Below are 61,119 nucleotides of genomic sequence, written 5' to 3'. Positions count from 1 at the left end.
AACAGAATCTTTCAAATCCGATCGATATAGCGGAGTGGAATGGAGTTTGCCGCCATAGCAACGTGGTTTGAATGTCGAGCAGTGGGGGTATGCAGTTGAAAATTTCATTTCAGTTTAAAAAAAACCATTACAGTCGTAGCCATATCCATGCTCAACTCCAGTTGATTTAACAGTGGAAAACTAAATAATATGAAAAAAAAATATGTGTTACAGCATACAAAAAGGATGTTTTATCCCTTTTTGAGTTATTTGAGTTGTTTTATCACTCGATATAGCTAAAATATTTATGTTTAGAAAATATAAAAGTATATGTTTTAATAAAGAATCAAACACATAATTTTAGATTAATCTTTATGGTTTCAAGCAAGAAATGAGAAACCAACAAAAGAAATCATTTTCTTCTAATCCTTCTTTTATCCAACATTATGTTGAGCACGTTCAGTTGACATAAATAGGAGACCGTTATCAAGAAACTTCCAAGCTACCATTTACATGACACCAAGACGGTGACGCGCTCGTTAGAATCGGATTCCGACACATGGATGTAACGAAATGAGAAGACCCCTAAAATACTAGGTGCAAGGAAGTATAAAGCAACTCCTACCCGTTGGAGTGGCGAGTTCCGGTCTGAATGTTTCATCACCTATCGAAGATGTTACGCCTACTTGTACCTTACGGACTTCCCCCCCAAACTCCGCTTCCAACCATTAGCATTCCGCGTCCTATTATTTCTCTAGTTTCGTACTAATACATGATAGATCGTATTTGTATTAACAATTTTGGTTACATAATGTCAAGAGCATAATACCAAAATTAACAATTTTTAAATTTTTTGGAAGTTACAAGAATATGACATTATATAATATTTATTATATTCTTTATTTTCAGGAGCAGTAAAACTCATATGATTGAATTAAGTACAAAATAGCAGCCAATACGGCTGGGGGAATTGTAAACACAAAATATACAGTTTCCAATAATTTTGCAAGCTGCCAATCTCGTCTCCTATCTGCTCATACACGCCACAAAACGAACGTTCCGCGAATAAACGGCGTCGGAGTGTCCGTGGACAAACCCGAACGCCGTGTCTTGTTTCAATATTACCGATGTCCACTAATGAGCCGGACTCGGCAGGAACATCTTCACATGGACTAAGGACGTCGTACAACGCAAGGTCTACTAAAGCACGTGGAAGCAGCAGCTACATCTACAGCCTCTGCATCGGAAGCAGAAGCCGCGGTAGCCGCTTTGGCTTCGATGATGGAACCACCAGCCAGCATTATTATGAAAGCTGCTGCAGCAGCGGCGGCGGCAGCTGCTAAGGCTGCCGCCGGATCTGTTACCACTAAAGAGGAACCGGATTGTGGGGAGATAAACGATCGTGTCGCTTCTTCAGTTGATTCTAGTATGGACAGTAGCGCGCTAGCAATTTGCCTTTCGAGCACAATCTCATCCTTACGTAGTTCTGGGAATTGTAGCACTGGAAATGGTGGTAGAGGCGGTAACATTAGTGGAGGAGACGACAACTTATCAGATAATCAGAATCCACATCTGGAGCAACGACTACGACGTCGAGTACCGCAGCAGCTCAATTATTGGAAAATCTCAACATAATCTGAACCATCATACCACACCATAACCACTCAAGCGTGATCAACAACAATAATCCACTTCACATCAACAACAATAACAACAACAATGGCAACCGTAAGCTTTTTGAATGTGATGTCTGTAATATGAAGTTCTCCAATGGAGCACAACATGCGCCGGCATAAGATGCGCCATACTGGTGTAAAACCGTATGATGCCGAGTATGCCAAAAACGATTCTTCCGTAAGGATCATTTGGCGGAACACTTCACGACGCACACGAAAACCCACCGTACCATTTCCAATTTGTAATCGAGGGTTTCAACGGCAGATTGCAATGCGTGCACATTTCCAAAACGAACCGTTGGTCAGCACGACCTCGTCAAGACCTGTCCCCTATGTAGCTATCGGGCAGGTACGATGAATACTGAGAGTGCATTTCTTCAATCGGCACGGTATCGATTTAGATATCCGGGACCTGGAACGCCGTCGTCATTGCTACTTGCCCTTGATCAACATAACCCAGCAAACTTGTTGCCGCGGCCCTGGCAGCTATGAACGCGGTCAATGCCTCGTTTAGCGATGGAAGTGCAGCAGCCGCGGCAGCTGCAGCAGCAGCTGATTCTATGCAGCGATCAATAGACAACGGCACACCGCCAATGCACTTTCTAACCCCGCATGTCGAAATCTCGATGGACAATGCGGATGATGACAACAGCTTACCACTTAACTGTAGTCGTGACGGCCCCACCGGTACTGGGAAATTCCGCCGGAAATCAACAGGAATCACACCAAGGGAATAGATCGCACAACGGAACTCCTATGCTGCATTCAAACGGCCTAGCCCTGGTGGCAACAATGATCGCCACACACCGACAACATCATCGACATCTCAACGATCTCTTCTGCGCTGGACATTCATGCAATTGTGCGGCCATCTAATGGTGGAACACCAAATGTAGCGTCAACTGGATCCCCGTTTGGTTCGCCTCATTCGCAGATTCAAACGCTCCTTCCAGTTCCCAATCTTCATCGTCGTCGACGACTATCGATGCTTCCGACATTAGTACAAAGCTCAAGGCATATTATTTTTGATAACCCTATTACACCATCGATTAGCTTAATACCTAAAGCAGGTAAGTCACAATATCATTTGTTGTTTAAATAGTTTATTGGGATGATTCTAAACAAGGTAACGGGTACATTGAACATAGTTTCTGTGAAAGTTATGTTGACATTATGTTGATTATGTATTGATTGATGTTTTACTCAATTCCAGTAAGGTGTTTAAGCATGGATTTGGTCAAAATATAGAACAAAACATATATCAAGGCAAGATTAATCACCCAAACTCAAAACCTTCACGTATTTCACTTAAAAAAATAAGTGTAATTTTAAAAGCACTACAACCGAGCGCTCCTTACTTACTTCCTTATCCGGCGCTACAACCGCTTTGCGGACTTGACCAGCCTTATAAGTGCCCGAAACCGTCACGGTCCCCGACAAACGCCTCCACGCCCATCTTGCCACCGCAATTTGCGCCTACCATGCCCCCTCTGTCCCTATGGACGGTCTAAAACGACTTTACGGGCTGGGTCGTTCTTTTCCATACCACAACATTGCCAGCCCACCGGAGCCTGGGGAACTTGATACGCTGCACGACAGTCAGGTCGCTGTACATCTTGTATAGCTCGTCATTATAGCGGCTCCTCCCGCAACTTTCCTTCACGATATTTTGTGCCGTAAAGTCAATGGTCCCGTGTTCCTTTGCCATTTGTCTTATTGAACGTACTGGATTCATTAACATCTTCTTTTTGATAGCAGCGATAACCTTCGGAACCCGAATGGACCTCAGGCAACCTGTGGCTACTTTCGCGGATTGTTGTCATTTCTTTTCTCGGTCAAAACTCCTTTTGACTGTCTATCAAGCCAATCCCAAGCCACGGCGATTAAAATGTCTTTTTGCAACATTCGCGCGCGGGACAAATCACGAATACGCTGCCAATTCGTCATGGTATAACTGTCAACATAAGTAAATAATTTTTTGTATTCACATCCTAATACGGTATGACCTATAGGATACTTACTTACTTATCCGGCGCTACAACCGCTTTGGGGACTTGACCTACGTTAGAAGTGCCCGAAACCGCTCACGGTCCGTTATCCCTGCCAAACGCCTCCACGCCATCTTGCCACTTCAATTTGGGCCTACCATGCCTCCTCTGTCCTTGTGGACGGCTTAAAAAGACTTTACGGGCTGGGTCGTCCGTTTCCATGCGAACAACATGACAGCCCACCGGAGCCTGGCGAGCTTTATACGCTGTACGACAGTGAGGTCGCCGTACATCTCGTATAGCTCGTCATTATAGCGGCTCCTCCATTGTCCTTCCACACATACGGGGCCAAGTATCCTTCTGAGCATTTTCCTCTCGAACGTCATATTTCCGGTTTCGTCATATTTGAACAGTGTCCATGTCTCAGAGGCGCATTTGAGTACCGGTACTATATAGGTACTATATAGTCCCAGCTTCGACCGTCGCGACAGGTTCTTTGAGGTGAACTGACTTTTCAGGCTGTAGAATAACCGGTTGGCAGCCAGCATCTTGCGCGCAACTCAGCTTCATGCTATTGTCGTTGCTGACCTTTGACCCCAGATAGGTGAATTCTGGGACGACTTCAAAAGTGCGTTCATCTATCTGTACATCACGGCCTACGTAGATTCTGATTATTTATTGGCAGGCCCGCTGATGTTTCCACCATCAGTTTGGTCTTTGCCTCGTTTATCTGCAATCTGAGGTTCTCTGCCGCCTGTTCGATCCTTGGTAGGCTTCTGCCTACCGCAGACCAATGATGTCTATATGCCAGGATCTGGGTTGACTTATAGAAGATAGTTCCAGTAGTCTCCACCCTCGAATCGCGGATGGCCCTCTCTAGCGCCAGGTTGAATAGGAGACAGGCAAGCCCGTCCCAATGGCGCAGACCTTTGGTGGTAGCAAAAGGTCCTAAGAGTTTTCCATCCACCCTCACGTGGCAAGCGACGTTGGTCATAGTCATTTAACTAGCCTTATCAGTTTGGCCGGGATTCCAAAAGAGCTCATAGCGTTATACAGTTTCACCCTGGCTATGCTATCTTATGCGGCTTTGAAATCAATGAAGAGATGGTATGTGTTGTGTCTGTATTCGGCCATCTTCTTCAATATCTGCCGCATGGTGAAGACGTGTTTTCTCCGCCCCCATTGTGCACGGGGGCGGGCGATTCTACAACGTATCACTAAGCCAACCAAGTAGTGATCGGAATCGATATTGGCTCCTCAATATGTTCTAATATTTAACAGACTCGATTGCCATGAACACGCCATGCCGGCTTATGAACACGTGGTCGATCTGGTTGAAAGATTCTCCATGCAGGTGCGCCCACGTTATTTTTTGGATGTCCCTCCGCGCACATTGGTGCTTCCTACTACCAGATTGCTCGCTGCGGCGAACTGGATAATCTACTATCATTATTGTTACTGTGTTCATGCAGACTGTGACTGCCAGTGTATTGGCGTTACATTGGCTCCCTACCGACTTTTGCGTTGAAGTCCCCCAGGATGATTATGAGGTCATGCCTGGGGCACGCATCTGTAGTTCTAGCGAGGCGGCCGTAAAACAGGTCCTTCTCCTCTTCCTCTTTCTCTTCGGTAGGAGCATGAACGTTTATGAAGCTTATATTACAGAATTTGCCTCGCATGCGCAGGGTGCATAGCTATCGTTTATAGCCTTGAAATCTATGATTACGGATTTCAGCCGGGGACCTACGGTGAAACCCGTTCCGAGGACGCGGTGGCGGTCGTGGCAGCTGTAGTAAATTTGTAGCAATGCTTACTACGCTTGATGTGCACACCGTTGCGTTTGCTAAGAGCACCGACAAACCGACGTGACACTGGTGTTACAAAAGTGTCCCACACGAAAGTACTGTCATTTACCAGTGAGGCGAACACTTCTGTCAAAGTAAGCTCGTTCACTGCTGCTTCGATGCAAACAACTTTTCTAAATACAAATGGCGAAGGAAGTGTGAGGCAAGATTTTGTGAGAATTATTGCACAAAACACCCAGGAAAATCATTTTATAAGTTTCTCAATCAATACAAAAGATGTGAGAAGTACAAAACAATACGCATTGGAATTTGCGAAGAAAAACAAAAAGGGGGTTTAGCAGTTTCTTCTCTGTGTCAGTGTAGTAAGCGAATCATTATAGAGATGGCGCTAGTGTTTAACGTATTTTCATTTGAAATAAGGAGACAACTTTTGAAGCTTATTTTGTTCGAAGTGTCACGTCGGTTTGTCGGTGCTAAGAGTGCGTACGTTCCATGAGCCCATTTTGATTGTTGTCCTGGGGCATTATGTAGGATCGGTATCGTTAGGTCCGTTTCGACTGGTCCTGCGCTCACGTGGCCGTTTTATTTAACGTCGGGTTGCTCGCCTCCTTAGCGAGGATCATTGGTGGTAACAAAAGGCACTGCGAATTTCATTCCCCTTCCCTTGGCAAGTGACGTTGGTCATAGTCATTCTAACTAGCCTTATCAGTTTGGCCGGATAGTTTCAGACTATCTCTTCGACTTGAGCAACAAGTCGATGTTACAGTATCAGGGAGTATACTTCAAAGACGATAGTCAACACCGTAACACTTCTGTAGTTGTTAATGACGAATCTTTCTCCTTCCATCACGCAAAACATGAATTAGAAAATTGCAATTTTATCAACTTCAACCCCTTCGATGGATTTTATTTCATGCGCAAGGATCCCAAAATAAAGCTTAAATACCAAAATACACACTTTTTCCTTGCACCTGCACAGTAACGTAATTTTAAACGATAATATATCGCATTATGTTGTGCTATTTTTTATTTGCCGATTAAAAAAGAACTTTTTAGAGATATTCGTGAAAATGCAATCACTGGTTTTGTTTCTATTTTCGGCAGTTTGTTCCTATTTTAGGCAGGCTGTGCTCCTATTTTCAGCAACACAAATACGGCTCAGAAAATGTTATAACAATGCAAATAAGTTGACAGAAATGTTTGAAACTTTTAACACTTCACTTTCCTAAGATAAGTGTTGAAAAGTACTTCAATTATTAATTTTATGTTGTCCATTTTGGTCATTTGGATGTCAGTTTTTACAACAACTTTGATGAGAGTTACAAACGAAGTAGACATTGAAGAAAAAGACGGCTATAAAGCTGGACTCACAACTGGCTCACAAATTATCATTTTTCTCTCAAGTTATTTGATTAATTGTAGTGATATTTGATAAACAAAATGTCGTATACTGTGTCGATGTACAAATTGAAGTGTTTTGATCAAGTTTTAAATTAATATTCAGAAATAAAAAATGTGTTACTGTTACGAGTTTCGACAGGAGCCCACAGCATTGAACAGTCAAAAATCAACATTTACCGTGTACCAATTTTCGGTATTTATTCACTTTAAATGAATAATTACTTGTTTTTCGTGATTTTTAAATTCCAAGCGGGCTAGATAAACGCTGCAACCATAGAATCTTTCAATGGTTTACTATTCTGGTTCTTTTAATGACGAAACTTGCCAAACTATTGGCTGACAGCAAATCTGCCGAAAATTGTTGAAACTCTGCACATTTTGTTTGATATTTTGAAAAATATGCAAGTAAATTATGTGAATCTTCGTATATGGGTAACAAATGAGCATATCTCTATTTAAAAATTTGTGTCAAGACAATTTTCAACGCGTTTTTGCCAGTAGCAAACCCATCAAACTCCTGTCAAAATTATAAGAAGTTGAGGGTATGATGGGTTCGATGGATGGGGTTTCGTAACTGTTGTGTCTTTATTTCTTGCCACTGTTGTGTCTTTGTTACTTGCCACTCAGGTACTTTTATGAACACTAATATAAACACAATAACAAAGATAACTAACAAGACAATTACACATTAAAATGCTCGGCCGCGCGCCAGCCGGACCGTGCCCCTGCTGGGAGCCCTGCTCGACCGGCTGCTCGCAATACCTCTCTTGTTCGAGCGCACGACACACGGTAAGCGGCCCGCGCTTAGGGCGGTGGCAACGCTGATCGGATGCGATTTTATCGGACAAAATTTATATGGGATTTGACAGATAACGTCGGACGACGAAATCGCAGTCCGACGTTGTCTGTCAAATCCCATATAAATCTCGTCCGATAAAATCGCATCCGATGAGCGTTGCCACCGCCTTAGTGTGCGTACGACAGTGTGCGTGAAACACTGTCGTCCCTTAAACATTGACCAGTGGTAGCACAACTACCACGGAAAGTCTAGGGATCGGCACGGCTGCCCATAACAGAAACGGAGCGGGTATCCAGTAGCTCAGCTTCGAAAGATTTGAGAGGGTTAATGTAAACACACCAGTTTTTAATGCCGAAAACTGGTACAGTTACTCTATGTCTGGTTTAAAAGAAACGCCAACAATCTGAGTCTACAGACCGGAATCTAATAGCCATTGATTTTAATCAGTACACAAAAAATCCCATACAGAATATAAATTTACCGCATTTTATGAAACTAGTTAATTTGACCCGGTTAAAGAGTTATGCAAAATAATTTCAAATATTTTGATTTTTTTTAAAGTTAGGTATTACAATGCATTGCGTACAAACAATTTTTGAAAAGAATTACAGTTGCATTTAAATTCCAAAAGACATATTGGCTGGTATTATTGAATCCGTTCGTAGCGGCGTCGTACGTCCCAACACTCATTTTCCTAAAGTACTAGACATGTCAAACATACGGCCCGCCTGCCGAAGGCTTTCAATCCGGCCCGCGAAGAACTTTGGCAGTTATTTGAATGTAGCATAAATAGGTTGTAGATTATAAGATAAGATAAACGGGTATATTCATATTTATACACTGAGTAAGAAAGTTTCAACATTCAGTCTTTATAGTTCGATTAACGTAGTGTAAAGTAAGTTACAGATTGTTGCTTGTTTGGGAAGGTATTCGCGAGGATGGCATGTAGCATGTGTTTTAGTAGTTGTTTCTTGCGGACACCCCAACGTCGGTTTCCCCACATTTTCACCTATTTTCTGACTTTGAGGGTTTCTAGGAAGTTCGGAAACCATTCATTGGAATACCACTTTCTTCATTTCATTGATGGGGTACTCTTTAACAGCACTTTAACTTTAACTACACTTTAGCTACACTTTAACTAAATTTAACTATATAACTTCTGCAAAAATCTCAAGAAACCAAGCTCTTTAAAATGGCTGGTATGTTTGAGGTCGACTGTAAGATTAAAGTATTTTTTCCTTATCAAAATGGCCATACAGCTAGCCAACATTTGCCGATGTAGTGCTAAAATGTTGAGTTGAGTACTTCGTGTGTCGTCGTGTGTAAAGGCGATATACGAGTTTTATAGAACTGTCCTTCTTCTTCGGCTCAACAACCGTTGTCAGTCAAGGCCTGTCTGTACCACTTGTGGGCTTTGGCTTTCAGTAATTAATTGATTTCCCCCCATAGCAGGATAGTCAATCCTACGTATGGAGGCACGGTCTATTCGGGACTTGAACCCATGACGGGCATGTTGTTACGTCGTACGATTTGAAGACTGTACCACCAGACCGGCCCAAATAGCATCTATAGCCTTCGTTTATTCAAGCTAACATATTTTGCATATTTTTAGGATGTGCATCATCGTTATTTCTGGTAGTGCAAAAATAAAAACTATATTCACATACAAGCTATACTAGTGTTACTAGTATTTGGTGTAAAGAAGCATTTCATTATATGTAGTAGTTTTTCAACACAAGAACGCATAAGGTCGTTTTACTAAGCTAAGAGTCTTTTATATTGAAATGAATCAATGAACAATGAAATGATAAACTGTAGTTATAAAAACTCCAGACTTTTCGAATTTCAGTACAGATCTAGGCATATCTAGATAATGGCATATCTGGAAAACCTGACAAAAAATCTGAATTTTACTTCTTATACTTTTGTATTTTTAGAGCAGTGTTTGCAATACATTTGTTTGCTCATTCATGTACATGAGCCACTAAACAAAACTTGTGTGATTTCCTGTTTCACAGATAAATAAAATGTGCCTGAAATCCAAGCGTCCGACAATGATTATCCTGCACGTATTTTTAGTCTTTTCGTCCTTCAGTAGATCAGGAGATGATGTATTGTTTTTAATATGGAAGAGAGCAAAAGTATGTAAAATATGTTTTGGCCTTCAAAAATTATCTCCAAAGTTCGTAACAACTTTTAATTGCTATAAACGTTATCAACACATTCCACACACTTACTTGTAAGAATGTACTACTTTGAGAATGATTTAGTTTTCCGTCCATTTATGCATAAATAATAAAAAATCAATCGCTTATAAAAGTGAACTAACATGTGGAGGTTTAGCTCGGGGCCCCCTTTAGGCCGGGGCCCCCCGCGCCCGCTCAGTCCGCTTATAGGAAAATCCGCCACTGCGGACAATATACCCCGGCCTTTAGAGGGTTAACACGAGTATTTTGATTCTTCCCACAAACACTACATGCCATTTTGGATACCACATCTTGAGTTGGTAGATATATATATGTGTGTTTTTTTTTAAACATAGCAGAAATAATGTTCAGCTACAGCTAATTAGGGGATGAATAATCGTTGTTTCGATTCTTACTTTTGAAGATACGAATATTCTAGTTATGGCCTATTCCATTTTATGAAATTTTAATCGATGATTCTCCGCTTGAAGGAAATCCTAATATTCCTCACTCTCATACATCTGCATATACTCATCCTTGGGAGAAATCCTCATAACATACCCCAGCCAACATATCCTGGCACCCTTCGCCTCCATTAGTATGCTCGGTTCGCCATACAGCTCAGCAAGCTGGTGGTTCATCCATCTTCTCCAAACTCCATGCTCGAACATACCGCCAAAGATGGTGCGGAGGATGCATCACTCAAACATGTCCAGATCGTTTGCATCCTCCGCTCGAATGGTCGAAGACTCGTGTTCATAGAGGACCACAGAGCGGATCAATGAACAATATATCTCACATTTCGTGTAGTCTCGAAGTCTTGTGGATCTCAGGACGGCTCCGGATTTTGCTGCTAAAATCGTTGTCCGAAGTAACGATAGATTGTCGCCGTCAATTAATACACTGCCTTCCAGATGGGCCCTATCACGGGCTGAACTTCTGGCAAGCAGGTACTGTGTCTTTGTCGCATTGATTCTCAATCCAATTCTTGCTGCTTCGCGTTTGAGTCGGGTGTACGTCTCACACACCTTCGCTGTTGCCCTTCCGATGATATAGATGTCATCAGCGAAGCCAACAAATTGGAGAGATCGGTAGAGGATCGTGCTACGGATGTTGTCGCTTAGGCCTACAGGGTTTTCCAGGAGTTCTCATAACTGTGGGACACTTTATTGACTCCTTCTTACGTCAACTGAACTTAATGTAATGGGAATTGGACTCTATAGCACCCTTGTTGGACAAATCCAATAGGAATTTACAATAGGAGCTGTCCAAAAAAAGGTGCCGTAGAGTCCAATTTCCATCCAATGAAGTTCACTTCGCATAAGAAAGAGTCAAGGAAGTGTCCCACAACTATGAGAACCTTTGGAAACCCTGTATTAGATGAGAGCTCAAGCTCAGAGGCGCATTTGAGTACCGGTACTATATAGGTACTATATAGTCCCAGCTTCGACCGTCGCGACAGGTTCTTTGAGGTGAACTGACTTTTCAGGCTGTAGAATAACCGGTTGGCAGCCAGCATCCTTGCGCGCAACTCAGCTTCCATGCTATTGTCGTTGCTGACCTTTGACCCCAGATAGGTGAATTCTGGGACGACTTCAAAAGTGCGTTCATCTATCTGTACATCACGCCTACGTAGATTCTGATTATTTATTGGCAGGCCCGCTGATGTTTCCACCATCAGTTCGGTCTTTGCCTCGTTTATCTGCAATCTGAGGTTCTCTGCCGCCTGTTCGATCCCTTGGTAGGCTTCTGCCTACCGCAGACCAATGATGTCTATATGCCAGGATCTGGGTTGACTTATAGAAGATAGTTCCAGTAGTCTCCACCCTCGAATCGCGGATGGCCCTCTCTAGCGCCAGGTTGAATAGGAGACAGGCAAGCCCGTCCCAATGGCGCAGACCTTTGGTGGTAGCAAAAGGTCCTAAGAGTTTTCCATCCACCCTCACGTGGCAAGTGACGTTGGTCATAGTCATTCTAACTAGCCTTATCAGTTTGGCCGGGATTCCAAAAGAGCTCATAGCGTTATACAGTTTCACCCTGGCTATGCTATCTTATGCGGCTTTGAAATCAATGAAGAGATGGTATGTGTTGTGTCTGTATTCGGCCATCTTCTTCAATATCTGCCGCATGGTGAAGACGTGTTTTCTCCGCCCCCATTGTGCACGGGGGCGGGCGATTCTACAACGTATCACTAAGCCAACCAAGTAGTGATCGGAATCGATATTGGCTCCTCAATATGTTCTAATATTTAACAGACTCGATTGCCATGAACACGCCATGCCGGCTTATGAACACGTGGTCGATCTGGTTGAAAGATTCTCCATGCAGGTGCGCCCACGTTATTTTTTGGATGTCCCTCCGCGCACATTTGGTGCTTCCTACTACCAGATTGCTCGCTGCGGCGAACTGGATAATCTACTATCATTATTGTTACTGTGTTCATGCAGACTGTGACTGCCAGTGTATTGGCGTTACATTGGCTCCCTACCGACTTTTGCGTTGAAGTCCCCCAGGATGATTATGAGGTCATGCCTGGGGCACGCATCTGTAGTTCTAGCGAGGCGGCCGTAAAACAGGTCCTTCTCCTCTTCCTCTTTCTCTTCGGTAGGAGCGTGAACGTTTATGAAGCTTATATTACAGAATTTGCCTCGCATGCGCAGGGTGCATAGCCTATCGTTTATAGCCTTGAAATCTATGATTACGGATTTCAGCCGGGGACCTACGGTGAAACCCGTTCCGAGGACGCGGTGGCGGTCGTGGCAGCTGTAGTAAATTTTGTAGCAATGCTTACTACGCTTGATGTGCACACCGTTGCGTTTGCTAAGAGCACCGACAAACCGACGTGACACTGGTGTTACAAAAGTGTCCCACACGAAAGTACTGTCATTTACCAGTGAGGCGAACACTTCTGTCAAAGTAAGCTCTGTTCACTGCTGCTTCGATGCAAACAACTTTTCTAAATACAAATGGCGAAGGAAGTGTGAGGCAAGATTTTGTGAGAATTATTGCACAAAACACCCAGGAAAATCATTTTATAAGTTTCTCAATCAATACAAAAGATGTGAGAAGTACATAAAACAATACGCATTGGAATTTGCGAAGAAAAACAAAAAGGGGGTTTAGCAGTTTCTTCTCTGTGTCAGTGTAGTAAGCGAATCATTATAGAGATGGCGCTAGTGTTTAACGTATTTTCATTTGAAATAAGGAGACAACTTTTGAAGCTTATTTTGTTCGAAGTGTCACGTCGGTTTGTCGGTGCTAAGAGTGCGTACGTTCCATGAGCCCATTTTGATTGTTGTCCTGGGGCATTATGTAGGATCGGTATCGTTAGGTCCGTTTCGACTGGTCCTGCGCTCACGTGGCCGTTTTATTTAACGTCGGGTTGCTCGCCTCCTTAGCGAGGATCATTGGTGGTAACAAAAGGCACTGCGAATTTCCATTCCCCTTCCCTTGGCAAGTGACGTTGGTCATAGTCATTCTAACTAGCCTTATCAGTTTGGCCGGATAGTTTCAGACTATCTCTTCGACTTGAGCAACAAGTCGATGTTACAGTATCAGGGAGTATACTTCAAAGACGATAGTCAACACCGTAACACTTCTGTAGTTGTTAATGACGAATCTTTCTCCTTCCATCACGCAAAACATGAATTAGAAAATTGCAATTTTATCAACTTCAACCCCTTCGATGGATTTTATTTCATGCGCAAGGATCCCAAAATAAAGCTTAAATACCAAAATACACACTTTTTCCTTGCACCTGCACAGTAACGTAATTTTAAACGATAATATATCGCATTATGTTGTGCTATTTTTTATTTGCCGATTAAAAAAGAACTTTTTAGAGATATTCGTGAAAATGCAATCACTGGTTTTGTTTCTATTTTCGGCAGTTTGTTCCTATTTTAGGCAGGCTGTGCTCCTATTTTCAGCAACACAAATACGGCTCAGAAAATGTTATAACAATGCAAATAAGTTGACAGAAATGTTTGAAACTTTTTAACACTCTCACTTTCCTAAGATAAGTGTTGAAAAGTACTTCAATTATTAATTTTATGTTGTCCATTTTGGTCATTTGGATGTCAGTTTTTACAACAACTTTGATGAGAGTTACAAACGAAGTAGACATTGAAGAAAAAGACGGCTATAAAGCTGGACTCACAACTGGCTCACAAATTATCATTTTTCTCTCAAGTTATTTGATTAATTGTAGTGATATTTGATAAACAAAATGTCGTATACTGTGTCGATGTACAAATTGAAGTGTTTTGATCAAGTTTTAAATTAATATTCAGAAATAAAAAATGTGTTACTGTTACGAGTTTCGACAGGAGCCCACAGCATTGAACAGTCAAAAATCAACATTTACCATGTACCAATTTTCGGTATTTATTCACTTTAAATGAATAATTACTTGTTTTTCGTGATTTTTAAATTCCAAGCGGGCTAGATAAACGCTGCAACCATAGAATCTTTCAATGGTTTACTATTCTGGTTCTTTTAATGACGAAACTTGCCAAACTATTGGCTGACAGCAAATCTGCCGAAAATTGTTGAACTCTGCACATTTTGTTTGATATTTTGAAAAATATGCAAGTAAATTATGTGAATCTTCGTATATGGGTAACAAATGAGCATATCTCTATTTAAAAATTTGTGTCAAGACAATTTTCAACGCGTTTTTGCCAGTAGCAAACCCATCAAACTCCTGTCAAAATTATAAGAAGTTGAGGGTATGATGGGTTCGATGGATGGGGTTTCGTAACTGTTGTGTCTTTATTTCTTGCCACTGTTGTGTCTTTGTTACTTGCCACTCAGGTACTTTTATTGAACACTAATATAAACACAATAACAAAGATAACTAACAAGACAATTACACATTAAAATGCTCGGCCGCGCGCCAGCCGGACCGTGCCCCTGCTGGGAGCCCTGCTCGACCGGCTGCTCGCAATACCTCTCTTGTTCGAGCGCACGACACACAGTAAGCGGCCCGCGCTTAGGGCGGTGGCAACGCTGATCGGATGCGATTTTATCGGACAAAATTTATATGGGATTTGACAGATAACGTCGGACGACGAAATCGCACGTCCGACGTTGTCTGTCAAATCCCATATAAATCTCGTCCGATAAAATCGCATCCGATGAGCGTTGCCACCGCCCTTAGTGTGCGTACGACAGTGTGCGTGAAACACTGTCGTCCCTTAAACATTGACCAGTGGTAGCACAACTACCACGGAAAGTCTAGGGATCGGCACGGCTGCCCATAACAGAAACGGAGCGGGTATCCAGTAGCTCAGCTTCGAAAGATTTGAGAGGGTTAATGTAAACACACCAGTTTTTAATGCCGAAAACTGGTACAGTTACTCTATGTCTGGTTTAAAAGAAACGCCAACAATCTGAGTCTACAGACCGGAATCTAATAGCCATTGATTTTAATCAGTACACAAAAAATCCCATACAGAATATAAATTTACCGCATTTTTATGAAACTAGTTAATTTGACCCGGTTAAAGAGTTATGCAAAATAATTTCAAATATTTTGATTTTTTTTAAAGTTAGGTATTACAATGCATTGCGTACAAACAATTTTTGAAAAGAATTACAGTTGCATTTAAATTCCAAAAGACATATTGGCTGGTATTATTGAATCCGTTCGTAGCGGCGTCGTACGTCCCAACACTCATTTTCCTAAAGTACTAGACATGTCAAACATACGGCCCGCCTGCCGAAGGCTTTCAATCCGGCCCGCGAAGAACTTTGGCAGTTATTTGAATGTAGCATAAATAGGTTGTAGATTATAAGATAAGATAAACGGGTATATTCATATTTATACACTGAGTAAGAAAGTTTCAACATTCAGTCTTTATAGTTCGATTAACGTAGTGTAAAGTAAGTTACAGATTGTTGCTTGTTTGGGAAGGTATTCGCGAGGATGGCATGTAGCATGTGTTTTAGTAGTTGTTTCTTGCGGACACCCCAACGTCGGTTTCCCCACATTTTCACCTATTTTCTGACTTTGAGGGTTTCTAGGAAGTTCGGAAACCATTCATTGGAATACCACTTTCTTCATTTCATTGATGGGGTACTCTTTAACAGCACTTTAACTTTAACTACACTTTAGCTACACTTTAACTAAATTTAACTATATAACTTCTGCAAAAATCTCAAGAAACCAAGCTCTTTAAAATGGCTGGTATTGTTTGAGGTCGACTGTAAGATTAAAGTATTTTTTCCTTATCAAAATGGCCATACAGCTAGCCAACATTTGCCGATGTAGTGCTAAAATGTTGAGTTGAGTACTTCGTGTGTCGTCGTGTGTAAAGGCGATATACGAGTTTTATAGAACTGTCCTTCTTCTTCGGCTCAACAACCGTTGTCAGTCAAGGCCTGTCTGTACCACTTGTGGGCTTTGGCTTTCAGTAATTAATTGATTTCCCCCCATAGCAGGATAGTCAATCCTACGTATGGAGGCACGGTCTATTCGGGACTTGAACCCATGACGGGCATGTTGTTACGTCGTACGATTTGACGACTGTACCACCAGACCGGCCCAAATAGCATCTATAGCCTTCGTGTATTCAAGCTAACATATTTTGCATATTTTTAGGATGTGCATCATCGTTATTTCTGGTAGTGCAAAAATAAAAACTATATTCACATACAAGCTATACTAGTGTTACTAGTATTTGGTGTAAAGAAGCATTTCATTATATGTAGTAGTTTTTCAACACAAGAACGCATAAGGTCGTTTTACTAAGCTAAGAGTCTTTTATATTGAAATGAATCAATGAACAATGAAATGATAAACTGTAGTTATAAAAACTCCAGACTTTTCGAATTTCAGTACAGATCTAGGCATATCTAGATAATGGCATATCTGGAAAACCTGACAAAAAATCTGAATTTTACTTCTTATACTTTTGTATTTTTAGAGCAGTGTTTGCAATACATTTGTTTGCTCATTCATGTACATGAGCCACTAAACAAAACTTGTGTGATTTCCTGTTTCACAGATAAATAAAATGTGCCTGAAATCCAAGCGTCCGACAATGATTATCCTGCACGTATTTTTAGTCTTTTCGTCCTTCAGTAGATCAGGAGATGATGTATTGTTTTTAATATGGAAGAGAGCAAAAGTATGTAAAATATGTTTTGGCCTTCAAAAATTATCTCCAAAGTTCGTAACAACTTTTAATTGCTATAAACGTTATCAACACATTCCACACACTTACTTGTAAGAATGTACTACTTTGAGAATGATTTAGTTTTCCGTCCATTTATGCATAAATAATAAAAAATCAATCGCTTATAAAAGTGAACTAACATGTGGAGGTTTAGCTCGGGGCCCCCTTTAGGCCGGGGCCCCCCGCGCCCGCTCAGTCCGCTTATAGGAAAATCCGCCACTGCGGACAATATACCCCGGCCTTTAGAGGGTTAACACGAGTATTTTGATTCTTCCCACAAACACTACATGCCATTTTGGATACCACATCTTGAGTTGGTAGATATATATATGTGTTTTTTTTTAAACATAGCAGAAATAATGTTCAGCTACAGCTAATTAGGGGATGAATAATCGTTGTTTCGATTCTTACTTTTGAAGATACGAATATTCTAGTTATGGCCTATTCCATTTTATGAAATTTTAATCGATGATTCTCCGCTTGAAGGAAATCCTAATATTCCTCACTCTCATACATCTGCATATACTCATCCTTGGGAGAAATCCTCATAACATACCCCAGCCAACATATCCTGGCACCCTTCGCCTCCATTAGTATGCTCGGTTCGCCATACAGCTCAGCAAGCTGGTGGTTCATCCATCTTCTCCAAACTCCATGCTCGAACATACCGCCAAAGATGGTGCGGAGGATGCATCACTCAAACATGTCCAGATCGTTTGCATCCTCCGCTCGAATGGTCGAAGACTCGTGTTCATAGAGGACCACAGAGCGGATCAATGAACAATATATCTCACATTTCGTGTAGTCTCGAAGTCTTGTGGATCTCAGGACGGCTCCGGATTTTGCTGCTAAAATCGTTGTCCGAAGTAACGATAGATTGTCGCCGTCAATTAATACACTGCCTTCCAGATGGGCCCTATCACGGGCTGAACTTCTGGCAAGCAGGTACTGTGTCTTTGTCGCATTGATTCTCAATCCAATTCTTGCTGCTTCGCGTTTGAGTCGGGTGTACGTCTCACACACCTTCGCTGTTGCCCTTCCGATGATATAGATGTCATCAGCGAAGCCAACAAATTGGAGAGATCGGTAGAGGATCGTGCTACGGATGTTGTCGCTTAGGCCTACAGGGTTTTCCAGGAGTTCTCATAACTGTGGGACACTTTATTGACTCCTTCTTACGTCAACTGAACTTAATGTAATGGGAATTGGACTCTATAGCACCCTTGTTGGACAAATCCAATAGGAATTTACAATAGGAGCTGTCCAAAAAAAGGTGCCGTAGAGTCCAATTTCCATCCAATGAAGTTCACTTCGCATAAGAAAGAGTCAAGGAAGTGTCCCACAACTATGAGAACCTTTGGAAACCCTGTATTAGATGAGAGCTCAAGCTAGTGAACGCGTTGTGTATGTGATGGTGGTAGTAGCGCGAACGATAGGCGGCAACACATAAGTGGATTGGTGGATGTTAGCATCCTGTACGTTTCTAAGCACCTAGGCTCCGAGGCGTAAGTGAGTGAGCACGCTACTAGTTTGTGGTTGTGGTAGTAGCGCGAAATAGAATAGACTGTAGGGCTCTAAGCGCTTAGTATCCGAGCGTACTAATTAGTGCATCTTCGAAATAATATTTTTCCCTTCGTCCTCGTCAGGACATTTTCAACTACGGGCAGGAATACGGAATAAAACCTAGTACGCACTACACGGAATTAGAAATAATATTTAGTGTCAGGGATAGGTGTCCAGGGTGCGGTATTAGAGGATCGCCTAGTGATATATTTTTCATCTCACCCTATCAAGGATATTTTTCCTAGAAAAAGATGTTATCCAGCGCTTAAGATACACGTTGTAAAATCATCCCTTTCCTAACTGAAAATAAACCGAATGAGCTAAGCAAGAGAAACGAAACGCAATATATTATTTCACTCCAGAAACGATATAATCTTTGAATGCTTATTGATCCGCCATTGGACCCCTCCAGTGGTAATCCTCGGCGGACACCAGTAGGCAGATAGGCGAAGTCGAATCCGATCTCTGCTCGCTCACTGTCTACTCCTTGAGCTTCTCCTCTTGAGAGTTTCTGCGGCAAAGGTTCCCCTTCCATCTGCATAGCCCCCCCAAAAGCCTGGGGAAACTAGCTGGAAGACAGTCGCTGTGAAGCGCGAACTTTTGCCAAAGGGATCTCAAAGGCGGAGTTCCTGGCGGTGTTAGTGAAGCGAGGCTTAGTTCGCATTGCTGCTCTTCTTCACGGCGGACCCTGGCACCAGCTACCTTCGCGGCTGGTCGGATCTTGTACTGCACCCCGTTTATTGTGGCCTCTAACAGCGAAATCAACTTCCCAGGGAAGTGGTACCTCTGCATGATGTTCCATAGCTCGTTCCGTTCTATGGTGTCGTAGGCCGCCTTGAAGTCAATGAACTGGTAGTGCATAGAGATCTGGCGCTCTCGGTACTTCTGGAGGATCTACCGCAGAGTGAAAATTTGGTTGGTGGTGGATCCGTCGCGCTTTTTGTAGACTGGATGAATGATATCAAGCTTCCACTTCTCCGGTAATTCCTCCTGCTCACAGAGTTCAGTCGCTAACTCAACACTGCCATCAGATTTATTGCTTTTAAGCTGCTTCATGGCGCTGGTAATCTCATCCAGAGTGCTTCCGCCATGCACCTTGTCTTCTTAGTCAATGCCGTCGCTGTTGTAACTGCTATGCTGCTGTTGCTACGGTTGCCTTGTTCTGCCACTTACGCGAATCTCTCCTGCCTCTGTTCCATTTAGGGGTCCTTCGAAGTAACACTTCCACCTTACGACCACCTCCCGCTCATTTCCGATTTTCTTCCACATCCCGGCACATTGCGGTATTAGGAGCAAACCCGCTCCGTGCGGCCCTCAACCTCCTGTAAAACAAGCGGATGTCCCCTGGCTGGACTAGCTACTACAGCCTTCTTTCTATATTGCTGTATTCCCTCTTCAGATAGGATCTTGGCTGTATATTGATCACATAGGATCACTAATCTAATGAAAAATTAAGTTTCCTTAAAAACGTGTTTTGATTTATTTTTTTGTACGCAAATTTTGAAACTATGTTGCAATGAAACATGAATACACTTATCAAAATCATATGAAAAATCAAATCACTAATCTAATGAAAAATGGATTTCCTTTAAAAACTTGCTACGATTTTATTCATTATACGCATATTTTCTTAAATCAGAAAAATGTCCTGCCGATAGTAAAAACCATGAAACCATGTTGTTATGAAAAATAGCTTTTAGCATATGAAAAATATCAAATCTTTACAATTTTTCGGGAAAACAATGTAAGGTTGCACTAATGTTATTCTATAATTTGGTGTTTTAGGAACCAACAACGAACGATGAGTACAACGATATTAAACCAAGAAGCAGTAGTAGCGCCGAACCACCCTCTTCGAATATCAGTCATTCATCGGAATGTGTAACTCCTTCGTCTAGTTTGACATCATTAATCAAGGTACAGCATTTTTATTAAATATCAGTTTGAGGTTTCTTTGATACGTGTACAGGCCAAGTGTAAGATACGATCCCAAGTGACATTTGCTCGATAATGTTTTTTTTTCCATATCTGCTCGATTAGTATTCGATACGCCTGAAATTGTGGATTTGTGTGTGATAAAGTGTGTTGAAAGCGCTAAGATGTGGCGTGTTCGTAAATCACCCACAAAATAAGATTTTGTTTTTCATGAACAATCAAACCTACGAATGTAAAATGAGCTCGACGGCATAGTCCATCGATAGAAGAAAGTCTAATTTACGAACACGCCAAATCTTTGCGCTTTCAACACACTTTATCACACACAAATCCACAATTTCAGGCGTATCGAGTACTAATCGAGCAGATATGGATAAACAATTTCGAGCAAATGTTACTTGGATTGGGATGTGGCTCACATTGACATTCCAGATGTTGTAACTTTTAGATAAGTTTTTTGGACAATGCCATTCATTTCCTTTGTCTTTGTCTGTCATCTTTGTATGTTTTTGTCTTTTAAAGAGCTAATATTGACTAATCTTTATATGACTTTTTTCATTATTTATATATAAGATCGGCAGGTCCTTATTGCTCTTGCAAATTAATGTATGTCCTCAAATGTGATTAATTATTTAATATTTCAATTACGATGTTTTTGTAAACTTTGACTAATAAATTACAAAATTTGATAATGTTCTATTTCAAAAACTATATTTACTCTGAAAGATTACTTGATGAATGGCATCACAATTTAAAGTTTAACCTGAGAACTGGCCACGTTATATGAAAACAAAAAAAATGTGAGAAAAATGGGTGAAACTATCAATTAAGGGAGCCACTTTATATAGACGTAGATTGGCAAGAAATAATATAAAAAATACAGATTTCTTAATGAAACATAACTATCCGTTTCAGGTATCACCATTGAAGTCATTATTGCGAGAAGACCTAAAGCGAAGAATCTCGGCACGTGCCACAACTCGTGCAACCAGGAACGGAATACTGGCCAGTAGTTCACCCATTCCGACTAGTAGTCCCATTCCAAATAGTTCAAATACTGTTACTCCTGGAGCTACTCAGGATAGTGGCAATGGAAGCAACAGCTCGAGCAGCTCAAGTAGCAGCTCCAGCAGTAGCTCTAGTAGCAGCAGCAGTATAGCCGCTATTGCTGCCGCAACTACCTCAAATGGCACCATCACCTCCACCGGACAGGAAACTGACCTGCTACTATCCCTGACCACCAAATCGACACGAAACTTACAGTGTATCTTTTGTGGCATCGAGTTTCCAGATCAAACACTTTATTTTCTGCACAAAGGATGTCACAGTGAAAGCAACCCATGGAAGTGCAATATTTGTGGAGAGCAAATGAACAATGTGTACGACTTCAACTCACACTTACTCAGTAAAAGTCATCAATGATGTTAAGCGAGGGAAAGAGAAACAGTTTACTGGTGATGTTTCTCTTTTTCTGATCGCTTACTTATCATTGAACTATCGTTAATCTCACGAATCGCCGTAAAGTGTCGAGGGCTACCTTGATTAAGAAACCTGGATAACGGCTTCCCTTCCAAGATCGCCTTGAAACGGTCGGAAATGCATCACTAGGATCTACTACCATTGTACAAGAATCGTCCAGCGTACCTTTGTTTGTTGTACCATTAGTAGTGCCGTACTACACATATTACAGCTGTGTGGCTGCGTTCTGTAGTCCACACTTCTTCAGGTTTCAGAATGATACAAGCAATGGGTAAACGAACCAATAGTAAAACGAACACGTGCCTACGACACATAGCGATGGCAACAAGCATTGTTACCGTTATTCTAGTAGGTAAAATTTGGCAGATTTACAGTCCGTCCAGTAGCCTTTAAAAGGAAATAGCAAAATTGAAAGCAAATAGGGAAATTGATGTGTAATTTGAACATCCTGTACGGTGTAATGAGAGGATAGATATTGAAATCAGAATGGATAGTAGACCATACATGAAATGCATGAAAAAATTGCTTAGTGGAAGTCTCCAAGGACTCATTATTTTCTTATTCAAATAGCATCGCACTGCATCGAGACTCAGAAACATACAGATTATAGCCAAAGCACAAATTATATGAAGCAGAAAAACGATAGTGAGTGGAACGAGAAACAGCAACAGGCGATTGAATCCGTTATGTCTGTTAGCGGAGCCCGACTATCGGTTATGTAACTGTTATATATACAACACTGCAGTTGATTTTGCAATATCCAGTGACTCAAAATCACAACGCCTAAATTACTATCGGGCCAGAAATGTAGCCATATTTTGATGGTTACTAGGAAGTTTGCAACACCAGTAAACCAACTGCAGTGATTCGTATTTTATTTTTAAAATTCAGATTCTTTAACATTCTTCGAATCATGAAGCTGATCAAGTAGAATGGATAACCCCTGCGAGGAGTTAAATCAGAGTAGAAGTTAAAAACAATGTTTTGTTGAAAATGTTTTCTTTGCTATTGTTATTTTTTCAAACCCATGTTACAGGGTTTCACACTTTATCTCAAGACCGCGGGACTCCTTCACGAATCTGTCTTAGCTAATGCCAAGACTGCGGTATGATGCTTGAAAACGTTGATGATACCTGAATTCATCGGATGCAATGCTGAATCTGCGGCACATTTCTCGAACACACTGTTCCGCGCCGAGGACATGCGATCGAATATTTTTTACACGTATAACCTTTGTGTACATCAACGTTTCAAGCATCATACCGCAATCTTGGCTTTGGCTAAGACAGATTCGGGAAGGGGTCCCGCGGTCTTGAGATAAAGTGTGAAACCCTGTAATATGTATGATCCCCATTCAAGCATCACCATGATTATAAAAGCAAAACATTCAACACGATACAATGTAATACAATTAGTCTTTTAATGGTCGGTTCTGCATAAAACCTCTTAAAGGATATTAACTAAGTGTTTGTATAAAGTATGATTCCTTTATCCTAATGCGGGCTGAAGAAGGTGTAGTATACAGGTGTGTAAGATGTGTACGAATGGATGTGGATTGTACATATTTGTGCGTGCGTGCGTGCGCGCGCGCGCTTGTGTGTGTGTGTGTGTGTGTGTGTGTGTGTGTGTGTGTGTGTGAGTGTGAGTGTGTGTGTGTGTGTGAGTGTGTGTGTGTGTGGGTGCATGTGTGATATTACAGATGAAATTTATATTTTGCTTTTTTTTGTTACTGTTGTAGTATGGTTTGTGTGTTCTGCTTTGTCGTTTTTTTCTTGTCTGTTATAATCTGTAATTTGCTTCAAATAGTTTTCGTTCAACATTTATGCAAACCTGCTTAAAAATAAATGGTTCACTTTTTGGTTCTAGAAATTGATTGGTTCTTGACTCCCATTATTATGTAAGAAACTAGGATAGCTGAAATCAGGAAATGAAATATGTTACAGAAATATTGTTCAAACTTTACAATAGAACAGTGTTGTTATACCACAATTGAAATTGTGGATTATATGAGCAACTAAACAGGACAAAAATATAATTATATTTATATAAAATCTTGTTGTTATTATAAAACGTAACTTATAGAAGAAGTATAGCAGAAACAGAGGTAAAATGATTGATACATATTTTTCCTCTGTAGATAACGATCTAAAACAAATTAAGTAATCCAAGAAGTGTTATTTTCGTATTTTTATAGCTGCATGTTGAATAAACAAAGGACGACTTCTAAAGCAAAAATTCATCTCATCACTCCCTCAAACTTGTTTTAGACTATATTGGTTCAACTACTCAGCACCTACCTTCACTAGAATATAGTGATATAGAAATATCAAACTGGCATCGAAACAAAACACTTAACAAGCTGCTTGTTGTGAATGTGAAATGTGAATTATTGACCCAAAACTATCCAGCTATATCGACCATAGACAAATTTGCAAACCATGCTGCAACATTTCATTCATTCATTTCATGTAATTCATTTCATTGTTCAAAAACTTATCGAGGTAATTTCATGGTATACTATTCTTGTGCAGCTGTGTACGAAATTCTTATGTATACTTTATCAAAAACAAAAATAGTTGTACTAAAATCTGTATTTTTGTTTTGTATCGAATAAAACATCAGCAAAAGCATTTAGAGAAACAATACAACGTCATAAAAAACAACTTGCTCGTGGTTCAGTGTTTCAAAGTATTTCTTAAAAAATATTCATGCTCATCAAAGTTCAAAGGAAAACAACAGCTGTTTTTGGTTTTTAAATAATTCTGGAATAAATAAAACCACGTGAAATAGTACGACACTTTGTAATATTTTGGGACAACTCTAAAAAGTACAACAAACTCAGAGAACAAATCAAGTTTAAAGAAGAAAATAGGTATTTTCTTAAAACTAGGCCAATAGTTAAATAGTAAGCTGAACAAAAGAGTGAAACTATTTTAGTATTCTCCCTCAGTACCTTAACCTTAACTCACTGTAAATGAAATCTAAAAAATACGGAAAAATTTAACATATTGAAACATTTTACATGTTTTAAAATAATTATTCGGCTACCCAAAAAATCACACCATGGATAAAGAATAAAAATGAAAATGGTACGAATATAATGTACTTGATGAAAGACGAATACGGCTTGCAAACTCAACTATGAATAAAACATGAATTTCATTTCGAAGATATAATTACTGGGGAACTAAAAGAAGTAGATAACCAGACTATGTACAAAACAAGATTTTTATTTAAAGTACAGTTGATAAATGTCTCTCAAAATCGTCTTGGTTTCTTCAAAGTTTATAAAAAGATTGAAACACAAACCAAAATTAACACTTCACTAAAGAGTGTGCAAAACAAAAAGGAAAACAATCTAAAACTCTGTAAGTTTAAAACAATATTGGTATTTGCAAATACACCATGACCTACCCATGAAGCACGATTAGTAGGCTTGTACCACCAAAGTAGTTCCAAATAAATATGATATGGATATTAAATTAAAAAAAAATGCTATTCGAAATAATGCAGCTCAAGCAGTAGTAAAACATTAACAGCAATTGTCTTCTTATTGCTTGATACAAATAATTCATCTCAACTTAAAAGTTATATCTTTCAAAAATCTTGATATAATTCTGATCTAAATGGCGAATGTTTCATTCCTAAATATTCAAAATTTAGCAGTACTCTGATAATTGTACGTTGGAATATGTACGGAAAAGACATGTTGGTGCACTTCTTTCTTCTTCTCACGAAACAAAAAAAACAGAATACATTCATACCAAATCCTGTTCAATTAAAAATTCTAGAATGTTGTGAATTTATTCACTAAAAATATTCAAAATAATCAATTTGAATAAATTTCCATTTTTTCTACAGTTAAATTTGTAAATAACACACGCATTTGCAGTTTAATCTAATAGGCAGCTATATCCATCAATCTTTAAAAAACAGTTACCGTTGTGCACCATGTTGCAAGTCATATTTATGTCAACATACACATTTGCAAACGAAATGAGTTTTGCTGAAGAGTAAACAACTTCGAAAACAGCTGATAGACTGTCGAACAAAGCTGTCAACAGCATTACCTGAGTTTTTTTTTTATGAAACAAGAAATGATATGAATTTCAATTAATTATATATGATGTAGTGCGCTACAGTAGCGGTAAAGAAAGAGAAAAAAACGACAACATAAATGACCGGTACTTTGACATACAAAACACACAAATATTAAAACATGATCTTGGGTAAAATTCTACAATAGCTTCAACTTCCATCGCAATAACTATAAAATCAATAGACAACGCAGATTAATCAACCAAAAAGGGTGCCTTTAAACAAAAGCATGTATAAATAATGAAAAATTGAAACAAAAGCCTAGTACACAAGCTATAAAATCATGTTATACTTACAAATTTTATTTATGAAGAAAACAATAACTTGCTTCACAAAACACATGGTTGATGAAGTAGGTTTTAATGGTTAAATGTCCAAACTGAAAGAAACGCAGGCAACATACAACAACAATAGCTTAGACAGATAAAATTCAAATAGATGGGCAAAATAAAATATTTTGACGCGGATACATTATAAGGCTATCATATAGATTGAACCAAATCAAAACAGGCAAACGGGAATTAAGTGCAAAATGAAACAAAAATAAACAAAGAGCGAATTATAGTCATGCGAATCTGAAGAATGGCAATGAATAGCAATTAAAATATTCTGTTGGTAATGTGAACAAATTCGTAGATAGACAAATGTATTTCGAATTGACATAGGAAGAAACAACAATGCACTTAGGCGTAATGAAATTAATGACAACAACAGAAATTTAATATTGTTTCTTTTAATCAAACCGTGTACTGAACAGTTTATTGTTGTGAATGCCATGCATAGTAAAACATATAGGACCGTGAGAGTTGTGTTGTAACTTAGTTTGAAAACAGTGAATAGGCATAAAGGCTTATGTGATACAGCATATACCAGGAATTATGGAAGAAGGAAGCAAGAAAATAATATATGCGGCAAAAGCATAAAATTAATAGTATATGGAAATGTTTTAACACAAATTCAGGCCTTACATACATAGCAGACATAAATAGAAGAACAACCCAAAACTTTGATCAATCTTTTCATTATATCTTCTGAACAAACTAAGCCATACGGGATAGTACATACAATTGTGCCGGTGTAATTGACGAGAAAGTGGAACATATGTAAATTATAAACTTTAAAGTGAAACCAAATAGCTCATGCCGTAATACCTCAACATACAAACAAAAATGCATACCAATGCAGATATTAAAACGAACCAGAAAGAAGAAACTGAAAGTGAGATAAACTAAACGGAATGAATTAAAATTTTACCAAGCTAGATCATCAAAATAATGTATAATTATGCTGGCGATGAATTCAACCCAAAAACTACAATTATAATTTTTGCAAACAAAAAAACTCCTCTACACGTACTGTTTATGTACATCACTGGGAAACGACCATTAAAAGACATTACATAATGATCTTCAATGTTTCTCGTCAATGAATGGTCTTCGACAACACTATCCAAACAACAAAATAATTCAACTCAAGCTAAGTAACAGTGATTAAAAACACACACAAAAAGCCACGATAAGATGTGAACAATTTAGAAATACAATTTTTAAGGCAAAACGGTGGCAACAACAGACGTTATTATTACATTCCAACTTCATGTGATTCAAAGAAATGTTGTTTATAGGTTGTAATGCGTGCAATTATGTTATATGAATAGAATTACAGATACAGATACTGTTTGTTTGTCTCGTAGGAGAATGAAGGTTTTGAAATAGCTGATTAGATTGCTTGGTTTATTATTTTGGTGTTACTTTTCTGCACTGCACGTGTATGATACTGCAGTAAAACTAGCGCCACTGATGTGTGAATTATTATTCTTGTGTTATTTTGTTAATTACGTTTTGTTATATTTCCTGTTGATGCGATGACCCTACAACGTAATGCGATGTCCCTGTTTTTTCCCTCTTATATTGTACATTGAATGCCAATAATCTTTAATATTCTATTAAGTAGCTTCGTCATTGCGATTGATAAACCTACAATTGTTTTGATTTTGAATTGATTTTTGTTACTATTTTTCACTGTGATGTTTTGCTCGTGTTAACATAAAATGTAACAGTAATATTTACGATTTGGTACCGTTTTTTGGTTTTGTTTGTGTGAATTTCATTTTTTTTAATAAAGGCCCTGTTCTTGTCGATTTCATCCACATAGGTGAAAATGAAGTATTGTTGACTCCTGAACATTATAAATATGAAGCACACTGGATAAATGAAAGTAACCATAAGCTAGAAAGTTATAAGCTTATGTAAAAGCATTAGCGAAAAAAAAGATATTAGTGTGTGTGAGTTTTTGTTACTGACAAAGCAATTAAAATAAAACAAATCCTTAGTGAACAAAAATGTACCTAATTGAATGCTAGCTGAAACGAGAAAAAGCAAAACACAAATCCCAATATATTTATGTAGTTTATACAAGCTCATGTATGAAAGATGGTCTTAGCACAATAATGTTGCTCTGAAACGCAAATAACAAACAGCGATTATTAACAGAACAGATGTGGGAATCGCAATTAGCAGAACAGCATAAACCTACTTCATAAGGTTATGCAATGCCGTACATACACAAATTCTATAGTACACCATTCTCAAAGATACGCGTTATATAAAAAATTGGACACATGCAACACATGCAAAATTGGACCTAGCACACACACACACACACATACACATACACATACACATACACACACACACACACACACACACACACACACACACACACACACACACACACACACACACACACACACACACACACACACACACACACACACACACACACACACACACACACACACACACACACACACACACACACACACACACACACACACACACACACACACACACACAACATATATATATATATATATATATATATATATATATATATATATATATATATATATATATATATATATATATATATATATATATATATATATATATATATATATATATATATATATATTTATAGGAGCAAAATTATACAACCATTGATTACACATGCTGATACTCCATGAAAACACTAAGAGTCGCATATGATTACTATTAAACGAAGGTGATGGTTCAAATTAAGAAACAAATGAATTGTGAATTAAGAAAGTGGAGAGTAATACAAACTACAGTTATATTGACTTATTAATATAATATTAAAAATATTTTCAAAACTTACAATAAACGCCGGTTTCCAAATTAATTTTTACGCGTACGGCTTGCGAAAGAAAACGTCTATCTTTATGATAAGGATTTTATTAAACACAGTCGACCAGAGCATGGACTCCGTTCGCCGAAATCCATTCGCCGCAATACCCAATCTGCACTCATTTGCACTCATGAGAGAGTGACGTCACTCACTTTTCATTGAGAAATCCGTTCGTTCCCGTTTGTATGGGACGAAATTCGCGAGGTTTTGCGTCGTAGATTCTTGTGTTGTACGCTCCCCGCTTAGCAAAGAGTAATTCAATTTTGTGCCTCTCACTACACCTAGCCCTTACTTTGAAGCAATCGTGCGACACACTCGCCCTCCACCCATGACCAAATGCACCCATCATCGAGGTGTTGATCAAAATTTCGCTGTGTGCATGAGACACACACTCGCTCCTCCAGCCCTCCATAGCTCAACGCTCCCGCCGTTGCGATGATTGGAGAATTTTCGTTCTGAATGTGATACCCTGAAGCGCAAGAGATGACACTATCGGCCATAGCATGGACTCCGTTCGCCGAAATCCGCATGATGTGAACTAGGCATGGGCAAAACGATTCTTTTCACCGAACGCGAACGAACTAGTTCGCTCACCAAAAAGAACCGTACGCGAACGACGATTCTTTCCTTCTTTGTTTCATGAGGTTTTTACAGCCGTTGCCGTCAAATTTTGGCCGTAAGTCATGTATTTTTGTCTCGTAGGCGTCAATTTTTGACAGCGTGCATCAATTTTTGTCTCAAAGGCGTCAAATTTTGACAGTGCGCATAAATTTTTGTCTCGAAGGCACCAATTTTTGTCTCATGGTCACCAATTTTGTCTCTTGGTATGTTTTCGTTATTTTAATTTTTTAATAATTGCAGAATGCACAATAAAATTAGAGCGGTTATACAATGCAAAGGAATTAACTTAGGAACTCTGTTTATTTCACATAGTTTTACGTCTTACAGGGTTTTACAAGTCAGAATCGAATGTCAGCAAAACAATTTCAGAAGCACAAGATTCAGTTTAGCTGTCAAAAGTTGTTACTTCACCGCACCGATGCTATTTTTCACAAGCGCAATTTGATTTTTAAATCGCTCAAGTTGTATTTTTTAAGAGGCTGTTGGAAACTCACGAGTGCCCAACAGTCTGTCAGGTCACAACGCCAGAGAAGAGAGTGAGAGGGAGGATAAAAACTATAAATTAGGAGATAAGGAGGAGGATTGGTCCGCTCCTAGCCTTTAGTTGAAATTCGACAATCGGTACATGTGGACTAATTTTTTGATTTAACCTCATAACAGTAAATAAAGTGTTTTCTCTAAAAAATCCACCGCGTTTTTCAACATTTCAAAAAATTAGCATTCGCACGAAAAAGCCAATAAAGTTGATCGAAAACTCGTTTCGCAGAGCGGAAAGCACAGTAAGTCGCGCGCGCAAGTGATATATAGTGGAACGGGAAAATAAACCAACGTAAAATGCGTCGTACGCTTCGGGTGGCGCAAAACCTACCAGCGAGTCCGGAAACGCCGCAGGAAAGCGGTAACGTCTCTGGCGGGCCCAGGTACGATCCATCCTCCCCGGGAACATCGAGCACTGTAACGACGGAAGGAAGCACCCCGAGGAGCGATGCCACCGCAACGAACGTTGCGGTACTTCGCAAAGAGGGGCAGAGTAAGGGGATAAGTTCACCGTTCCACTCATTAAACCACGGTGCGAACCAGGGCCGCGATGACATTCGCGAATCGCGAAGACGACGATTGCAGGAGATTGAGCACGAGATGCAGATGCTACGGGATGCAGAAGACGAAAATGGCTCGGCGGCCATCGCTGAGCATCCCAACCACGGCGGCACTGGGGGGACACATTATCCGGAGTTTGCTGGGTGGGTGAAGAGTTTCGGGGAATCCTTGCGTCGAATATACCCGGCGGGAAAAGCCCTTACGCAAGGCCAAATTTCAGGGGGCAACGACCTCGGGCAACGCGCCGCTGCTGAGCAACCCCAACTCCCTCAACCGAGCCCCGCGATTGCGTCGACCTACGCTACACTACCGTCACAAAGGATGCATCCACACGCAACACAAACTCTTCCTCACGCGACACATTCTCACTCAGCGCACACTATACAGACACACCCGACGTACACTTCGCATACACATTCGGCTCACACGATACTACCACAACACGAATATGTGCAACCACATTTCAACACCAGCACACTGAGTCAGAGCCAGATAGCTGCTCGTCAACCGGTGCCCCGGGACCTTCCGGTCTTTTCCGGGGAACCAGAAGTGTGGTCGCTTTTCATAGCCACGTATAACCGCACTAACACTGCATGTGGTTACACCGATGACGAAAACATCGGCCGTCTACAATATGCGTTGAGAGGAGCGGCGTTCGAAGCGGTAGGCCACCTTTTGTACTTCCCGGACGGGTTGAATGAGGTGATGGCGACCCTAAAGGCGCGTTTCGGCAGACCAGATCTGATTGTGGAGTCCATGACCGAGAAGATCAGAAAAATGGCACCACCGAAGATTGAAAGGTTGTCAACGGTCGTAGAGTTTGGATATGCGGTGAAGCGGTTGGTAGGAGCGATGACGGCCTCCGGGTTACGAGGGTACATGTACGACGTGGCGTTACTCAAGGAGTTAGTCAGGAAACTACCCCCCGTCCTATGCATCGACTGGGCGAGAACGAGGAGTAAACTTTCGGAAGTGACGCTGTTGGAGTTTGGAAAATGGGTTGGTGACTTAGCAGAAGATCTCTGTGGTGTTGTCGACGTGATGTCCGTGATGGAAAATAGCGACTCAACTCATCAACAACCAGAACCGCCAACTCATTACAGCCGCACCCAGCCTCAACGGTTTCAACCCCATCGTGCCCCGCCAGCGCAACTCGATCGACGGCCACCGATCGGTACTGGGCGGGTTCATCTAGCCTACTGCAACGCAACGGTATTGCAGGATGAGAATCTTGGTGATCCATCTTCATCGCAAAATGCACCAGAATTGTTGACTGTCTGCCCCTTGTGCGGCAGGGATTGTCCCACTCTGGTCCAGTGTGAGCAGTTCCAAAGGACAACGGTTGCCGCCAGAAGATCGTTTGTAAGTGAACGCAGGATATGCCGGAAATGCCTCGGATACCATAGAGGTGGTTGCAGCGTAAGAGCACCGTGCGCGGTGAACGGATGCAACAGACAACACCATGAGCTGCTCCACGTGAATGACCAGACACCAGCCAGCCCTCACCAGCGCGATCATCTAAATGGCTTAGGTAGGGTCGTGTACACTGGTGTCGCTAACGTTCTTACCCATTCAGGACCGAAAGACTCTTCGCTTTTAAAATACGTACCCGTTACGCTGCACGGGCCCAGGGGGCGAATAGATACGTTCGCCTTTTTAGATGACGGCTCTACTTCCACGTTTATGGAGCACGGACTAGCACAGGAGCTTGGAGTTACAGGGACACCGTACCCGTTGTGTCTACAATGGACGGGAGACGTGACAAGAGAAGAACAAGACTCCGTAAGGCTATCGGTGCGCATATCGGGTAGAAACATGTCACATGCGATATACAAACTATCAGAAGTACACACGGTCAAAGAGCTTGCCCTTCCGGAACAATCTGTAAACGTAGCACAACTGACTGCACGCTATACTCATCTGAGAGGTCTCCAGTTCGAATCCTACGCTTACGCCGTGCCCCGCATCCTCATAGGCATAGACAACTGCAACATAACGCGAACCCTCAAGACCGTGGATGCAAGCTGCAAAGAACCGGTCGCTTCGAAAACCCGCCTTGGATGGGTTGTCTATGGGCCTTGCTCGGTTGCGAGTGCAAAGCCGAGTCCTTCAAACCGGTCCTTCTCGGGCCGCGCGTTTCACGACCTCTCTTGTAACTCCGCGTCGGACAAAGCAGTGCGGCCGTTGCGGCCTAGGGACGACGAAAGAGCGTTGGCGATATTGGAGCGGGAAACGAACGGACAGCGATACGAAATGGGACCTTTGTGGCGGTACAACAGCGTCAATTTGCCCTACAACAAAAAGGCGTTCAAGCGTGATGGGTTTCTAAAACAGAAGATGGCAAAATATTCGAAGTTAGCAAACGATGTGAATAGAACAAATGTAGCAGAGTTCTTACCTACACTTCACCACAGAACCGAGCGGTCCGAACCGATGCGGCCGACAGAAATAGGGGATATAGTTGTAGTGGCGTGTAACAATTCCTAGGAATTGTTGGCCTAAGGGAGGAATCGTGGTAGTAAACCCTGATAGGAATGGACAAGTTAGTCAAGCCACCGTCAAAACGGTCCATTAAACGTACGATAGGTCCACGCACGGATGTGCAATTTCCTTAGAGCAATTGGGGTAAAACCGCGTGGTTACGACGCAACAGATCGAACAGTGAGCCAGTAAACAAACCAATGCACACACGCATACACGCAAAACACCTGACAGATAATAGGAAGTGTAGCCACGGTTGATAGTGTCGCAGGCTACGATGGCGAAAAAAGAGGTTGCACCATTGTTAAGCGGGATTGACGTTTTTGTGTAACGGGCTATAGAGCTTAAGCGGGTTACACGTTCAGCGTTTACGGGCTATAAGCTCAAGCGGGTTACACGTTCAGCGTTTACGGGCTACTAACAAATTCAACCGCCTCAACCGTGGTACACTGGGGGGACAATGTTGGAAACTCACGAGTGCCCAACAGTCTGTCAGGTCACAACGCCAGAGAAGAGAGTGAGAGGGAGGATAAAAACTATAAATTAGGAGATAAGGAGGAGGATTGGTCCGCTCCTAGCCTTTAGTTGAAATTCGACAATCGGTACATGTGGACTAATTTTTTGATTTACAGGGTTTTACAAGTCAGAATCGAATGTCAGCAAAACAATTTCAGAAGCTCAAGATGCAGTTTAGCTGTCAAAAGTTGTTGTTTCACCGTACCGATGCTATCTTTCACAAGCGCAATTTGATTTTTAAATCGCTCAAGTTTATTTTTAGAGGGTTTTCGCATCGTTTTGCAAATTCAAACACCTATTTTGAGAATATATGATTGAGATCAATGCTGTTATGCGTTTAAGCATTATATTTATGAAATATTACGTATTTATGGTAAAAATGGCGATTTTCTGTGCAAAAGGCTACATAAACATTGTACATGTTTACATACGCTAGTCCTCGTAGCTTTTTGCACAGAAAAACTCATTGTTTACAATAAATACGTAATGTTTCATAAATATATCACTATAAATGCATTAAATAATTCATTTATATACGAATAATCTGAAAATGCGTGATTCAATTTACAAAACGACGCAAAAGGCGTCGAAAAATAAACTTGAGCGATTTAAAAATCAAATTGCGCTATTGAAAATAGCATCGGTGTGGTGAAACAACATCTTTTGACAGCTAAACTGCATCTTGAGCTTCTGAAATTGTTTTGCTGACATTCGATTCTGACTTGTAAAACCCTGTAACCTCATAACAGTAAATAAAGTGTTTTCTCTAAAAAATCCACCGCGTTTTTCAACAGAGGCCTTTCGCATCGTTTTGCAAATTCAAACACGTATTTTGAGATTATATGATTGAGATCAATGCTGTTATGCGTTTAAGCATTATATTTATGAAATATTACGTATTTATGGTAAAAATTGCGATTTTCTGTGCAAAAAGCTACATAAACATTGTACTTGTTTAAATACGCAAGTGCTCGTAGCTTTTTGCACAGAAAATATTATTTTTTACAATAAATACGTAATATTTCATAAATATAACGCTATAAACGCACTAAATAAATGATTTGTATACAAATAATCTCAAAATACGTGATTTAATTTGCAAAACGATGCGAAAGGCCTCTAAAAAACCAACTTGAGTGATTTAAAAATCAAATTGCGCTATTAAAAATAGCATCGATGCGGTGAAACAACAACTTTTGACAGCTAAACTGCATCTTGAGCTTCTGAAATTGTTTTGCTGACATTCTATTCTGACTTGTAAAACCCTGTATTTATGATAATATCAAACAATTTAGAGAATATTGATCCTCGATTATTTTTTTCATTTTGGCATCGTGGCAAATAGTTAAATAAATTCCTAAAATAGTTCTCGCAATCCGTACGGGTTATCATTGTACTGCCGTTTTCGGTTAAGAAGTACAACGTATCTTTATTGTTCAAAAGCAATCAGCTGTGTTGATCTACGTACCTGAAATTTATTCAAAAATTTTGAAGCATTTTCCTTAAAATCTCAATAAAATATTCTTAAATCATAGATTTTTATTGAAATTAAATGTTACTACAATTAAATCACCCCAACTACGCGTCAAATCAGGTAAGCTCATGTTGATATATTACGAGGCAAAATTTCATAAACAAGCGACAAAAATTGGTGACCATGAGACAAAAATTGGTGCCTTCGAGACAAAAATTGATGCGCACTGTCAAAAATTGACGCCTTTGAGACAAAAATTGATGCACACTATCAAAAATTGGTGACTTCGAGCCAAAATTTGACGGCAACGGCTGTATTCACAAAGAACGCTCGTTATCTTTTTCATTTACCCACCATAGACGCATACTGTAGCCAAAGAAGTACTCATTCTGCGGTTGAAACCAATCATTTAAAAACATTAAACACTCGGCTGTCTGGTCAACACAATCCATCGCAAAACCGACCAAAAACTAGCATGTAAAAAACTAATACGAGCAAAAATGTCTCCTGCATATATTGTACCCCATGCCTTATACACACTTAAGGATTCTATAAAAAAAAACTACTTAAATATGGATCAACATGATGAGCGCAATCAATTCAGTTCAGTTGATTCGCGAACAATGACTAATCCGTTTGAACGGGCTCGATCTATTGAATTGTATAGGTATAATTTCCATACCAACAGAACACAGATCGAACACAAATGAGCCAGTTCGAACGCGTTCGATGAATTCAGTTGTGTAGGTACGATTTATACCCCAACAGAACACAGATCGAACACCAGTTCGAACGCGTTCGATGAATTCAGTTGTGTAGGTACGATTTACATACCACTAACGGATCAGATCGAACGCGTTCGATGAATTCAGTTGTGCATGAATGCCAACAGAACACAGATCGAACACCAGTTCGAACGCGTTCGATGAATTTAGTTGTGTAGGTACGATTTACATACCAACAGAACACAGATCGAACACTAACGGATCAGATCGAACGCGTTCGATGAATTCAGTTGTGTAGGTACGATTTACACACCAACAGAATACAGATCGAACACTGCTGGACAAATTCGACGGCGTTCGAGGAATTGAGTTGTATGGGTACGATTTCAACACCAACAGGGTACATTTTGATCTCTGACGACCCGTTCGCACGGTGCGAGAAAGAGCGAGAAAGCAATATGATTTTGCACGTTTTATTACCACATTTATGTGTGCCGTCGAACACTGAACGGAACGTTCGAACGCGTTCGGTCTAGTCAGTTTCTTCCAAAAGTCCTGGTCGTTCTTTTTGTTAAGAACCTCGTTCGTTCGTGCACTTTACCGAACTGTTCGAACGGTACGATTCTCGTTCATTTTACACATGCCTAATGTGAACGTTCGAAACGTATTACCAGAACGTATGCAAAGTTTATTTGGGAAGGATCTGTGCCGGGTAATGCAGTGAAAATCATTTAATGTTAACAGAAAAGTGATTAGGGTAATCGCGAAAGATGTCAACGTTGGCGTAAAAGCAGTATTTTGGTGTTAAATGGTCTACGGGTAAGTGTATGCATAAGCAGAAGAATATTCTAACAATAATGCTGCTTTAATGTTTTCTTATTCTTCTATTATGTTCCATCACACCTTGCTATTTCATTACCAAAGCTGCCGATAGTAGATCAAAGCGGGTGAAACGGGCTTACGGAGCGTAAACGGCCGGAACGGACTTACAATATGATCATGATCAGTAAGTTTTAAATAGTACTAGTTTTGTACTGCTGCCATAACACTCTTCCACGTTGAGACTTCTTTCGCCTTAGTAAAACCGTCATCGCCAATAGCTGGAATGGTTATGGGGTTAGCAGCGGCCATAACACCACCATGGAGAGACCACCGATTACACCAAGGCCAGAGAATTCTATACTTTTTTATTGCAAAAAAAAAAACAGCCCACCACTTTGCAGTTTCTGTGGCGTCAACATCACCGTATGTCATATCTTTTTATTTATTTATTTATTTATTTACATAACTGCTGTCTGAAATTAATTCTTAACAACAAACCTATTAACTAAACTTATTAAATATTTGCTCGGAGGATGGATCGGAAGGATGGTAAGGAGAGGTGATGGTCAAACAGGTGTGCGCAGGAATTAAACAATCTCACAGCACGTAATAAAGGATCATTTAAACCAACTGAAGTGCGTCGATTTGGAATAAATAAAGGAGCACGAGGGCGTAAGAAACGAGTTGGAACATAGAAATGCAGGGATGAAAGAATGATTTGTGAATCCACAGCATTAGATATGAGCGAAGCAACAAACATTATTTGGGAAATGTGACGGCGTTTTGCTAATGAGTCCAGACCCAACAGATGGCATCTTTGCTCATAGTCCGGTAGGGTGTCTGACGTGTAGCCGGGCATTTTGCTCACCATATACCGAGTAAATGATCTCTGCACTCTTTCTATGCGGTCAATCGATGTAAATGAGCTGGGGCACCAAACAACAACACAGTATTCCAAAATCGGTCTTACTAACGAACAATATAACGCTTTTAAACACAGAGGGTCGGTTATGCGGATTGAAAAACGTTTATCATACCGATTGTTTTACGAGCCTTTTTAACGGTAACATCAATGTGATCGAGGAATGATAACCTGCTATCGAAAGTTACACCAAGATCTTTTATCGAGAGTACACGATTTATTGCTATACCCTCGAAGTTATAAGCAAACGTAACGGGACAACGTGAACGACTGAAGGACATGACATGACATTTTTCGGGGCATAGAACTAGCTGGTTCGATGAGCACCATGATGCAAATCGGTTGAGGGTGTTTTGGAGCGATGCGCAGTCATCAACAGACGATATAGATTTAAAAATCTTTAAGTCATCTGCATAACAAAGAAAACAATCGTGTGGAATGGCAGAGATAACATCATTTATAAATAAAACGAACAATAAAGGACTCAACACGCTACCTTGAGGCACTCCCGATTTGGATGAAAAGGATTTGGAAAAGCAGGAGTTTAGTTTAACACGAAAAGAGCGATTGCTGAGAAACGAATCAAGCCAACGAATGTGTGAGTCAATGAAACCCATTTTGGATAGTTTCGCAAGAAGGATAGGGTGAGGAATACGGTCAAAGGCTGCTTTAAAGTCAGTATAAACGATATCAACCTGAGAACCGCTGTCTAAACTAGAAGTGATAACGGAAGTCAAGGAAATAAGGTTTGTCAGGGTAGAACGTTTAGGAAAGAAACCGTGTTGCTGAGGTATAATGCAGTTTCTTGCAATAAAGAGGATATGTGAGTGAACTATAGATTCAAATATTTTGGAGCTTGCACAGAGGATGCTGATTCCACGATAATTGGTAGCATTTTCACGATTACCTTTCTTAGGGATAGGAGTAATATGAGCTAATTTCCATGTGTCCGGAAATGAACATGAGTTAATGGATATACGGTACAGTTTTAATAGGAGAGAACCAAGTACATTATTGCATTTCTTGTATACTGCTGCTGGAATGCCATCTGGACCGGGATTATATGACTGTTTAAGATTTTTTATTGCTTGTAAAACTGTGCTAAGGTGTAAGTTTAGATTACTGTCGTTGATTATATCGGTGGGCGTGTTATGAGTGCTATTGGAGATTGATGCTTTGATTTTGCTTGATTCGGCATACACACTTGAAAAATGTTCAGCTAGAAGGTTGCAGCAGCCGTCAGTACCGGATGCAGAGAGATTGCCAAGAGTTAGATGAGAAGGGATATCATTAGATTTACGACGTTTATCAGCATATCCCCAAAAGGCTTTAGGGTGTGTTTTAAATTGTGCTTGCACTCGGTGGACGTAAGATCTAAAGCAGGCCCTGTTATATATGCGATATGCATTAGAGGCGTATTTGAATATGCGCTTATGATGAGGATCTCGCATGTCTTGATAATTACGTAGTGTGCGATTGCGATCTCTTTTGAGGGAGCGGAGAGTAGAGTCAGACCAGGGAGGGGAGTTGTTAGGTTTATAGGTGGGACAGCAGGAGGGGAAAGCCGAGACAATATTAGCATTAAAAGTAGTAACCGCATCGTTAATTGAAATATCTGTATCTAAGAACGACCAGTTAATATTAGAAAGCAAAGCTGATAGTTTAGAGTAATCCATTTTTTGAAGTTATATCTACGTGTATTTGACGATACTGAGCGCGGAGCCTTTTGAATATTTTCAGAGAGAGAGAATTCTAAAGCTGGATGATAATCATCTGCTCTAAGTAAAGGTGCTACAGCCGATAGCACCTGAGAGTTTATATCAACTGCGCTCTCATTAACAAAAATTAGATCTAATTGACGGCCCAGACTATTTTTGATTCCTGAGATTTGGCGGAGACTACACTCTGTTATTATGTCGCAAAATACATTATGTTGAGCGTTGCTTGATGAGTGTGCATTACTTGAAACATAATAGTTTTCAATGGGCGTCCAAACAACAGAAGGCATATTGAAATCACCTAACAAAAACATTGAATCATTTCTTTTTTTTCTTCATTGAATCTTAACCGAATGACTTGGAAACACTGGGGAACGCATCACCTGCAATTTTGACCACAGCATCGATACCATCCTGTCACCAGACAGCGATTATTAGCGAAAAAAGTTAAAATTCCTTCGTATAACTAGCCTTTATAAAGAACTTTAACCAAAACCCCATGTAAAACCGATCAACATTCTAAATAAAATCTACGGATAGATTTCAGTAAACCGAGACTACCAACAAAAGGCTTGCAAAGAACAGTGTTAAATTTTAAATTTTATTATTATTATTATTATTTATTCCAAAAGTTATCCAGCTGGCATAAGCTTACATAACATACTTATTTCTATAGTTAATGCTAAAGAACAGTGCTAACAAAAACGCATAAAAAAACATAACAAGTTTAACTGTCAATCAACCAAATAAAAATTAAAAACAACATAAACTGTGGAAGCGTCATATTAAGCTATGTAAAAAGGTCCGTAAATTGTTTAAGTTTGAGTTCAAGTCGACATTGTTTCCTAGCGAGTTATAGGCACTTATCATTTTTAATAAAGGATCGTTAGATCCAAAATTAGTCGATCTGAATTCTGTGTTAAATAATGTCCTGGTTCTTAACATTCTACTGGGGGCCTGAAAGTTCAATTTACTCAGAATTAATCAACGGATTTAAAGAGGCAATTGATGCCAATCGTCTCAAAGTCTCTATAAAAATAAACAAAAAACAAAACTCACGCTAGGTCGCTCATATGGCTTGAACTAAAATGCCATCAAGCCAGACTTCAGGCCTTCATTTCGTGCGACATTTTGCCCTGCAGGTCATTTTAAAATGAGTGACGAACGAATTTCGGCGAACGGAGTCCATTCTCTGCTCAATTGTCTGGTATCATTAACTCTGTCCGTATCGGGAACGCATTTCATGCGCGCAGTCCTTCAAAACCTTGGTAAATAACTTTTGTGTCGTCAATAGAAATAGAAAGGAAGTTCAACCGATCGTACACTTAATAATTACTTTATTCACAAGTTAAAAATTGTACGGATCATAAAATTAACACGTTGACGCACACTGGACGATACGACGTGGGAGCTGTTGTGATATGTGATCAAATGAAATGACACCGAGAACAGCTAGCATGCGACTACACAGTTTTATTGAAATTCAAGTGTATATATACAAAGTTCATGAGGCCGCGTTTACACATAGTTGTTGTGTTTACGTATGGATAGTTCGATACTTGAATTGATACCTTGACACCCCCACACAATTCTAGGATCCTAACTATCCTAACCAAAGACCAAAATATAATTCAAACAATCTTATTGTTTTACTCCCTCTCCAATCCTAACTTAATACAGAAACCTTTGAAGAGGTTTGGCGATAGACCCTTTGTCATGATATCGGCTTGTTGCATCGATGATGGCATGTATATGATTTCAATCCGTTTTTGTTGTACAAGTTCCCTAACAAAATGATATTTTGTATCTACATGCTTGAGCCGCTTTATGTCTATAGAATCTTCCGCCACTTTCATAGTCGATTGATTGTCCTCATAAAGGGGTACCGGATCTGTTATGGACAACCATACATTTTCTAATACGCGCAACACCCAAATGGTGTGACATGCTCCAGTGCACAAGGCGTTCAACTCTGCTTCCGTTGATGATAATGAAACACTTTGCTGTTTTCTTGTCAACCAACCTACAGTATTTCCGAAAATTTTCACAATGTACCCAGAAATTGAACGACGATCGGATACGTTGTTTGCCCAATCCGCATCACAATATATTTGCAAAATCGGTTCATTCCTGTCAGCCCTATATACCATCCTAACATCCAAACTACCTTTTATGTACCTTAAAATGCGTTTTAAATGAATCCAATGTTCCTCGTTAGGACATGAATGAAATTGGCTAAAGAAATTTACTGTCGCTGAAAGATCGGGCCTTGCAGTAACTGACGCATACGTGAGACATCCGATCAGTTCACGATATGGTTTAGATGTTTTCTCACGTTCCTTTCCTTTACTTAATTTCAATCTGTTTTCGATAGGCGTGGATATTGGTTTACACTCGGTCATATTAAATCGTTTTAATAATTTTTCAAAGTATTCCTGCTGACCTATACTCACTAGTCCTGCACCAATATCTCTTTCTATTGTCATACCTAAAAACGTGCTGACTTCCCTATCAACTTTCATTTCGAATTTCTTTGAACATTTTTGTTTTATTTCTTTAAGTGCATCTAATGAATCACTCACAAGCAAAATGTCGTCAACATACAAAACGAGTATTATTTTTATAGTTCCTTTCTTTTGTGTGTAAAGACACATGTCACTAGTACTACACACAAACCCTATGCTTGTTAAGAAATTATGAAATTTTTCATTCAATGCACGAGAAGCCTGTTTCAATCCATAGATTGAACGATTCAATCGACAAACCAATCCTTTATCCTTCTCATAGCCTTCAGGCTGCATCATGTAAATTTCCTCGGATAAATCACCATTTAAAAAGGCAGTTTTAACATCCATCTGATGGATATGCATTCGTTTTTGGTTTGCTAATGCCAGAACCATACGTAATGTATCTAACTTGGCAACAGATGAGTAGGTTTCAGTATAATCTATACCTGGCTTCTGGGTGAAACCCCTAGCAACCAATCTTGCTTTATAAATGATTTCATTATTATTCCTGCGTTTCATTTTAAATACCCACTTGCAAGATATAATTTTCCTACCTTTGGGTGGCTTTACCAGTGTCCAGCTGTCGTTTTTCTGCATCGCTTGCATCTCGCTGTCCATGGCGGATTGCCATTATCCCCAGTCATCTCTTTTCTTCAGCTCGGAAATTGAGCTTGGGATGTCGTCAACGAAGCTCAGCGCATTGAAGGCATAACCAGCATAACTCATATCGAAATCTGCATGCCACTTGGGAGGTTTTATTTCACGACGAGAAACCTCTTCTTCATCAAAAGATTCTTCATTGTTGTTCACTAATGTCTCATCAGCACTGTTGAAACTAATTTCAAGAGAATCTGCTTCTAACTCTTCTTCTTGTTCATCATCTTGCACAACAACGGGATTAACTTCTTTTGGAATAACCACTTCACTTTTGTCAGGATAGCGCCCACTAGAATTCTCCACAAAGATCACATCACGCGAGGAACTAATACAGTTTTTCTGAGGATTCCAAATACGATAACCATTTGCGGAGTATCCAACAAATATTCCCTTCCATGACTTTGCATCAAACTTTCCATGAAATTGTTTCGGTATATGCACAAAAGTGTCCGATCCAAAAACTTTTAGGTTCATAACGTTAGGTTTCTGCTTATTCCACAACTCATAAGGAGTTTTTCCAATAGCAGCAGCAGGGCTTCGATTTGCTAAATAAGCTGCAGTTTGAACTGCCACACCCCACAACTTTTTGTCAAGGCTTTTGTCTTCCAACATAGAGCGCGCTTTTTCCACGAGAGTCCTATTCATCCTCTCACTTGTAACGTTTTGTTCAGGCGTGTACGGGTTTGTCCATTCCATTTGTATGCCTCTTTGTTTGCAATACAATTGAAATTCACGACTTTTGTATTCGCCACCGTTGTCGCATCGAAGTTTGGAAACGCGCACACCAAACTTTGCACACACCATGGCCTCATACTCACGGAATTTCTGGTAAACCTCCGCCTTTGTTCTCATCAGGTACACCACAGTGAATTTGCTGCAATCGTCGATGAACGAAACAAAATATCGTTCACCGTTAACCCCATTGTTCTGCATCGGACCACACACGTCCGAGTGCACGAGTTCCAGGATTCTTGACGATTGTTGTCCACTCCGCATAGAAAAAGATTCTCTTGTTTGTTTTGCTGTGATACACGCTTCACTCACTTTGTCTTCTTTTCGTGGAACAGCACTGATCGGTAGCCCCAACACCATATTATTTTTCATGATCACTTGCAAATTTTCCGAACTGAGGTGTCCGTACCGACGATGCCACAAATCGTATTCTTCCGGAATTTTACCACTGAACAAAGCACGATTCGATTTTTCTTGATATAACTCTACTTTATAGAGATTTCCACAATTTTCACCGGCTAAAACTAATTCGGAGTTTTTGAACACTTTTATTTCCCCTTTCATGAAAACGACCTTAAAACCTGTGTTTTCCATTTTTCGCACTGATAACAAGTTTACTCTTGCTTCCGGAATATATAATACATTTTCTAAATTAATTGCACTAGAAATTTTACTGTGCACATTTTTCAAGCGCGAAATGTTTCCCCGGTGAGTAGCAGTAATGCACGCACCTTCTTTTGCCACTGCAATATTCATGGGAAATTCCATTTTGTTAAGCTCGGTGAAAATTTCTTTATTGTTCGTAATGTGCTCCGAAGCACCCGAATCCACAATCCATGTGGTTATCTCACTATCACTGATTGTCCCAATCATGAAACACGCATCATTTTTTACGTCACTTTTTCGTTCATTTCCTCGCGCATTCGAGACCCTACAGTCCTTTTTCATATGGCCTATTTTACCGCACTTGTGACACTTTCCAGAAAATCGTTTTTGTTCCTTTCGTCCGACGAACGCCGCCGAAGGCCCACTGTCACTATTCACAAGACGTTCACTTCTTTTACATTCTTCGGCCAACAAACGTTGCTTCACAAAATCAACGCTTAAATCTTTTTCAGGAAGATTTTCCAAGGCTGTGATCAATGGATCATACGAGTCCGGGAAGCTGAGAAAGAGTTGCGAAACGATGAATTAGCTTCTATCAAATTCGCACCTGCTGTTCGGAGCTGTCGTACCAAATCTTCAAATTCATGAAGATGCGCGCGCATGGAGTTTCCTTCATGCATCCTGAGTCGCCCAAGCTGTTTTCGCAAAATTGTCTGATTAACCACAGATTTCTTTGCATACACTTCATTTAAACACGTCCACATTTGCTTCGCAGTGTTAGCATCACGCACTGTTTCTAAGCAATGATCAGCTAGAAACCCCACTAACAGGCATTTTGCTTTTCGATCCGCAACATCGAATAATTCCTTTTTCTTTTCGTCTTCAGGAACATCATCAGTCAGTGTATGTAACACACTTTCTGCATCCATCACCATTTTTACACGGAAACACCAATTGTCGAAGTTTCCTTCACCGCTATACCGCGGAATTCCAAGAATAACTTTTTCCATGGTGACTGGGCCCATAACCTGTTGTGATATGTGATCAAATGAAGTGACACCGAGAACAGCTAGCATGTGACTACACAGTTTTATTGAAATTCAAGTGTATATATACAAAGTTCATGAGGCCGCGTTTACACATACTTGTTGTGTTTACGTATGGATAGTTCGATACTTGAATTGATACCTTGACAGGAGCGCGCCCAAGGACAAAGTGAAAGAGAGCGATCGACGGCCCGAGGCCTTCGTTTCTGGGTAGTGCCGAAGGGAGCCGAACGCGTACTTCAGCACCCGTTACTAAGCAACGGGCCTGAGTAGCAAGACTCTGCGCTCAGTGCCCAAGGTATCTTTAACATCTTCCCTTTTTAAATCAGCCGGTACGCGCTGAACCTACAAGGCAATCTTCTAGCTCTTGAAGATCGTCGTGGAAGTCGAGTCTGCTCGAGAATGTCTTCTACAGCACCCGGTGGTGGATGGTCTGCCTCTCTTTGAGCTGCCGCGGATGATGTTGTTACTTCTGGTTGCGGCACTGATACCAACGCCACCGGCTCTAACCCAAGAGAGGGGAGTTGCTCTACCTAAGTCAGTATCTGCAAGGGCAATTGCTGCTGATGTTGATCGCGCGCTATGGGGGACGTAGCGCGCCCGCGAAGCTGATTCGCATGACGTCTAAGCTTCCACTTCCTTACAGCGATAACCACGTCAGCGTTACGGCGCCCAAACTGCGCACAATATTTCCTGCAATCCATTTCCAGGAATTTCACCGGTAGATTTTGGCATAAATCAAGTCGCCAGCCCGCTATATTGTTGGAATGCACCTGCCGTTAGACTCGGGTGATGGTGCGGGTCGAAGCAGGTAGCGGACTGTCCTAACCGTTCGACCGAACATGATCTCCGTCGGAGTGCGATGGTCTAATGTGGAATTTAGAGTGCAACGACATGTTTGGAGAAACAGATCTAAGGCTTCCTCCAGCGATGCGTTTCCGGTGCGGATTTTCCTCAGGGCCCGCTTGAACGTGTCAACGAAACGCTCGGCCTGCCCGTTCGATTGTGGATGGAACGGAGCGGTAGTGATACAGGGTTTCGACTCATATAATGGACTACAGTCTCTTCCCGAATTACACGGTTCTCGAATTACGCGGATTCGGAGATACCCGGTTTTCTAAATTTAACACATTAAATGTCAAATCAGAACAATTTGCTTCAAGTTCGGTATAAAGTGTCAGAATTTTCTGCACGAATCATATCAAATTTACGTTTCTGCACTTAACCAAATGCACGTTTCTGCACTTAACCAAATCAACTGGGACTCTATCGCTGATTATGACGACATCAACGACAGTGTGACTGAATTTTCTTCTCAAATGAATGAACTGTTTGAACAATTCATCCCACGGTTTAATGTTCGTGCTCATCCACCATGGACCAATTCTGCACTACGTTTGGCTAAACGTCGAAGATCACGGGCCCTTAAAAAACTGCATCGCCTAAAAAACAGCACTAATCAAATAAATTTTGCTCGCGCCTCAAATATATATAAGCAGCTGAACCGAACCGCCTACGCCAACTACGTCAGGAAAATTGAAATCAATATCAAACGACATCCCACATCTTTCTGGAAATTTGCTAAAGATAAGGAATCCTGTGGACGACTTCCTTCCTCGATGCAGTTTGAGGGAAACACCATTACCGGAGATGAAGAGTTTTGCAATGCATTTGCCTCATATTTCTCTTCTGTGTACACCAACAATTCCTCGGTACCGTCTAACTCAACATCAGCTTTATCCTTCATAAATGATGAGGTGCATGCATGCACACCACACCACTGATTATGCACACCACTAATCAACGATGATGAGGTGGAATCTGCTATTTCGTTGTTGAAGCTTTCCTACGCACCTGGGCCTGACAATATTACCAGCACAATTCTAATTAACTGCAAGGCTGCTCTCATTCCCATACTGACCAAACTATTCAACAAATCCTTGCAATCGAAATGCTTCCCGCGTCTTTGGAAATCATCGTGGATGTTTCCTGTTTATAAAAAATCTGACAAAACTAATGTGTGCAATTATAGAGGAATTTCAATGTTATGTGCGTGCAGTAAACTTTCAACAAGGTCAACCACTTTCTATTGCTATCTAAATTATCCAAGTATGGTGTTCACACAAATGTTGTTGAGTGGTTAAGAAGTTGTTTAACTGATCGTTGCATTAACGTTAAGATAGGAACTAGTTTATCTGCCACATTCCATAATTTATCTGGTGTTCCTCAAGGGAGTATATTAGGACCTTTACTATTTATTATATTTATTAACGATGTCGTGTTTGCTATTCCTCATGTTAAATTGTTATTATATGCTGACGATCTAAAAATGTTCCTACCTGTTAAATATTCTGACGACTGTGAAATGTTACAAGACTCGATAACTATTTTTCTGCATGGTGTTTTAATAATAAAATGTTACTTAATGTTAGCAAATGTAGTTGTATAACATTCTCAAAGAAAAAAAATCCTATTATTTAAAACTAAAAAATCAATGAGGGCCGGTCTGGTGGTACAGTCGTCAACTCGTACGTCGTAACAACATGCCCGTCATGGGTTCAAGTCCCGAATTGACCGTGCCCCCATACGTAGGACTGACTATCCTGCTATGGTAATAAAAAGTCACTGAAAGACAAGCTCACTTCACTAGTGGGTACAGGCAGGCCTTGACCGACAGCGGTTGTTGTGCCAAAGAAGAAGAAAAAATCAATGAAAACAGCGTTCCACGTTTTTCTCAGGTTCGGGACTTAGGAGTTATTTTAGACAGTAAGCTTAGTTTATCCAGCCATTATCAAACTATCGTCACTAAAGCTCTGTTAGGATTTGTCTTACGTGTCTCGGCCGACTTTAAAGATCCTTTCAGTTTAAAAACATTATACTGTTCTTTAGTCCGTCCCATCCTGGAATTTGCCAGTGTAGTTTGGTGTCCCCATCAAATCACATCACATAATGTTCGGTGTTTACTATTTGGCTTAGAGACTTTACAGCATAGGAGAACTACGGCTCAGATAACTTTTATGCATAAATTATTAATTGGAGATTTTGATGCACCTGACATTTTGAATTTTATTTGCTTTTCTACTCCCTCTAGAGGTCTTAGAAGTAGAGAGCTACTAAGAAGCCCTTTTAGATCGACTGGTTTTGGTGCCAATGATCCACTGCTCAAAATGATTGATGTGTATAATAGGTTAGGGTTATCAGCAGATTTCAATCAATCCGTTAGTCAGCTGCGTCAGCATATTCAAGTTAGTTCTAGGGCCATACTTTAAACTTGTACTCTGTAACCATTAAGTTATTTAGGCATACTGCCCGATAACTTTGATTCAAATAAATAAATAAATTAATAAATGATAAAGTGTACAAAAGTACTAAATCAAAACTCCGGGTAATCAACAGTATTTGAGTCAAAAAACGTGAAATTCGACCTACGCGGATATTCGAGTTACGCGGATTCGTCGGGAACGCACTCGCTGAAATATTATTTCCTACAAACAATAAAAAAGATGAATGGTTTGCTTCAGAGCAATCGGCGGACATTGCTATTTACTGTCAATTTTTTGACTATTTTCGTAGCTATTGACTCGAGTTACACATCTAATATAATTACATAGATTTTTAAATTTTGGACATCCAGATGGCGCCACTAATCAATCTTTTTTTAGCTTCAGTATGACAAAAAATAATCTCAATTTGTTAACGTAATTTCAATTTGGGTAATAATAATAATAATAATAAACTAATTGAGAGCCGGTATCGCGAATAAATGAACTCTTTTTAACAGTCGTTTAAAGTTAATTTTGGTTTAACCGAGTTCATTTGTTGTTCATTCCTGTTAAAATAAACTGTTTACTGTTAAATAAAACATTTCCTAGCTTTTGTTTAATAATTGTACATATTTGTTACGGTTCTTAAGACGAATCACTTTGCACTATTGCCTACCTACAAATTACATTAATCCCGGAAAATGACCGAGCCTAGCTGGAAAAATATGTTTTTCTAATTTTTTTACTAAGTCCTAAGAAGTAATTATATCAAGTCACTTTCCTATTTCGTCCAAGTAGATATCCAAGTGTTACTCTTCTACTTTTTATTTTTATTTTCTGACGAAACAACCATTGTTGCCTGTACCAATAATGGTACTTGGTTATCAGTCTTCTATTTGGCGTGATTTCCTCCGTAGACATGCAGGTCTAAAGAATTAGTACCACGCAGCCGGATAGTCAGTCGTAGCTACGGGGAGACCGGTCCATTGGGAGACCCAAGTGGGGCATGTTGTCAGTGGCTTATTGAATACTAGTACCAGGGTAGTCAGTCCTATGTATGAAAAGTACGGCCCAAACGGGTCTTGAACTCATGACGGGCATATTATGTTGTTTAGACGTGCATGTTGAACCCATTGGTGCAGCGTGTTTGGGTCGGGTCGGACCAAAGTAGATTCAAGACCCGATTCAATTCGCTGCTCCAATGGGTCAAAATCGCTTTCGTACTTTCTTGCACCTACTGATAATTTGGGTCTAAAATTGAACTATCGATTTTTTTTCTTCGGCACAACAACCGCTGTCGGTCAAGGCCTGCCTGTGCCCACTAGTGAAGTGAGCTTGGCTTTCAGTGACTTATTGTTACCATAGCAGGATAGTCAGTCCTACGTATGGGAACACGGTCTATTCGGGGCTAGAACCCATGACGGGCATGATCGAATTTTATACCGACTCCGAAAAACCGCACCCGCTGTACCCACGGGTTGGAATCGATTCTTATTGGCTCCTGACGGCTTTGAAATTGGAGTGTTATACCTACTATCTGGTGCTGCTTCCAATTTTGGCGGAGTCATTTGGAAGAGATGGCCGTTTACTTTTGCAATTTTATCCATCCCTATCACGATCGAGTGTGAGAATCTCACGTGTTTTTATTTGTTACAAAAATTCATCAGAATTTTTTGGACTGCAAGCCAGCCCCATTGTATAAATAGAAACCTAACCAGCAAATGAAACATGCCTTCTTGCTTTACAAACACACAATTAAATGAGTCAGAGCAAGAAAGCAGTTTGATTTTGCTCCCCGGGTATCATACTTATTGTTCGAAGAAATATTCTACGAATCGGTTCAATACGACAAAATATTTTGTCAGCCCGTGCTACTGCTTGGTATCATTTATGCCAGTCAAAAACTGTCTGTCGTCAAGTCGGGAGTAAAATCATGAGTGGAACACCGAAAGACCAAAAGTAAGTGTTAAAATGATTACAAATAGTCGTTTTAATTAAAAACAACACGTTTACATCATAGACGATCTTCAGTGCAACGAGCGAGCAAAATTCAGCAGCAAAAGCTGTTAGATATAATGGAGCAAAACCCAGAAGTGGCAAGAGGAACAGCAAAAAATAGTCAGACAAGTTTTTGGGACGATTTGGCGATACAATTAAACGCACTAGGACCACCTTCTAAGTCAGGCAAAGAATGGTTAAGAGTGAGTATATATCTTCATAGAGGTTTTGAGAATATTATGGTAATAATCTTTCTTTGCTGTAACCACATTTGTATCGCAGGCTTGGATCGAAAAAAAAAACATCACTAAGAGGAAAATAACGGAAAACAAAAAAACAGTAGAATATGACAGGAGGAGAAGTAGGAAATTTTCTAAAAATCGACGATTTAGACGAACGAGTGATGGCAATATCAAAGCAAATCAAATTGTAGCTCCAGCTCCCGATTCGATTTGCATTGAAGTACCGGAAGAACTGCAGGAGGTAGAACCGCTTCCGTTACAACAGAAATCAGGGACCTCTAAGTCTGTCCACAAGTGCTCCACGGATATATACGAACCAGCCAAAAAAAGAACAGCAGTAGATATATAATTTAACCAAGAAGATTCTTCAAATGAATTGGAAGAACCCATAACAATTCACAAAGAAACGGAAACGTCAAAAAATACAGCTCAAACAAAGACTAGCAAGAAAGGAACACAAGCAACGAAGACTTCACGCAAATAGTCATTGAGCAAAATGACAAAATTATTGAAAATCTGCAAGCCTTAAATGAATTGGCTAGGACATTCGTAACAGGTACATTACAGTTTCAACAAGAAATCCTAGCCCATTTAAAAAAACAGAACTCAGATTCTTAAAAAATAGGGGGTGAATTCTTAAATAGGGATGAATTGTAGGGGGAATCCTACATCCGCGGTTGCACCAAATGATGAATGTGGATTGAACTTTACTTAACTGTTATGTAAATAAAAATTTGAAGTGAAATAAATATATGAATTTCTTCGTGGAATTTCCATATTGTTGTTGTTGCTAAAATTTTATTTTCATTGTATTTTTTTTTTCATTTATATTCATACTATGCAGGTATTCTTGATAAAAAAAAATTATTTCCCATAAACATTAGACACAAACATAACTTTAACTTTATGTCCGTCATGGGTCAAGCCTGGTATGAACCGTGCCCGACTGACTATCCTGCTAGTGGTAATGAACAATTCAGTGATAGCTAAGCCCAATAGTGGTGATTATCTAACAATCATTTTCTGGCATGTTATTCATTATGCAAAGATTGTGCAGGGCACAGCAGACGTTAATGATCCGCACGCATTTGGATGGAGAATATCGTAGCAGTCTGTCTCCAAGGAGGCATCTGAACTTTCCTTTCAGAACACCAAATGCGTTTTCAATCACGGCACGAGCTTGTGCATGTCTCTGATTGAATTTTGCCTCAGGTGGATTAGGTGCAGCATTTCTGTTGGGCTTTATCAACCATGGCTTCGCAGGATAAGCAGAGTCACCTTAGAAGAAAAACAGTTCGAGTATGTTAGTCATAGTGTAGTTCTAACACAAAATATAAAAAATATATATACCCAACAATTTGAACATTTCCATCTCTTCAGCAAGGTCTCCATCGCTTCATTTCCTTTCGGAAAACTTAAAAGCTGGGCTCATACTAAAAATGCATGAATCGTGATTGGAGCCACTGAACCTTGCATCGACGAATCGGATAAGTTTACGGTTGTCGCATATCTAAAAAAGCAGTACTTGTAATTCATATGTTAATATAATATGAGTAGCACTAAACTTACCATCAACGCGTTTAAACTTTAGCACCCTTTTCTATTATAGTAAGGCACACGATCTCCGTTAGGGGCCAGAATTCTAATATGAGATCCATCGATGCACATTACAACACCAGGGATTCCAGATTTTTGGTAGAAGTAATTTCTGGCTTCTGTTTTTTCCACTTCAGACATTTGCAACGTTATATACTTGAGCAATTGTGTTTGCATTATTCTCAAAGTCTCATGTAAGACTTCTGAAAAGGTTGATTGCGCCATAGGTATGGTAAAATCGTTACCAACAACTAGCTGGTATGACCCTTGAGCTAAAAATTTCAGCGTTGCAGCCAGCTTTTGCTTTGCTTTAAGCCCCCTTTTGTGACGCGGTTTTAGTTCAAGAGCAATTAAATGTAAGATCTTTTAAACAAACTTTTGTTGACGCGAAAGTTCTACGCGAACAAATCTAAAATTAGAGCAGAAATACAACATAAAATGAGCTGTACACATCTTTAATAACATACACAATCACTTACGCTTTATCGGAAAGCATGAGAGGATCCAATTGTTTGCGCCATTTCCTGCGATACGCTGACAAATCTGCATCGCTTTCGTTGTTATCTCGAGCAAAAATCAATGGTAATATATTCATAGCTATGTATTCTATTATAATTTGTTGTTCACTGTTGCAAATTCTAACCACACTCATAGACGCTTTCCCAACCAAAACAAAACATACGTATTTGACAGTTCAAAAACTGCTCGACGTAAACGACCCGGGTAACATTTAACGACTGTTAACTCAATGCGTTTGCGATGCCAAATTCTAGCAATTTTTAACGACTCTGGTTAGTTTTTAACGACTGTTAATTTTAAACCATTTCTTTCGCGATGGCTATTATTTTAATGTTTGCTATGGCCCGTACCTACAATTGTGTTGTGCGTACAAACCATAATGACATAAATTTTAAAATTAAAAAAAATATCAATTAATACTTTTATTTTCAATCGTCCATTTTAAAATGAAATCAACCGATTGAAAAATATCAAATCGATTTTCTTGAAGAGAAACTTATTGAACGAAACATTTGATATACATTTTAAAATTATAGAAATATGAAATATGCAATCAATTTCATCGTATACTTCATATAAAATGTAACGTCTTTAATTTTAAATTATTAAAAGTATTTTTTTTTTACTAGTTATAAATTCAAACAATGTCGATTGCTTAAATTATTTATTGCCTACCAACTTATTACTACCCAATTGACATTTTCGAGCACGAATAATCGGGAATTCGAGCAAATCCCCTTAAACTGGAACCTTAAACTTCCCTTAAACTGCACCAGCTCAACTTACACTGAGCCTTAACGGATGCGCTAAACTGTGATGGGAAGCAAACCAGAGCAAAATCAAAACGTGGTCCAATTTCGAAGGTGCGATACTGGCCGGATTCCCATCATCTAAAAACGCAGCGTTTTACCACAACTGGCTGGTGACAAGAAAATGGCGCAAGGAAGAGACACCCACCGAGTACGTGTACGCCATGTTAGCTATGGGATGAAAAGGCGGGTTTAACGAGGAGACTACGACGAGTTACATTGTGAACGGGCTAGGCGAGATGTGGCGGGGAGCAAGGGTAGCAGCGAGTCGCGTATCAACGATCGAAGGTCTACTCAAGGAAATTGCATGGGTAGAGAACATTACCGCGGTGGCTGAGCATAGCAGACACGTCGACCGAGTAGGGGAGAGAAGGTGCTTCACCTGTGGATCGGCGGAGCATGCGGCGCGAGCGTGCAACAAGGGTCGAGAACCAGGCATCGGTGAATGGGGTGGCGCCGCCGGGAGCAGCCGCGGGGCGCTTAGATCGAAGCGGCGTTGCTTCACCTGTGACGGTATGGGACACATCTCGACGGATTGTCCCCGACGTAGAACCGTAGCACGGAGAGAAATGCGACGAACGGTGGAGCCGGCGATCGGGGGACGCGGAAGACTAAATGTGTATACGTTAGATGATGAAGGAGAGGGCAGATGTCAAGCAGAGGTAGGCATGGGGAAGATTAAAATCAGGGCACTAGTAGACTCGGGAGCTAATGTATCTACCATTCGTACCAAAATTTCAGGGCTCGCTGGAATGCCAGGGTTTGTGAAAGGAACCCTTCATGGATTTGGGGGAGCGAGAGTGGAGGTGAACACGAAGAGAGAAACACGAATACAACTAGATGGCATAGAAGTCGTAGCAGATCTATGGGAAGTACCCGATGAGGAACAATCAGTAGACATGATTATTGGGCGAGACATTATGGCGCAGCCAGGGATAAATGTCACGTACAAAGAAGGAAAGGTATAATTTAGTAAGTATAAAGAGCCAACGGAAACGAAGGAAAAAACACACATACTAAATAAGGAACGCGGAGAAGAATGGGGCACGGAGATTACAGAAGCAGAAGTGCGTATTGAGGGAAGTGAAACAATGAAACGCGCAGCGAAAACTCTGTTGAATAAGTATCGAGACTGTTTTGCCAAAGAAATGAATGAATTAGGGGCGGCAAAAGGAGTACAAATAGAAATAGAACTAAGCGGAGATGGCCCAATATATGTGAAACTGCCTTACGCACAAGAAAACGTGGTCCACGAAATCGTATCAAAAATGCTAGAGAACGACATAATAAAACCCTCGGTATCGGCATATAATAGTCCAATCGTGCTAGTTGAGAAAAAAGATGGCAAGTGGCTTATGGCAATTGCCTATAGGGCGCTAAACCAGAAGACGGTAAAAGATCGATACCCACCACCGGAAATAGATAGATGCTTAAATACGTTAGAAGACGCAAAAGTATTCATTAGTTTAGACCTGTATTCGGGTTATTATCAGGTTCCTGTAGCAGAATCTAGCAGGGAAAAGATGGCGTTCTCTACGCCTGATGGACATTTCCACTTCAAAAGAATGCTGTTTGGACTAGTAAATAGTGGAGCAGTGTTCCAACGTGCTATAGATAAGATGGTCAGGGCTTGAAGCATGTTACATATGTGGACGACATATTAATAGGAGCTAAGAGCAAGCAAGAGGCAATCAAGGTACTGGAAAAATTATTAGAGGCTGTTAAAGAACACGGATTTACAATTAACCTGAAAAGAGTAATTGTTAATGTCAAAGTGGTTTCTAGAGTAGAGTTATCAAAAGACGGGGTTAAACCAGGAGAAGCTAAATGCCTAGGGGTTAAGGAATTTCCAACACCATGTGATAGCAAAGAAGATCCAACGATTCCTAGGCCTGGCGGGCTACTTCAGGAGATCTGTAGAGAAATTTAATATCATTGCCAGACTACTACACAGTTTAGTAAAAAAGGTGTGTATTTCCAATGGGGGCGACAAGAAGAGGAAGCGTTTCAAGCGTTAAAGGCGAAGCTTACAGAAAGACCCTTATTAGCGTTATATGACAGGAACGTAGACATTGAGTTACATACAGACGCATCGAAGGAAGGTTTAGCTGGGATACTGTTGAACAGAACTGGGGTAGGATGGCGACCCATCAGTTTTTTCAGTCGGAAAACGACAGAGTCAGAGGGCAGTTACCACAGCTACGATTTGGAAATACTAGCAGTGGTAGCCAGTATAGAACGACTCCGAAAATATCTGCTAGGCCGTCCATTTGTGGTAAAACGGATTGTAGCGCGGTTAAAGATACTAACAACTAAACGCGAGATGAACCCTAGGATTGCAAGTTGGTTCTTAATAATGCAAGAAAATGATTTTGTTATCGAGCATAGAGGCGGTAACAAATGGCTCACGTAGATGCACTTAGCAGAGGAGCAGTAGAGCAAGAGAGAGAAGAGACCACAGTCGCAGAAAAAATATTAGCTATCGACATAGATACCGAAGACTTCTTAGCAACCATTCAGCAACAGGATGATAAACTAGCAGGAATATTGAAAACTTTACAAAAACCTGCGACAACCAATGCTGAAAAACAGATTCACGACAACTATAACATAGAAGAGCATAGATTAATGCGGAAGGTAGCAGGAGCGAATAAGTGGGTCGTACCAGGTTAGGGTGCGGTGGAGGATAGTGAGAACATTTCATGACGAAATGGGTCATTTTGGAACCGATCGGGTGTTGGAAAGTTTACGGGAAAAGTTTTGGTTTCCTAAGATGAGAAAGTACGTACAGGGATACATAGAAGCGTGTCCAAATTACGTATACAATAAAAAAGACTGGACGGCCAGAAGGCTACATGCACCCGATACTTAAGGAACCGATTTCATTCCATACGGTACACAAAGACCACTTAAGGCCATTTTTAAAATCAGCCAGAGGGAATCAGTACATCATATTAGCCATGGTGTGCGGATTCTCAAAGTTTGCAATACTCAAAGCAGTAAGCTCGACCAAAACAGCACCGGTAATACGATTCTTAGAAGAGGTGTCAGCAATATTCGGAACACCAAGTAGAATTATTACGGACGGGTGCACAGCATTTACATCCAAAACGTTTGAGGAGTATTGTGAAGCAAATAATAGCCAACACATACGTGTAGCAGCAGGATCCCCACGAGCAAACGGGCAGGTAAACGGTACAACAAAACTATACTGACGGTTCTCCGATGCATGGTAGAAGAAGAAAATCGAAAATGGGATAAGAAACTATCGCAAATTAAATAGGCGGTAAATAACAGCAGAAGCGCAACTACAAAACAGAGCCCAAGTAGCTTGGTGTTATCGTACCACCCCAGTGATATGCATCGTAATATCATAGCTTTAGTTCTCGAGGACTAGGACGATAATAGAATACAAAACATAGAAGAGAGAAAACTTAAAGCCGTGGAGGAGATAGACAGAGAACAACAAAGGCAAAATTAGGTTTCGACAAACGGCGAGGGGCACCCAGCAGGTACAATGTAGGTGATATGGTGTTGGTAGAGAGGGATATATTGGCCACGTGCGAGAGCCGAAAACTAGAGACACGATACAAAGGACCCTATTGGGTAGTGGCAGTGCTAGCTAACGACAGATATGTTATCGAGGACATACCAGGCACAAAGGACACAACGACCATTGCAAACCACATATGCAGTGTATAGACTGAAAAATGGGGAAGAGTTCAAGATTTAGAATTCGAGGGAAGTGTAGGACAGGGAAAACGGCACAAAGAAGCATACGCGGAAGAAAAAAATTACGCTGAGGATAGCAATGGATGTGTGGTGTCCGAACTGTAAACTCGCCTTAAGTGCGAAACGATAAGATGCAGGCAGATAAGGATGAGAGCGATAGTTATCAAAAGAGAGGGAGATAGACATTATATGAGCGATAGTGAGTGAGGACGGACGAATCCAGCGAATAAAGTACCGTAACACTTGTATGAGCGGCTCATTCAACTGATCTAAAGTGTCCATAATAACATCAAAAGACTTGTTAAGAGGAAGTACATTTTCATTTGAATTTAAATTTTCAAACTCAAAGAAAAGCTTGACTTCCTCCGGATAGTTGTTGCTCATTTTTGTTTGCACTCGATTCTGCAAAGAAGGTGAACTTAAATAATGATCTGCTGTGTATTGCACGCATAAATACATCGACCAAATTGCTCTCTCTAGTGCATTTGCGTGCATGGTATTCCCTATCATTCCGGAATATTTTATGTCACGCTTCTCCACATTCTTCTCCTGTACTTCCTAACGGAACAGGCGTGTTTAGAATTAGTTCTCCAGCATGCGCTAAAATTTTATTTACAGTTGCTACCAGCTATACAAATGGATCTTCTTCTTCTTTGGCTCAACAACCGTTCTCGGTCAAGGCCTGCTTGAATCACTTGTGAGCTTGGCTTTCAGTGATGTATTGATTTCCCCCCATAGCAGGATAGTCAGTCCTACGTATGGCGGCCAGGTCCATTTGGAGCTTGAACCAATCACAGGCATGTTTTTAGGTTGTAAAAATTGACCACTGCACCTCAAGAATAACCACAGAGTAGTTAATCGGAAAAATATTGTATTTTTAGCTCTGTTTGTTGCATTTAGTATTTCAATCAAACAACTTTTGATTTACTGCAGCGCCATTGTTTTTTTTTTCTTTGGCACAACAACCGTTGTCGACCAAGGCCTGCCTGTTTTTTCATGACAACAAACGATGGAAAAACTACTTAATTTTGAGATTCGGGATGACCATTCCCTCGATGACCAAAAAAAGCTCCCACAAGCCGCCGCCAGATGCGCTAGTGAAAATCGAAATGTGTCCCCCGGGCTTAACAGTGTACCCAGTTTTGCAACCTTTGCCATTACCTTTATTCTCGTACAGTATTCATCGATCGAATTATGGGCTGATTGTTCCGCATTAAAGAAATCCAAGTGATCCAACAAAATGTTTCTTTTTGGGACAATTTTTTTTCTTATTGCGCTAAGCGTAGTGTGGGTAAAAAACTACGTATCACAATCGAATCCACTCCTCTCATTCGTTCGTCCAATATGGCGTTCCTGCCAAACCTATAAGCCCACCTAGTCCCTATACCCACTTTGCTCACAACACATCAACCACAACAGCCATTGGAATTCACACGTCCACATAAACAAAAGATCAAATCCCTGAATCCTGTCATTTTTATTCATTTTTCAACAGCACGGCTGTCACATCGTTCGGGATAAGCCCATCTGTATATTATACCTACTTTGGCAAAGTGAGTGTATATATCAGGTGGGCTTATATTGTTCTTTCTCTCCAATACATCGACACACAATTTGACGGTTTATTCCATAACAAAATCTAGTATGCCTTGAAGTTTAAACGAAATCTCGCAGAAATTGTATGTGGTTTTACTCAGGCGTAGCACGAAGAAAGAAGCAAAAAAAACTTGCGTGGCAGCCAGTTCTTGGATTACAACGAAGATTTGAAGCCTAAAGATTAAAAAAAAAACATTTCCTTCGCCAAATCTAACACATAGGCAACAATGATTGAATCCTTTCTGCCAGCAAGCAAGGAGTATATGTACCAAACATGATTTTATACTGAAAGTGAGGAATTTATCAGAGTGCCTGCGCATTTATCCTTGTTCAACAGACCACCGATTGATCTCAAATGTCGAGTAAAATTGTGAAAATTTTGGATAGAGTTAGGAGTGAGTCCATAGAAAAATCATCAAAGCATCCAGTTTGTTATGGATCTAACTGTCAAACCAGGTTTTCTTCCTATTTTCGTTTTTAGACGTCAAATTGCACTGGATAAGCCCACCTGATATATCAACTCACTTTGTACTTCGGGCTGACTGTTCAAATAGACATAGAACGACGATGTCTCGCGCGACAAAAAGTATTTTGCAAACAGAGCTACTCGTCTCGTGCGACATTTTTGCTTCATCCGAAACAATAGAATTATCTAGACTGTTCACAAGCCAGATTAATGCCTATTGTGGTCCAACCTGACTACGCACCCTACGGACAAAGAGCGGGTAATTTTTATCATGGTGTGCGTAAAAACCTAGAGTTAAGCCGATGGAAGATTTCCTAGGCTTAAAAAAGGTGGCGGGAACGGGTACCACGGTTCTCTCCCGCTCCCATATAAAATACACGGTGCGCTCTCTCAATGCTCGCGCCCATGAGCGAGCATCCTTTCGTGTGCTTGTATTTGTTTCTTTCGTGTTGCGCTGTGTGCGTTTCATTCATTCAGCGATCGCTCACACTCGCTGCGTATTTTTTGTTATCTAAAGCTAAAAAAAACACAAACACGCGTAGATTTTTTTCATCACTTTATTGAAACATTTACATTTTAACTTTACACAATTTCACACATTTACGTAAGTTGATACACAATATTTGACTAAAATAAAATCGATCGCTCCATCGATGCAAACGTTGAAGTGGCCGAATATCTGCGTAGATCCTTTTGTACACGTTGATTACTGTAAAAAAGGTAGGAAATGAAGCTGCGCGATGTACATAACATGCATTACGAATCATTCGCGCAGCTTCATTTCAATTCGCACAACACTTGAACACTTGAACACTTTACAAAATCATAACATCAATCGACCAGGACTTAAGCTGACACACGTGCGGCCGCTCGCTGCCGATCCTTGAGCTGTACTGACGATTTCGTGTGGTAGCAAGAACGAGAGCACACAGAGGAACTTTCGGTACAGCAGTGCAAGCGAGACACCGACATCAGCACAGCGCTGCGAGCAGATCAAACTGAGCAAGCTGGCCGAAAATGAACGCACACATTTCCACATGTGTAACTGTGTTAGTGCCAAAACTGTGTCGAAACCAAAACGCGCTCTCGCCTCCGTGTATTTCACACCGAATATCCGCTTAACTCTAGGTTTTTACACACAACATGATAAAATATCCAGCTCGTTGTTTGTAGGGAGGTTAGGATAAACGGGCCCGTTATAGCATTAGTATAGGAATCTCACTACAATGAACCCTCTTTTATTTGACACCTCTTCAATTTGAAAAACCTCTCTTATTTGAACATTTTGCACAGTCCCTTGATTTCCAGTACATTTTTGTTCCTCTAATTTGGAAAACCTCTGAAATCTGTGTCCCTCTTATTTGTGTATGGTGTTGCCATGGTTATTGAATGATGTATGCTCAAATTGGCAATCCTGTTCGCAGTTTCCTATAGCAACAGTTAAGGCTGTATACTAAATATTCTGTCTCTTTCTTGTTTGTTTGGACCTTTCATTCAATTTCAACCTCTGTAATTTGAAAACTCCTCTTATTCGAGAGTCCCATCGCCTCTCAGATAAGAGAGGGTTCACTGTATATATAAAATCGAAAATCGCCACAATGACGTGAGAGTAAACATTCAGCGAGAGAGAGAGAAAGCGGAGAGAGGAGAGCTCTCTTAGCAACGCGCGTTGCTGC

At 40.4% G+C, this 61,119-nt stretch overlaps 2 long non-coding RNA genes and 1 pseudogene across 3 annotated transcripts; 1 reads left to right on the top strand and 2 right to left on the bottom strand.

Moving 5' to 3' along the window:
• The first annotated feature begins 1,260 nt into the window (after window positions 1–1,260).
• Window positions 1,261–23,152, top strand: LOC121601627 (annotated as a pseudogene).
• A 7,163-nt stretch (window positions 23,153–30,315) lies between these two features.
• On the bottom strand, window positions 30,316–33,743 carry LOC121601628. Of its 2 annotated transcripts, XR_006006148.1 has the most exons (4): window positions 33,598–33,743; window positions 33,415–33,541; window positions 32,870–33,341; window positions 30,316–32,756 (listed from the first exon to the last, which is right to left on the bottom strand). It is a non-coding gene; the product is annotated as an uncharacterized LOC121601628 (long non-coding RNA). The 2 variants fall into 2 exon arrangements; XR_006006147.1 differs by having other exon boundaries at window positions 30,316–33,341.
• Window positions 33,744–51,534: 17,791 nt separating this feature from the next.
• LOC121601626 lies at window positions 51,535–52,683 on the bottom strand. The gene is made up of 3 exons (XR_006006146.1): window positions 52,295–52,683; window positions 52,076–52,235; window positions 51,535–52,003 (listed from the first exon to the last, which is right to left on the bottom strand). It is a non-coding gene; the product is annotated as an uncharacterized LOC121601626 (long non-coding RNA).
• Between the last annotated feature and the right edge of the window lie 8,436 nt (window positions 52,684–61,119).

This window comes from Anopheles merus, unplaced genomic scaffold (genome assembly GCF_017562075.2).
Source record: "Anopheles merus strain MAF unplaced genomic scaffold, AmerM5.1 LNR4000130, whole genome shotgun sequence".
NCBI lineage: Eukaryota > Metazoa > Arthropoda > Insecta > Diptera > Culicidae > Anopheles > Anopheles merus.
The sequence above is the reverse complement of the archived record's forward strand: the minus strand, read 5'-3'. Positions and strand labels throughout refer to the sequence as shown.